At 40.2% G+C, this 72089-nt stretch overlaps 1 non-coding gene across 1 annotated transcript; it reads right to left on the reverse strand.

The window, feature by feature from the left end:
* Nucleotides 1-50158: 50158 nt before the first annotated feature.
* LOC118986824 (U6 spliceosomal RNA) lies at nucleotides 50159-50265 on the reverse strand. Its single transcript, XR_005066455.1, has one exon. It is a non-coding gene; the product is annotated as a U6 spliceosomal RNA (small nuclear RNA).
* Nucleotides 50266-72089: the final 21824 nt, after the last annotated feature.

The following is a 72089-nucleotide window of genomic DNA, read 5'->3' on the forward strand; positions in this document are numbered from 1 at the left end:
TGAGATCATTTTGTAAACTGTGAAAAGACACGATCCAAATTAAGTAGAGCCACATCTGAACCGAAGATCAAAACCAATGTAATCCATGGTGCATGTTACAGGGTGTAGGTCATGGTCAGACGTTTCAAATTCAAACATTATTTTTTTAAGAGCTAAAATTATCAAGGATCATTAGAATCAGAGATTACTTTATCTTAATGTCTGATTTAGCAGCAAATAGTAATGAGGTTTCCGCTAATTATGAATGGTTCCCAGCTAGAAATGATCACTAATTGCCAAATAAAACTTTCGTAAAAGTATTCTTTGAGCTACTGAAGCAGATGAACACAAGTAAAGAAAATACATCTTCATCTTCTGAAAGGTAATGGCTGGGACATGCCAGCTCTGTGACACAGCCCTGCCTGGCAAAGGCCGCCTCTCTCCTATGACCCTCGTTATGTGGGGGTTTCCCCATCCACCTGGTTTTAGGTGGTGGGAGCAGGCCTCACACTCCAAAACAATCCCTTTTATAATTTTCTTTCTTATCCTCCCGTGTAATGATGACTTTGGGGGCCTTTTTTCTTCTGATCCTGGCGTCACTGATTTTTACCTCTAAATCTGCTGTTCTCATGAACCTTTCCCCACCTCCGGTGTCTGCCAAATCGAGGGGCATTTCCTGAAATTTCTTATCTCACTGGCGAAGTGTGCGAAGGATGTTTCCTCCTTATTGTCTCCTCCTTTCCTTCTGAACTTCTAATGGCAACTTGGGACATTTTGCTTTTTTTGTAAACAAGGCGGTAGAGCAGCAGCAGCAGGTGGACTCTTGTTTAACACGTGGACGTATGGAAATAAGGTAGAGGAAAAGGAAAGCGTTATTCCCACCTTTAATGAATCCAGTGCCTGCTCGTGAGAGCATTTTGTGAATCACAGAGAGTACTTTTAGTTCCTTAGAGGAAAGACTTACCTCTGGAAGGAGTGTGGCACTGGGGCCCGCGACACCGTCCTGGACACCACTGGCACCTCCACTCTGGATGGCAGGTGTCCGTTGCCACCACTGAGGGCAACAGGGACGAGCTGAAAGCTGGGAAGCGATTCGAGCAGCACTAGCCATGCAAGTGTCTCCCGATTTCACTTGGCTTGTTGCCCTATGAAAGTTCTGAAGATTTTTAGGTTTTCTTATTCCTCAAAAACTCATTGTAGGCACATAATTTGTAACCTTTTGATTCAGGTTTCAGTCATGCAGCTTGTACAGAAAGGCCTTAGGCACCAACTCTGCTGGGTCTCAAACTAAGAAGGACCAAAGCTTTGGCATCCAGGTGGTAAATGGCCTGCTATATCTATATCTATATCTATATCTATATCTATATCTATATCTATATCTATATCTGTCTATCTATATCTATATCTATATTTGCTCAATAGCTATACATGTATTTAGCAACATTCCTCTGGGGGCCTCAGGATCTTCTAGAGGTTACTAAACACTTAGTCCGTTTTCTTACAATGTGGACAGATCTTTCCATTTTTTAGAAAATAAAACTTTCTAAGAACAGCAGCATTTGCTCCTTTTTGGTCATGGACCAGATTCTCAGCCAAAAATGGTAGCTTGGGAGTAGTCAGGGGGACTAGAGATTATGATGAATCTTGTATATCCACAGCATGGAAAAAGAAGCTGTGATTTTCCCATACTAGCTAGAGATTTCTCACACCTTCTGAATCAAACTGGCTAACAATTCAAATACCCTCATCAGAATGGAATGTGTTTTCCCATATTTACACTTTGCATTAATAACTAGGTAGGTCTGATTTCCATGACCATTTAAAAGTATTGCCTAGGAATGCCTTCATCATAGCTATTAATAGTATCAATGACCAAAGAGAAATTAATTTAAAGTCAGTTGGGTATGTATGCGTTTATGATCCAAATCCCACGAGGACTGGAAGTATGTGCTGCCCCAGGACAAAACAGCACCAACCAAAAGGAAACTGGTATTTCTGAAGAAAACAGGAAAGATGCCTAAAAATTGAATAATAATAATATGACCATTTTTGAACAAATAACTTCATAGTTTATGGTTCACGTTTTTCATTTCTAATCTTTGTAGCAACTCAGCAAGAGGTATTGTGCTCCCCTTTTTCGCAGGATGAAATGGAGACTCTGAAGGAGGGACCCATGTCACTTAGTCAGTAAATTCTCTCTGCCCTCAAACCCATGTCCTTTCCACCCTGGCAACTATATTGCTGGTCTCAAATATTTCCTTTTTGGTTTGCTTCCAAAATTATTCTGTTTGAGAATGAAAAGCCAATTTGCAGTGTAAAGTAATAGGGAGTAAAAGTTATCTGAAAGTGAAGAAAATAGTAAGTAAAATTGGAAAACATATATGAGACAGATGCAGGTTTTCTAGTGACTCGAAGTAAAAGACAAACAGCGTCCCATCACCTGGGGCTTTCTCTGGGTGGGTGGGGGCACATGCTAAGTGTCCACATTGGAACTGCCAACTCTTTTGATGACCCCACCCACTTCACTACCATTGGGCCACAACCCTTAATCAAAGTCACTTCAAAGACCCCAACCAGACTGATTCACATGCGAATGCTGCCCAAACCGTCTTCCAGAGGAGGAGGGATTGTAGCCTTACGTTCCTTTGTACCTACTGTTGCTCATTTACTCGTATTTGCTTTGCGTGGCCTATGGCTGAACCGTGGAAATTGGAAAACAAACTCCCATTCAGCCAGTCATGTCAAAGGTGACTGCAGAGCCAGAGAGTTGACTGTGGGACAGACATTCTTTCTGATCAGGAGGCCTCTTCTGCAGGGCTGCTGTCTCCACAGTTACGTACCTGTCCACGGCAGCCCTTCGTTTATCTCGTCCATGTGGGGAGTCCTAGACAATGCCGTCAGTCTGAGAGATGAGAGGGGTGCCCTTTGGACAGTCGAACAATGGTTGGAGAGGAGAAAGAGAGAGAGAGAGAGAAAAGAGAAGAAAATTAGCCAAATTCTGAACAAAGTTCTTTTGAATTATATGAGTATGGTCAAAGAGAAGATACAATAGCCACTCAGTTTAAAAACACACTTTGTGCTCTGTCAAGCACAAGGCTAAGCAAGCATTTTCACTTACGAAACGTAAAATGAGTACATCCAAGGGCTCTGGAAAGGGGGACAGGCCATAGCCAAATCCTGAGTGTTCCTGTGGGGAAAACTCGTGTTCCCACAGAACAACGCATCACAGCCTACGAGTCATTAATGAGGACCGTGTTTCCTGCAGGCTATTCTCACGGCAGACCCAGTAAAGGCGTGCAGAGTACGTCATATCTGAATAATTTGTGGGTTCTGTGGTCCCCAAGCCGGAGTTGCTGGTATCATTACTAGTCTAGAGTGTACATTGAAAAATGTTAAAATTGGATTCTTCCAAGATATATTTGAACACATTTTAAAGTTCTTTTGGTGTGAGAACTCCAAGAACTCACATTGAATTATATGTCTCTCTCTCTCTCTCTTTTCATCTGGAAAAAAAATTTCTTTGTATATACATTTCTCACTCTGTGGTGTTGTAAGAGTCACTTGTGAGAACGCACGTGAAAGTGCCTTGGAAAATATAAGACTTTCCACTCTCACGACTGCCATCAGCCTCACTAGTGCAATTTGTTGGAAGCCCAGCTGAGTGCCGTGTCTGTGGGGGAAGCCGGGTCCCCTTCGTGGCACTCGAATTGAAATAAAGACGTAGCTTTTCTTACAGGAAGGTCCTCGGTGAAGGGATTTGCTGTCACACTCACAGCCCTCCAGCCAGCTGACCTTTAGGGCAAGGCACAAAGTCCATCTGTTTACACAGACTTCTACTCCACGGGGGTTAATTTGAGAAGAAACTTCTCAGACAAAATATGGAAGAGATGTGAGTGTGAATGTTAATCTGTATTTGGTGCTGGGTTGGTTTTTGTCTAACATTATCCTTTATAAATTTTCTAAATGCCTCGGAAATTAAAACAAAACATTTAAAACATCACAGAATGTTATTTACAATTCTAAATGAATAATTATGTTAAATGAAAGGATAAACATTTAAAATACATATTGAATATAAAATTTCAAATACATTGTGAGGGAACAGAGAGCACTGTGGCTTATTTTTTTTTTTAAGATTTTATTTATTTATCTTCAGAGGGGAAGGGAAGGAGAGCAGAAGAGAAACATCAATGTATGGCTGCCTCCCATGCTTCCCCCACTGGGAACCTCAACCTGACCCTCAACCCAGGCATGTGCCCTGACCGGAACCAAACCACGGTTGTTTGGTTCGCAGGCCTGCACTCAGTCCACCGAGTCACACCAGCCAGGGCGAGAGCACTGTGTTTTTAAGCAATTGTGTTCATCATCATTCAGATCTCAGGAAAGCTGAAATAAAGGCAAGTGAAGAGATAAAAGCAGGAAGTAGCCACTAAGAGGTGCTAGGGGAGTCCGATGTCAATCGCAGTGGTCTCGAGCGTCTCCCCGCCCCCAGAGTAGTGTTTCAGCCGAAGTCTGCAAGGTTACCTCGGGCGCATGGCATCCTCTGACTTCCATTCTGCACTCCTAGTAAGACCACAAAATGCTTCACATCATGATCTCATTCATCTTGGTTTTGCACCCTGAGGGGATTTGTATTGCTCTGAGGGTGGGTAAGGGGTTAACTGTCCCATTCTCACTCATTGCCTCTTCTCCACACCTTCCCTTCCCCAAAGGATCTGTTTCCAAGAGTTTCCTCATTAGGTCATGAAGAAGTCACTAGATTCAAAAAATTTCCTTTTTATATCGTTAGCCTAAAACTTAAGTAAGCAGTAGTGACTCTACACATTTTCACAGAACTAATGGGAAAATCTAACCAAGAACATAACTTTCCTATCAGCCTAATTTTTAACTCACCAAATCACATCAGCACAGGAACATATCTATGTACATCTGTGTGAGGGAGACGGGGAGAGAGTGTGAATTATCTCAGTACATAGAACTGAGACAGATAGCATGGGTCCAAATAATATTATAGGTGTTATTAAAATATCTCTATTCAACTTCAGGCTTGGGTTTTAATTTACAGTTCTCTCCTCTGTACACAACATTGAGCACTCAACTCCGATTGATATCTACTAGAATTAGCTTGTTAGTAATAACTAATGAACACACAGGGTGGGGCAAAAGTAGGTTCCTATGGACAATAATACAATAATTAATCAATAATGATGCAAGAATAACTGTGTTTCACGGACTCACAACCTTAAACCTACTTTGCTCCACCCTCTATTTTATGTCGGTGGGCATTCCCACTGTGCCGGTGTAACTCCAAGCACTTGCCGTGCATTGTTTTATTTAGACCTCGCCAGGACCATACGGGATGGGTGCTGTTGTTATCTTCACCTTACAGATGAATAAACTTCGCTAAGGATGCGCAAAGAGCAGAAGTAACTTGTCTGGCGGTCATTTAGCCAGCAAGTGGGGACCTGGAACTCACTCCAGAGTCTGTCTTGTCAATCACCGTGCCCCAATGCTTTGTCAATTCAACACGTACCCACTGGCAACCCAGTGGCCTGGGTGGAGCCCAACACTCACGTCCTTGGGGAGATAATCTGTCTGAATTAGTGGAGTCCATTTATCAAAGGAACCACTTGGGATGTAGCTAGACACAAACTAATGCCCGACTAAATGTGGAATAACCAAGGAAACGTCTGCCCCAAACAAGCCTATTTGGATGTACAAAGATCATTTGTTATTTATGCAATAGTGATTTGTATACAAATGGAGTCTGATATAAACTTAAATATTTTGCCCTCCAGTGGAACAGGCCGAATGACCTCTGTGAAGTTAGGTTCACAGTATGAATTTGTCTTTCAAATCTATACCTCCCAGAGTTCTGCTCTCTAGGTCAGAAATGTGAGGAGCTCCAGATGGGTGGTTGTGACATACCTGCATTTTCAGTCTATACTTGCAGCCAGAACCTGATTATCTCCCACTGGTGAAGTGCTTGCCTCTAAGTGAATCAGACTGGAGCCTAGAATTTGTCTCCCTCAAACCCTTCCAACATTGCACGTAATTGAGTGCAAGTCTTCCCCAGCCAGCAACAGGTGCCGTGTGAGGAAAAAACACCATTCCACAAATAACTGGCATGCATATGTCTGATGGATTTAATTAAACATAGTGCCCATTAACAACTTCTGCAGATGTTCACATCAAATCAGCTGAGCTAATTTTCTCACACTTCTGTTTGGCCTATTTTTCCCTTTCCCAAGTGTATCTACTCTCACCTTAATCTTATGATGCCTTACATGCAAGCTGACCTCCTTCTGCTCCTAGAATCCAGACACGTGATTCACTGTGTGATATTGAAGAGATACACTTGCTAGCTGGTGTTCAGCTTTCACTCTGAAATGCACATTATTTGTGGTTAAGGGCTTTTTCTGAAGATTGAGGAAATAGTGACTGTGTCAGGCTGGGGGCCAAAGTCTGACACAGAGCACACACCCATGTGCCCACTGGTTTCTCTGAGACACACCGGCCCACTTATTCAAATAATTAAAAACAATGGCGGCTGCTTTTAACTGTCCTTCAGAAGCACTTTGTGAAATCAGGTACTCGTGGTCCCAGAAGCTAATGCTTTTTCTAAAAAGTTGTGGCTTGTTCCCCAGGGGTGACTTAGAGGCTGTCTACACTGCTGAGTGCACTAGATTAAAAACCGAGCACGTTGTAACATAGTGGGCAAACTTGAACCAGGACAGAGGAGGTTGGGTGCTGACCTCATTTTCGTCCCTAACTAGTAGGGTAACCTCAACAAGTCACTTGGCACCTCTTGGTTTTAGTTATTCATTTATAAAACAATAAAGTAGAAGCTTTTATCTTTAAGCCTTCTGTAGAATTTAAAAGTGCTGCATTTTTAAAAATAGCTAAACAGCATTGTTCTCTCTGCCCCACAGGTATGGCTCAGGACCACATAGTGACATTAGAATGACAGACTGGTGCCGAGTTTTACATGGATCCTTCCCTTGTAAGGCTCCCAACAGCACTGGCGGACACATAGACACATACAGATATTCTTCTAATTTTACAAAAATCACCCCCAAAGCAGATTTTAAAATGCCTCTAATATAATATAGAGATCGATAACAGATCAGTGTTGATACAAGCTGGGAGAGAAAGTGTAAAATACATGTGCCCCTTTGTTTCCTTTTCGTTCTGCCGCCCTAAGCCTCTACTACCTCTGTGAAATGGGTCTATCTTACCTCTCCAAAGCAGAGACCCAGAGCAGAGGAGCTTCCGAGCATTTTCAGATCTGAAATGCGTGCCCATGTCCACCCAGTTTCCTCCAGTTGGAGGTTGATTCCTAGAAAATTAAGAAAGCGTCTGTTAAGAAGGAACGTTCATTGATCATCTGGAAATAAGACTACAGATACATAAAATATATCTGACACAGGCATTTTGGGAAATTTTAGACTTTCTATAAGACTAGGAAGAAAGAGGGAATATCCAGTAAAGATGAAAACCAATGGGATAACTTCTGTGGATGTGAAGCGAACCTAAGAATTTGCTATGAATAGCCTCCGTGTTAAATAGCATGTAGATATATCTTAGTTTATTCCTTCTTTTTGTCTGTTTGTTTATGTGGTAGCTTCTCCCTTTCATATTACTACTATTATCAAGATGATACATTTTCTAATTACTTTCAGAGTTGAGGGATCAGAATTTTTGATGACCCAAATAAAAGGTCACACCTAGAGATTTGTAATAAATTTCTTCTTTCTTTCATGCACATTAGCCATTGTTAATGGCCGGATGGGGTAATGAGGCTGATTTATATCAATGTGATTTTTCTAATCATTTGATTTTCTTTTGAGACTTTGCAGACTTTTTGTCTTATTTTAACGGAGATAAAATTGATGTGCAACATTAGTTTTAGGTACACAATATAATGATTCTATATACATATTTATCATAAAATGATTACCAGGGTAAGTTAGTTAACATGGACTACCTTACATAGTTGCAATTTATTTTCTTGTGATGAGACCTCTTATGATTCACACTCGTGGCAACTTTCAAATACATGACACAGTGCTGTTGACTGTGGCCACCATGCTGTACGTGTGACGTCCCCAGGACTGACTCATCTTATCACTGGAAGCTTGTCCCCTTCGACCTCCTTCACTTACATTGCCCACCCACCCCCATCTCAGGCAGCCACCGATCAATTCTCTGTATCTATGAGTTTAGTTTCATTCTGTTTTAGATTCTACGTAAAAGCAAGACCATACAGTATTTGTGTTTCTCTGTATGACTTATTTTACTTAGCATAATGCCTGCACGACTCATCTGTCACGTCACAATGGCAAGGTTTCCTTCTTCATGGATGATAGGACTCCTTGCGTGTATATCTCTATTTCTACATAGTGCCCACAGCTTCTTTAGCCATTAATCCATCGGCGAGCACTTAGGTTGTTTCCATGTCTTGGCTGTTGTAAACAGTGCTGCAGTGAACATGGGGGTGTAGATATCTTTTTGGAAATGGGGATTTTGTTTCCATTTGATTTTTAAAAGAGTGTACTCTGAATCATCTTTCCTAAGTTTTCAGAACTAGACATTGAAATTAGCTTTGGTGAGGTAGAGTTGGTACACAGATTGTCACAGGCCTTCCAATGAGTAAGAAAGCAAAGCCCTCTGCCACCCTCAGTAGTAAAGCATGTACTTGTAGCAAAAGGCACACTCCATTTTCCACCTCAGATGAACGAGCCTCTGTATATCTGTTATCTGTAACCACTTATAGTGGGCAGAGTTATCTGTGTATCACTTATTAGGCTGATTATTATCATTTTTAGTAACTACATATTGATTTATTCTGAAAAGAATATTTTAAGCATAATAAGGTATTAAACATTTCCATTTATTGTACCAAAGTGCAGTGTTTTGTTATCCAATTTTTAAAGATGAGTATGTTCTGTATAAGCAAATTACACAATAACATAAACTTTACCTCTTGCAGAAAAAGCTGCTCTCTCCCGTATTTCTTCATGGAAATTTGCTTTGAATATACCTTTTGTGTGTTTGCCTTATAAAATAGAGGGTGTTGGACAAAGTGACATCATGTACAGCTGTCTTGATGACTTGCAGTTTTCTGTAGAAATAGGTGTATTTTTTAAAAGCAGAATTATATTTCTACCCTGAACTTCCCTTTCTTCTGAGCAGAATGTCAGTTTTCCCATCACCTGCCCCTTCTCGGTTCTCACCCTTCAGTTTCCCTTCTGCTGTGTTACTTGTGACCAGGACACTGCACCCAGACTAAGAGACAGTAAGGCTTGGAGTGAGTTCCTAATGAACCCAAATATGTAGCTCTAGGGTGAAGGATTTGTGGCAGAGACTTTGGGGACAGTAGCATCTTCTGCTGCCTTTGGCACTGTCCCGAAGCGCAGGGTTTCCGCAAATCCAACCCTGGAGGGGTGGAATGTTAATGTAACAGTTTGCATGCTCCTTAGAGATGATAATCCGGGGTTTGCCAAATGGTTGAAAAATAAAAGCCCACAATAGGAATGTGCACTGTGTGTGGCTCACACATTTTATGGACTGCATAAAGAAGACATCCTTTCTTGATCTCAAACTCCTCCAGTATGAAGCCGTAATTCCCATCAAAGCCATACCAGAGAGGAGGCTGTCTTTTCCAGGCTTCTCGATGATCTGACAACCCCTGCCCCAACCTCCACTCCCCAGGCATTTTTGTCTTCATGCTCCACAGTATCGCTCTACAAAGCAAGCCACAAAATGGGGCTGGCTGGGAATGCTTTTGGCAAAGAATGCCCCTGTTCTGTGGGATACCCCCAGAGGTGTCCCCGAATGAGGCCACAGGCATCCTTAGGATGCTGACCCGACCCTGGGAACGCTGGAGGTTGACACAGGGGTCGAGAACCGATGTCCCTTGGATGCCTGCAGTGCTGTTGTATGACCCCACCCCACTGGGCGGCTGTCAGCATCACAGCGGACATTCGTTTTGACTAGAAACCCTGCCTTATTGTGAGAGGTTGCACCGCTATGAAAGAAACATTTTCATAAAAAGAATCCATTGGAAATCTGCTTGGGAAACTATGGACCTGCTGAATGTGTATGCTCCAGGTTATTCTTCCTCAAATTTATTTTCTCACCTTTCTTTAGGTTTAAGCAAAAGATAATAAATTACCTTCCCTATCTGTCACAGACAAGGGACACCACAGAGGATTATTTTTCCACTCCTCCTCCCTCCATATAACATACAGAAGGTACTGTCAAGGTCATTTAAGCAAAGTTAGCATTATCTCCACTCTACAAACGAAGAATTGCTTCCTCTTTTGATGTGTGCCAGGCACTAGGCCTTCCTTAAGCCTTATGTCCACCAAAGAGTGACATACCTTAGCCGGGAAGAAACTGACCCCTTGGAAGTTCTTTTGGTGGTTTTCTTTTCTCTCCTACCAGGCTTCTCTATCTATTTCCTTTTAACTTTTGGCTTATGAAGGGTTATATGTGTAGGTACTGCAAAGGTACGTATTTCCACCCTCCCCTGGCAATTCAAGAGAAAAGGTGTGTGCCCAAGAGCATGGAGAAGAGTCTCTTTCCACCTGCTCAGTTCCTTGGTGTGTGCAGTCCTTCCCCACATGGCAATTTAGTGGGATCTCCTCCTCTATTTAAAGCACAACAGAGGTCTTAGGAAAGTAGGGTCCCCTTGTGTAAGTTGCGGGGAGACCCAACCTGCTATCTGGAGCATTGGCAGGAGGTGAGATGCTCAGAAAAGACTAATTATGGGAAGCAAAGGCTCTCACCCTATACCCTGAGCTGCCTTCACTTGATCTTGGGCCATCGACCCCAGGTATCTGTGGGAATAAGAATGTCCAGCCTCTTAGGTCCTGAGGACTCCATGCAAATGAGCCGGGTACTGCATATAAGGTATCCCCCCCACGCGGAACCCTGCTACCCAAATCTTGATTCACTCACTCAGCTAAACCCAACCATGGTTTTGGTGTCTATTTGGTGCTTAGCTTGTTCAAAGGAAAGAAATTTCTTTTCTTGCTCTAAATGATTGGGCTTTGCCACAGGTTTGAGAAATCTCTAAAAATCTGGAGAATTCAACTCAGAGTCAAAATAAACAGCAAAGGCAATAAAATAAGAATCTGATCCCCTTTATTAAGATTAAATAAATATGTAATCAAATAAGCATCTTACTGGTAATAAGGAAGGAATAAAAAATTTATCTAAACACATTTAGGCTTCCCTTTCACGATTCTTATAGCTTTGCATTTAACCTTTTAATTTTTCTCAATTCGTTCCATCACACATTTTTTACACAAATTATTACCAGAGTAGACATACCAAAAAGTATAAAACATTTTGGTATTGTTTTGGCAAGTTAATAATATTTGGGGTCATATTGTATTAATTTACATAGAGATGTTTCAAAAATGCCTAATGTATCCACTACTGCACATCACTATATATATTCTTATAGCTTAGTCTTTACCAATGAAATGGTAGGCATGGATGAATTTCATAATCACCTCAATTTCACAAAATTAATGGCTGATTTAAACTATCTCTTAAAATAGCCTTAAATAGAACCATTGCCAGGTACTTAATTTTTAACCTTCACACATTTGTGTTCTCAGTGATTGAGTTTCTCAGTCATTTCACACTATGTCAAGTCACTGCTCAGACTTCTGTAGTGCGGAATGTCAATTATATCTCAATAAAACTGGAGGAGGGGGGCAGAATTTTCTAAGTTTCTTTTAAAGCAGGCAGCCTAAGATCAGAAATAACCGTCTGCATACAAAGTCATATTAGTGAAATCTTAGTAAAAATAACACCTAAATAACACCAATAAAAATTTTGTGCATATTTCCCCCCTTTCTGTCACCACAATATTCTTAATAGTTTCTTTAATTTCCCCCTGTAATTATCTTTAAAATACTCAGGTAAAGGTGATAAAGAGAGGACCTGTTCTCAATGAAGACATAGAAATTATAACTTACTAAAGTAAAGATTTAAAGATCATTTTTTGAACATGTTATAACACCCTCAGAGATCAGGGTATATGCATCTTTGACAAAAACAATGACATCAATTTTAGAGATGTTTAACTTTGGGATCTGAAAAAAGTAGTCTACCAGAAAGGAGCAGGGGCAACATTTTATTGGTATATGAAAGGCTCCAAGACAGCATGTATTATTGCGTAAGTATACTTTTTAGTCACCACAGGTGCCTTAGTCATATTCTTGACTCTAAGAGATACTAAAATATATGGACACTATAAGCATGTTGCTGCATTGTCTTCTCAAACTCTTTTTGTTTGGGGGGGAGGTGATGAAAATAAGAGTAGGTGGGAGAGGAGTTCAATAAAATAGTAAAATATGAGGGAGCTTTCAGAATAGTAGATCTTTTTTATTGTCTTTCTTTTTTCCCTTTCTTGAATGGCGTCAAGGGACAAAGGCTCCGCGGGCTTCACTCAGTGGATGCCCAGCCAGGGATCACCCCTGCTCTGGGGCCTGTTGCTGCTGGGAGGGCTCCAGACTCACCCCCCCACCCCCACCCCCCAGCATCCTTCCCCATTCCCAAATGCAGTGTGCGATCAAGTGTGACCCCTGCCTGCTCCACCTTCAGAGCTGGGCCAGTGTGTTTTGTGACCAGCTTTAGTTAAAAGTCAGCAGCCCTGTAAAATAGACACATACATGTTTAAATGCAGGATGGCATAAAATGCATAATTACTAGTTATCAAAATTAAAATAGCATGGAGCAAAGGGCTTTGTTAATTTTAGGGGACTTTATAATTGTTTACTAAATGAATATACATACATTCTGTATCTATATAACTCAAGGTTGCTGGTCTCATCTAATCAGAAGAAAGTTTCACAGATAAGGTGAAACTCACTTTAATGAAAAGGGAACTTACCAGAATACGAAAAGCAAGACACCTGGCATGAATGTGGAGGATAATATTGCACTTGAATGACAGTCTGCCTTTCACCTCTGCATTGATGCAAAAAAAGCTCAAGTGCCTTATTCCCCTGGGTCACTATAGGTACGGACAAGATTTTGCAGCTTTTTCAAGAAAAGGAATTTTATTATTCCATTCCCAGTTAAGAATTTGCAGGTGCACAATCTAAGCTCAGCACAGGGCCTAGGACTTATATCACATCATTAGCCACTGAGAAAGCCAGTAGTTTACAATCGCAGTCATTTAAATGAAACTGCATTGAACTGCAGTGTGCCTATCATCAAATTCATGGCTAGTGTTGTCTAAGCCACTTGGCCTTTGGCCTCTAGCCTCACAGCACAATAGCCAGTGAGTTAAAGCAACGCCATTTGCCCCTTCTCCTCACTGTTGTTTACCCACGTTACAAGAAACAACTTCATTAAGGTTTGACCTATCTTGCGATCATCGCCCTTCTGTCTTTGCACCGCTCTACCCGCAGAAGACCTCAACTCCAAAGATTAGCTAAGGGCCAGCTTCTGAAGTTGGTGCCAATGATGCCACCTTGTGGGAACTAACCCTTTTCTGAAAATACCAGCTCATTAACGGAGAGCTGCCTGCCAGCCTTCATGGGCCTGGGAGACGCTCTCCTTCGAGCCTCGCTGTTACTCCTACTGCCCAGCCTGAGCCACATCTGTTGGCCTCTCGAGGGTGGCGCGCTGGGTCTGCGTCGTTACTTGGAGCTGAGCTATGCGGAGTGGTTCCTGGTTCCCGGCCCTGTCCGCTTCAGCCCAAGAGGCACAAAACGCTTTCAGGAGGCTTCGCGTATAATTAGCGTGAGCCAATGAGAAGGTTCGGAAGAGGCAGTGGTTGCCAAAAGAGCAGATGTGTCTGAAGTCTGCGTCAGTTTATCTGGTGACCTCCTGAAATTGGTGGAAGATTTATATTGCTAATTATAGACTTTTTTCTAATTTAGTCATTCTTCTCTTCATTAGAAAAAAGTGGAAATAATGTTCCAGATGAAAATCCAATGTTACTTTAGGAAGGGAGGCATCATCTTTAGGGGTTTTGCAAACCACAATTTTGACTTTCTTGAGTTAGATGGGCAAAATACACAACATACCACACACACGCAGAGCTGTTTGCAGTTACACCATATTCTGCAGCTCAGCACAATAAAGAAACTGAGTGTGCTGTGGTTGCAATTGGGGCTGTTCATGGCAACTTAGAAGTTGTGAAAATAGACTGAAGTTGTCTGGGAATATATGTGTTCACCAGATAATTACTGCTGACACGAGAGACTGTGGAAGATACTGGGTGAGTAGCCAGGCCACGCCACTGTGGTTCATTGTTTAAGGATTTGATTTTTACAGTTGGATAGTGTTTGAGCCACGGGGATTTTCTTCTGTGACACTGAGGGGGAAAAAGGAACAAACCCACAAAGCTTTCTGGAGTGGGGTGGTGAAGGAGCAGGTGGTCCTTCCTTTTCTCTAATGATTCCCTGGCTTGCCTATGGGACTGCGTTACACAAATTCAAGTTTTCTGTAGCTGTTTCCACCCACCCCATCAAAATGAGAACAGTTCCCTGTCAGTTTGCCTTGAAAAATGGAAACATGGATTTTCTACGTCTCCCAGATGGGTTTAGCCACAGAAATGCATGCCAAAAAAAAGACAACAAGTGTAATTTATTCTTAGCCATTAAATTTCCTCTTGCATTAAGGAATTTAAAACAGGCCCTAAATGTACCTTCCCAAGTTCACCGCAGGGCTCCAAGCCCTGAGACGGCAGATGGTATGCATGCATTCGCAGGAGGTCCACATTGAACCAGGAATTTTTTCAAGTATTATCACAAAGTTTCTCTTGCCATATCCTCCCAGGAGTGAAATTTGAGTTGTTTTCATGAATGATTTTTTAAACATTTTAGCTAGAAACAAATGAATCAAGTAGTCTGAATGGTTTTCAATGTGAGCACGGGCGTTATTTTGACCCGTCATTACAGTGGAGCTCAGTAGATTCTGACCAGAGCCTGCACAATCTTTGCACATTAGTGTTTTAGATCTTGCCGTGTAAATGGAATAAACACATGCTGTCGGCAAGGATCCCTCTAGCAATGCCGTAGGCGACTGTGTCTGGGTACTGCACAGACCCAGATATGTAGAACCTGAATGCAGCGGACCGCATGGAAATGCGTCCAGACCACTTATTTCCCAATCCAGGAAAATTTGTTGTCAGGGACTGGATGGCGAATGAAAGGAATGTTGTTTTGTTACAGAACCAAAGATTTCCGACAAGATAGAGCATGAGCTTTCTGAAAGGAGAAACCTTTTTGTTGTTTTTTTTTTCCTCACAAACATGCTCAGACACAGCTTTCCTTTCAGCTAATTAAGCTGTTTTAAAGCAAACTGGTCAAACAGTGACATCTTAGTGGGGAGCCTTGGAGTCAATCGTGTGACATAGAAGGCAGGACACTTAAAGGGTGACTTCTGCTATTGTTTTCTCTGGCTGAATATTTTCTACTTGGTCAATGCTGCCAGAGTGACCCCACACAATTGGGAGAATGCAAAGCCACTGGCCTCCAGGGATGCCATTAAGAAGGCAACCACAGAATAAGATTTCATGGTCAGAAGCTCAACTTACTCTCTCCTACCAAGTCCTGATGCTCACAATATTTTATATGTATGTTTTCTTCCTGTCATTAGCATATCGTTAAAACAGCTAAAGGAGATGAGAACACAGTCATTGGGAATTGCTCTAAATAATTATTCTTATGTTAATGTAAAGCTCCTAGGCTTTTTTTCATACAGGAAGCAGCTTAGAAAAAAGTCAGTCTCTAGAATAATGATGATCCCTTTAAGAGAATGTGTGGAATACTCAGAACAAAATTTATCTTAGCTAAATACTCAGTAAGGATGAGAGACTATGTCCTCTGTCAAATATTTTTTAAATAATGTATGGCACCCATTGTCGAAATAGATGGACATAAATTTGGTGTTTTGACATCTGTCAAGGTGGCACTCACTTTTACATGCTGAACAAAAAAAGAAAATAAATAAATTTTCTATAAATAATCGCGAAATGGTTGCAAATGCATGTCATTTGTATTTCTCGTATTAAATCCCAGCACATCAAATCCACCAGTAGGCTGAAAATGTGTCCTTTAAAACTCTGACAGTGTTAAAGGAGGGTTGTGGGTTTTGTTTTTTTTTATTAATAGCAAGTGATTCCTTTTTTCTTGGCAAGTATCATGATGTTTTTACTATTTACTATTTACTAAACAAGATTCTGGGCCTCATTACAGTGAAAATTGTGATAAGGTGTGTCGTCTTCCTATAGAAGCCAGATGCCACCTGTTTAAATAGGAGATCTTTCTGCAGCAAAAGGAGTTGGAGAAAATAATTAAAAACAGGAGGAGAAATGATGGCGTAGCAACTTTTCAACTCTTCATGTGAGATGTCACACTTAAGTCCACATTTATTGAAAGGAGACCCTGTGTTTTCCTTTGATTTTTTAAATACCAACCGTACTAAAAATAGGTGACCCATGAAAACAGAACATCTTGATGGTAAGAGGAGGGGCAACAACCCCCAGCACCTACTAGTTGTCTACGGTGTAGGGGAGCGCTACTGAGAGCACGGTTGCTTCATGATTAAGAGAGGAGCTTCAGGAACCAGACTGCCTGGGTTCCTGTCCCAGTTCCACTGCCTCTTGCTCTGCAGGCTGAGCCTGGGGGTGTAATCTCTCTCAATTTTCAAACCTGAGAAAGAAGGTGGATAATATACCTGCAACCACAGGGACCCTGGTGAGCACTAAATGACTTCAGAGCCCACATTACGCTAAGTGCTTCACGTGTGTTATGACTCACAATTTTCACAGAAATCCTATAAGAACTAAGTAATTCTCTACTTTGTAAAACTGAGAAAGCTAAAGTTCATACAAACCACTGAATTAGTCTACGGTCACAGAGCACAGATTTTAACCCAATGTGCCTGACTCCGAAGTCTATTTTATTCCATGCCTTACTGCTTCTTAAATACATGCTTTTGTCTGTTTGATGGTGGAAATATACAAAAATGGCCAACAAACACTGTCTTCACTGAGCAGTGCTCCTGACAAGTAGATAGAGTCGGCTGTATTTATACAGTCATGCTATGGAAAGGCATAATCCAGCCAGGCTGCTATGGAACAATCCTGAAGTACAAGAAAATGAAGATTCTGAGAGGTTTTTATCTAACTACTGGCACTTCCCAGCAGAGTGAAATAAAATCTGGCCCTGGAAGGAGGTGGGTCCACGTGGTGCACTGGTGCCAACTTTCTGTCCTCAGCCCTAGGCTCATACTGTAGAAGAGTGGAATGTGATGATACACTGTAGATGATACACGACGGAGGAACCAGCCAGGCGCCCGCCCTACCTAGATGCAGTGTTCATGCTTCATTCGGGTGGGAGGGCTGCGCGGAGGAGTGAGATGGAGGAAAGAAGACAGTGGTTAAAACCAGGGAGACCTGGGACAGACTCTAGCCGGCTCTGTCATTATCTAGCTAGCTGTCATGTGGCTTTCTTGTCTGAGTCAGTTTTCTTCTCAGAAATTTGGAATAACTTCTATCATTCAGGGTGGTTGTGAGGACCAGAAAAAACATGCGTGAACCTTGGCTGGTGTGGCTCAGTGGATTGAGCACTGGACTGAGAACCAAAGGGTCACCAGTTCAATTCCCAGTCAGGGCACATGCCTGGGTTGAAAGCCTCAGTAGGGGGCATGTGAGAGGCAACAACACATTAATGTTTCTCTCCCTCTCTTTCTCCCTTCCTTACCCTCTCTCTAAAAATAAATAAAAAAATATTTTTTAAAAAAGTGTATGAGATGCCTCAGACAGAGTTGGTGACAGAGAAAATGCTCCATACATAGCAATCAATAATACTGTGCAATAACCATTTAAAACATGCTTCAAGTGTGTACTCCACTAATTTCAAGTGCTGCACATGTGAGGTTTCTGCTCCCTCCCATTGGTCAGGTGACCACGGGGATCTATTTGTTTCTGGAGAACAATGCCATCTCCAAGTTTAGGGACAAAGTATCTTAATTCTGCTATAGATGCCTCAAATTGGCAAGTAATTCAAATCCGTAGAGATGGTCAAAATGATAAATGACTTATAAAATATATATTTTAAAGGTTTTATCTATCTATCTATTTATTTATTTAGAGAGAAGGGAAGGCAGGGAGAAAGAGAGGGAGAGAAACATCACTGTGTAGTTGCCCCTCACGTGGCCCCCACTGGAAGCCTGGCCCACAACTCATGCATGTGACCTGACTGGGAATCAAACTGGTGACACTTTGGTTTACAACCCACACTCAATCCACTGAGCTACACCAGCCAGGGCTAAAAGTATTATTTTAAGTAGCTGCTAAGATAACAGTGTCTGTCCCAAGAAGTGGAACAAAGCCAGTTTTGACTGCAGAAAAATGAACACAGTAGGCCTTGCACACATAGACACTATCGAACCACTGAAGGGTTCCAGGATTATAACTCTGTCTTCATATGATTGAGTCAGGGAAGATAGAAGGTAAGAAGAATCCTTCTATTGAGTGATGGGAAGGTTGCTAATGTTCTTAAGTAGAGTCAATGTAATATTTTGGGTCTAAGAAACGCTTACCTGTAGAAAGATAGGAAGGATGTTGTAGGAATGAAGGTTTGAAAGCAATTATGAACATGCACACGCCATGTTGGACAGGAGCACTAGGAGGGTCTGAATGTTGACTATTTGCCTCAAGAGACTAATTCACTGACAGGAAGTCTTTAAATTAATGAAACAGACTGAGTCTGCTAAAATACAGTTAATTCTTTCTCTACCCATTAAGTCATTGTAATGAATTAGATAAATTATTTTTTAATAAAAAGCCACATTTTCATGGCACAATATTCTGAAGTGTGAAGGTATTGTGTGTATCTTCTCCACTTTGTACCCTCTCTATTTCCAAAAGTAACTGAGGGGCTTCAAGAGAAAGCATGGCAGAAACTTCCTGATAGAGACAGAAGGAAGGAAATATTTCAGATTATTCCTCTGTGAATGAGTGAACCTTAATAATTGAGTGCTAAATTATCTGACATCTAAAATGGCAAGAGTGCTTGTGTTACATCCCTGATTGTTTGAAATAAAAGTACAAATTTATTTAAAGAAATGAAATATTTTCTGAAACATAATATAAATGATAATTTATCACAAGGGATTTTCTCTAAGGTACATTGAGTGTTATGCCAAATAAATTTTCCATTGTATTTTCTGAGATAATAAAATGATGTTCAAGCATGATACAAATTCCAGATGACTTCATATTTCCTAGCCCCCTTGCTTCTGTCTCCTCCAAAATTTTTCACAATTTGTCCTTGCCTCATGCCACACACCAGTTTCCCAATTTCTTCTGGACAAAATGATTATTTTTAGCAATGACCTTCAAACTTCCCAGAGCACTCAGGTCAGCTTGGCAGAATGCACAGACTCAGCACCTGTTCTCACTGGGCTTCTCCTTGGATATCCCAACCATCAAACATAATTTCATATTTCTTTGTCCAACTCTTCCTTTCCAAAATTCCATTATCCCAGTACAAAATTCTTTTACCAATGTCAAAACATTTTGCAACCTTCCATCATAATCTCTAACCAAACTCTTTCATCATAACTATTTTACATCTGTATTATTTATATATAGCAAAAGTTAGACATTCAGGAGATGGCCAAAACCTTTATTAAAATGGAAAAGAATACAATACTAACAAATCTTTTTGGAGAAAAATGTGTTCTGTCTTGTTAAACAGTATTTTTAAAATTCAGGGGAAAGATATCCTATATTTCGGCAAGCAGTTTGCTTAGAGCATAATCTTCCTCGTGTGTCTTTCTCTTTCTTTTAAAATGTCCTTTCCTGAGTCTCAGTAAAATATTAAATATTGTGACAGCAACACGATCCTCTCTCCCCAATACACACACAAACACACAGATACACAAACATACACTCAAACCAATAGCTTCCTGGAAAAGTCATCCTAAACCAGTAGGATTAGGAACCTGATTTAAGTGAGCCTGTAGTGACAAGTGTCCTTATTTGGAGACTTCATGCTTACTCGTTTTGGGGTTTGTGGCAAGAACTTTGAAGGGTGCCTCCCTGTCCCATTTCCTGGCCACTTGCTACTTTTCCTGTGTAGTTGCATGTTAGACATGATGACCTGCTGTATAGAAGCCATGTGTTGTCATAATGTAACATCATTAAACAAAGTGTTTAGAGCAGTTTTAGCTGAGCCAGAACATGAACAACAAAACCCGCCAATTACAGTGTCATTTTGTGTAGTTGTTAAGGTTTCAAATGTCTCCAACTTTTTCTGGTAGGCCATATTGAGCATGTCACAGTGAACATCTGAGATAACGATTTGCTAGGCAATGTGCAATTCTCGCTCCTTTTTTTTAATATCAGAGAAGAAAGAGTTCTTTATAATAATTTGGCTCAAATGTCTACACACATTGCTCCAGCGTCTGTAGCAGCATGTGTTTCTAGGATTGTTCTGGAAGAGAAAATGCAGAAACAGCAGGGAGCAGAAGATAAACAGGCAATTCGTGACTCATTAAAACAAGCATTGGTAGCCAACATTGTGGAGTGTGTGAAGACCCCAGATCCAACTGGCCTATAAACTTTTTTTACCAGCTGGACTTAGCATCTGTCAGAGTTTGGAAGGAGAGATAATCTGGTACAAATGATTTCAGCGTGTCGCATTTATTAACCTGCCACCTTACATAACTCTGCTGATTGGGAACTCAGGGAAATGTTTGAGCAACGCCACAGCTTATTGTTGCAATGTTACAGCTTGGGTAATAAAGATGCAAGTTGCTATATCTTGCATCTTTATTATCTTTATCTTGCAAGTTGCTATATCTCTTTTTTAAAAATGCAAAGACCTCAGAGCAACTGGAAAGTGACGATGAAGCCAAGTTAAAAGGCATCACAGTCTTGACAAATGTACGTGCCAGGAGAATAATTGAAATTCAGTTTGGATTTTGATCGTGTTCAATTCTTACATCAATTAGGCAGGGAAAGCATTTTATTTTTTAATAGTCGTCACTTTGGCTTTGTTAAACAGCTCTGATGTAAACAAATGCCAAACTGGGAGCATTACTGTGTCCTTTCCCAACTACTTACTGTCCTAAATGAATGACACGCTTCTGTTGTTACAACCCTGACACTTGCTAGAAGGACACTTCCCGTTTCTTTAGCATTTTCACAGTAGAACTGACATAGAGGGGCCTTTATACAAAAGCCACGCTTATTTTAGTCTTAAACAGCTTTGCCTTGGCTCACAGTTCACTAGGACAAAAAAATATTAACCCAGAAGTCAAACCATGCAAAGTAACACGCACCCTTTTTTATTTCTGTGCTTTCATTTACTTCCCCTTTGCCTCAAAGTTTGCTTGGGATTATTTGGTCAAGGGGAGAAAACACCACAGAGCAATTTTCTATGTTTCATCCAGCTCACATACCAATGATTTCAAATTAATGGGGATGTTTCCTAGCTGGTCCAAAATTCACACATATTAGCTTATAAAATATGGATAAGCTGGTTTTCTATAACAAAATATAGCCCTGCCATTTCAAAAATGAAAATTGCAGAGACTTTGGAAAAAATCAGCTGAAGGAATGCTTCACGTTTTGCAATGGTTAGCCTATTATTTGTAGTTTTGAAACTTTATTGGTCCCCAAACTAATCTTTTCTGAGTATAAAAACATTAACATATGGTTTAACACAGCACAGGGCTGGAAAGTCCATATCCCAAATGCACATTGTATGCAGGGTGACATTCACACTAAATATCATCCCTCAGGGTCTGTACTCCATTTTACCTGGGATTGGAGAGCCATGAAATCCCTGGAAAAGTTGTTCATGAGTCTGAACCAAATGGTGCACAGTGTACTGAGATACTAACAGTGTGTGCTTCTGCCAAAGGTTGTGGCTCAAATGTCTCTCTAAGTAACATTAAAAATCTGCTGCTTCATGCCTATGAATTTCAATATTTATAGCATTCAATAAAACGGTCCACTGTCAGAGAGAGATGTGCCACTGTGCACTCTCTGAGCAGATGGGCAGCAATATGGCACATTTACAGGGACCAGCTGTGGAGCGCAGAAATGGATGCTGGTCAGAGGCAGGGTACAGGCCCCACATCTGGAATTCTAACCGACTGGCCTCAGTACCCACTGTAAAGTTTCCTTCTGCAGGATGAGCTCTGATTTAGAGCTGCTCACTAGTGTGCCTTAAACTGCATCAAGAGTCCTCATTAACACAAGAGACTAGAGGGTGGTTAGGGCCTGGAACCCCTCTGTTGGGCATCTGTTAGAGTCTGTGGATGATACTCTGTAGTCGGTTATAGACGCACCCAGGGGAAGGTTCTCTCATGCGTGATGCAATGTTCTCTACTTAGCTGGTTTTATACAAAAAAGGAGGTTTTATTATAAACAGAGCTATTTTCAGCATACCCCCCTGCTCTAAACAGGTCAGAAAAGACCCCAAAAGGACAATCCCTAGTATGTTTAAACATTTGGTGGAAATATCCAATTTTTTGAAGTCTAAAATGAAACATCATCTTTTTTTCGGTAGAATTGGCTGAGTTCCAGTGCATGGTTAGAAATTTCTAAAATAGATCAAGCTCTCATTCAATCTCTTTGTTGTTGTGTCACTATTCAAGTCATCATAACAGTATAATTTTGCAGAGTTTAAATCATTCAACTGACAATACAAAAGTAAAGTGCTTCACATATTTCAAATATGAATAAGAAATGGTTTGTTGCCTTAAAATACTCTTTTTTTAATTCTCAAATAAAATTTGTATTGTATTTTTCCATTACCATTTAGTCCCCTTGAACCCCACTCCCTCCTGCAATCACCACACTGCTGTCCATGTCTGTGAGTCCTTATTTCCTTTTCGCTCCCCCCTCCACCCCTTACACTCCCACATCCTTAGCTGTCGTCCTGCTCTCCATCTATGAGTCTGTGTCTGTTTTGCTCGTTAGCTCAGTTTGTTCATTAGATTCCACACATGAGTGAAACATACGGTATTTGTCTTTCTCTGAGACTTATTTCACTCAGTATAATGTTCTTCAGGTCCATCCATGCTGTTGTGAAGAGTAAGACTTTCTTCTTTTTTATGGTTGAGTAGTATTCCATTGTATAAAATGTTTCATAGTTATTTGATCCACTCATCTACTGATAGACACCTGGGCTGCTTCCATATCTTGGTGATTATAAGTAATGCTGCAATGAACATAGAGGTGCTTATGTTCTTTTGAATTAGTGTTTTGAGTTCCTTCGGATATATTCCCAGAAGTGAGATCAGTGGGTCAAAAGGCAGATCCACTTGTAATTTTTTTGAGGCATCTCCACACTGCTTTCCACAGTGGCTGCACCAGCCTGCATTCCCACCAACAGTGCAGGAGGGTTCCCCTTTCTCCATGTCCTCATCGGCACTTGAGTAACATTCTAGTTTCATTCTTAGTAAATATTTTTCTACAGAGAAAATTCTACTCTCATTTTTTCATTTTGTTAAATACTTTCCTGTATTTTCCAATTATTCACTTAAAATTTATTTGGTCTTCTATGACCCTCATTTCTTGAAAATTCATTTTTTAAAAAGATTTTATTTATTTATCTTGAGAGGGGAAGGGAAGGAGGGAAGGAGAGAGGGAGAGAAATATCAATGTATGGTTGCCTCTCATGCGTCCGCTGCCAGGAACCAGGAACCGGGAACTGGCCTGCAACCCAGGCATGTGCCCTGACTGGGAATCGAACCGCGATCGTGTGGTTCGCAGGCCTGAGCTCAATCCACTGAGCTACACCAGCCAGGGCGAAAATTCATTTTTTATAGCCTCATACTCCTCATGACTTGTTTTCTATAGCAATTTCTCAATATCTATTTTTACCTTCTTCCACCTCCAAGGGAAACATATTTTAAGCAAGTGAGCCAATGCAATTAGTTACCAACTAGGTCATGCTAACTTAGTTGTGCAACTTACAGATATTTTAGAGCCTTGTCATTGAATAATCATCTATTTGAAAATCCAAAAATAAAATTGTATTTAGGCTATTTGGTCTCAATCTTTAAAAAGAAAAATTCAGTTATAATTGTTAAAAAAATTCTGAGGAATGGCTGATTTCCACTTAATGACAAGCCAACTGATTAGAATTGCTCTGATTGATTGATTAATTATTTGATGGATATAGATTGAATGGTATTGAGGGAGTTAGTAATTAATGTATGACTGAATGCTCAGTCAAAACATATCAGCTAACGGGATGATAGTTACTTAAGATAATAGTCACAATGAATACACCCTTGCAGCATGCACCCTAGAGACTCGGCCGTCTACAAAGAGGGTGAAGTAGTGAGAGGGAAGAAACCACACTGAACACTTAGAATTGTAGTGATAGGAGGTGTAAAATTATTTAAAGATAAAGAGTGTTTAGGGAACAGAATGAACCCACGTTGGCAATCCAATAAAATACGTATAATCATGGCAGTTTCAAAGAAGTCAATGAGGGTGAATTTTTTTCTTTTGTTTTTCAACCATGATTAAAATTTTCATTGGCAATTCAACATCCCAAAGTTATCATGTACTTACTTCCACAGAAAATGTTAATATTTACATGGTCCCAGATCCTCATTGTAACTACCTGTATGGATGGTGCATATCTTGTGAACAGAACATGTGATACCTGTGAATAGAAACATGGTCTTCTGACCAGGGAAACATTGAGAACAAAGTGCATGGAAGCAAAGTGCAATTAACATGATACGAGCTTCCCCAAAGGGCCATCGCCTTCCACAGCGACCGCCTCCTTTGCATTGTGGCTGATGCAAGCTTTCCCAACACAAGAGACCCCACCTCTGGGTGTCTGTCAGGCAGGCAGAGTTCCAGCGTGATGTTGTCTGGCTCAATGTGTACTCGTCATGGATTGCTTCCTGCGCAGCTTTTCCCATCTTGTAGAAGGGCTTCCACTCTGCTGCTCCTGACAAGAGACAAATCTATTTATGCATCTTGCTCTGGTTTTGAAATGCCAGAAAGGCTACTTTCCTGTAGTATTTTTAAAAAAATGACTCTATGAAGGCACACTTTAATTATAATTAAATAGGTGTAAAGGATGGCATAGATCCATAAACCTGTATAGCAATATTTAAATGTCTGGTAGAATGCTCTTTTCTCAGCCTGAAAAAAATATATGGATATGATGGTGGGTGTGTGTGTGTGTGTGTGTGTGAAGAAACAATCTAATAGGGCTACACAAAAGAGGTGTATCTTGTTTAATAATTTTGTGATATTTTTTTTAAGTCTGGCTGGCAATGAAAGTGCAGAAAAATCTCAAGAGGATGTTTTTTGTTGGTGTTTGTTTCAAATTCCTAAACTCCTGAAGATGAGACATTACAAATATTGAAAGCTACAAAATATTGGAAATAGTAAAAAAACTCATAGTTTTAAAATATATTCATAGACATAGAGATAAATATGCATATGAAAGTGTGTGTATGCACATATCTGTACAGTCCCACATCCCCTAACGTTACCCACCCAGAGCCTAGGAGCCGCTTGACAGCTCAAGAGCAATGTGCTTATGTAATGCCCTGAGTTTATCTGTAATTCCATTCTCCACTAAAAAAACTGACTCCAGCCCTGGCTGGTGTAGCTCAGTGGATTGAGCATGGCTGCCAACCAAAGGGTTGCTGGTTCAATTCTCAGTCAGGGCCACGTGCCTGGGTTGCGGGCCAGGTCCCCAGTGAGGGCCATGTGGGAGGCAACCCTACATTGGTGTTTCTCTCCCTCTCCTTCTCCCTCCCTTCCTCTCTCTCTAAAAACAAATAAAATCTTTAAAAAAATAAAAATAAAATAAAAATAAATAAATGGACTCCAGGGCTGAGAGAAGGAAAGTATCAGGTGAGCCTAGAACATCTTATTGTGCCAAAAAGCAGGAAGCACTGGCAGAATGACAGGGACATGTGAAAGGGCACAAGAGCCAACTGGATGGAACGCCCACTGGCCAGACGGGGGCGCAATTTGGGCATCAAAGTTAATAGCAATGGTAATGTATTAAAGCTTCTTGAATAAAATAAAAAACTGTGAAGACATAGAGACATAAGTAAATGAATATATTTGAAGTTTGATGAGGTGTAAGATAGTTACATTGTCTCTAAGTATCATCCCGCCAAATATTTATTCACAACAAAGGAAAAAGATTAACGTTGTATTTAGAGGACTGGTCAACACCACCCTGGTCAAGCCATCGCGAATCATCAGTGACGGAACAAATTGAAATTATAAACTTCAACAGGAAGAACTGGCATCGATGCTGTGGTATTCTCCTCAAACACGTAAACCTAAATCTAATCACAGGGGAGCATCAGGACAAACCCAAACTGAAGAACTTTCTACAGAATAAATGGCCTGTAATCTTTCAAAGTATCAGGGTCATGAACGTGGAGGAAATACCGAGCAAGTGTTCTGGTCTAAAGGAGATTAGAGAGAGGTGATAACCCCATGCAAGATGCGACACTAATCGGGTACAGTCTAAAGGAGACATTTTTGAGGCGATGGGTGAAACCTGAAGGGGAACTTGAATGTACCCATATTAACCATCTGATTTTTGTGGTTACGTTGTATTTGTGATGGGGAAAGTCATCATCTGTAGGAAATTCACATTGAAGCATTCAGAAGTGGTGGATCATTATGTGTGCCATTTACTCTAAATATGTCAGGGTTAAAAAGTTCTTTATTCTGTATTTCCAACTTTCCTATAAGTTGGTAATTCTTCAAACTAAAAACAAAAGGTTTTAATACCTACTCATGAGACTCACCTCCAGAGAATCTGTATTGATTTGAGGAGAGACCCAGGCATCTGCATTTTTTAAAAGCTCCCCAGGTGTTTCTGACATATAACCAGGGGTGAGTCCGATTGGTCTAGACTCTAGACAAACCATCTTATTTTACAAAAAAGTGAATAGAATCAGATGCCAAACTAAAGGCCATGCAGGCGGCAGGACAGGCTCCAGCAATCAGTTCTTCAGATTCCTACTTGGTTCACTCATTCATTTTGTTGATATTGTTGTCAGGGCACTGTGCTGATCATTTTGGGGAAAAAACAGAAAAACATATGTGCTTGTAATAATAATAAGCCTTCTCTTGTATAATGTTTTATTGCTTATAAAATGTTTTAACATTTCTCTTGGTTGTCAAAGCAATTCACTTGAGTATTATTACCTCACTTTTACAGACAAGGAAACCAAGGTTACAATGAGCAAGTGATATCCTGTGTCAGGTCCAGGACCCAGGTCTGCTGACACCTAGGCCAGGACTTTTCTGTCAGGCTTTACTACTTTAACAGAAGACACCAAATGTTAAATGTCAAATGAATAATAAAGAGCCATAAGCATTCTGGGAACATGTGAGAATTTGAGGTCACTCCAGGTGCAGTGCTAGGGAGAACCTCATAAAGGAAGCAAGATGTGACCTGCAAATGGAGAGCTAGTTCAGTAAGATTCTTCAAGCAAAGAGAAAAGGAAAGTCATTCTAGACAACCTGGTATATGAACACAGCACAAAAAGAAAATGCAGGTTATTGTCTTGTAGAGATCATGACTAAAGCAGTTTGGGTAGAGAAAAGGCTCACATCAGTGAAAGATTTCTGTCTGAAAGATTATATGAGGATAGACTGCAAGTATTTTTTGCATAAACTGTAACCTCCAAAGGGTAACAAGCTGGCTGCATAGCACAGGTTAAAAGTTCCCATTAAAGTTAAAAGAAATAGATGTTTTCTCGACTTAAAGTGAAATAAGTCTACTCAGAACAATAATTATATGAGGTCTGTCTAGAAAAACTCCAACCATTGTTAATATAACAAGAATGGTTTGCACAACATTGATGCAACCTGGCAGCCAAGTTACTGGAATGCGCATGCGGGAACAATGACAACTTCACTGTACTAGTCGGTAAAGGCAGTAGACACTCCTGAATGAGCACGTGTACTGTGTGGCCATCGCACTCAAAACGACTGAGCGGGTAAAGCAACAAATCTGCATCAAATTTTGTGTTAAGCTTAAGCATTCCTCTGCAGAAACTATTCGGATGATTCAGAAGGCTTTCAGATATGATGTACTGAGTGCAGCATAAATAAAAGTGTGGCACAAATGCTTAAAAGATGGTTGAGAACGTATTGAAAGTGAGCCACATTTTGGAAGGCCTGTAACAAGTGGAGCACCTTAAGGATATTGAACGTGCCTGGGCTACCATCAACAAAGATCAGCGTCTGACAATGGGAAAACTGGAAACTGATCTGGGGATTCCAAACACTACTGTGTCTGGGATCTTGGTGCAGGGAAGAGATTTCAGACCATCAGTGAGTTGTGAGAAAATACAATAAGGCAGCTGATGGCAATTCCAACAGAGGTTTGCAGTGTTTTGAACAGCAGAAGAGACACTGGGAGAACTGTGTGAGGTCCCAAGGGGCCACTTTGAGGTGTCACTGTTCTACGTAAAATGTTTCTTGTATCTTGTGTCTTCTTCAATAAATGTCTATTTTTCACAGTGTGTGGCTGAATACTTTCGGGACAGGCCTCACTATCAATTAAGCATTCTATCAACTTTGGGAGTTAATGTTGTGACACAATATGGCTTTCAGGCTCAAAATGGCCTGATTCCAGTTAACCTGACCATAACTTTGCACACGGTAGCCTTGCTTAGCCCTGTGCAGGAACATGGAGGAGAAACATTGGGCTTTAAGAGATGAGCAGCTCTACATCCAAGCTTCTGTTGTGCAGTCTACAAGGTGGGTGATCTTGAGGGTTTCAATGAACCCCTTCTACTTACACCTTCCTTATCTGTGAAAGAGCAACAGTAATTCCCACCTCATGAAGTAGTCATAAGGCATGAGAGCAAGATCCTTTAGGTCTGATGCCCTGAGTAGGGACAGGCAATTAATATGAGAGCATTTCCCCCCGCCTTGCAGACTAAGTAATAATTTTTGCTCAGTAGAATCTGGTTGAGAATGGTTAACTTTGGTCTTCTCATTTAATTGTTTGAGCACTGAGTACGAGATGTTTCTGTATCTTCTGCATTATACAATAGAGAATAATGAAAAGCCAAGGCTCAAGTTCAGAGCCCAGCTTTCTCTGCTAGTAGTTCACAGTACTGTTCACAGTTTTAGGTGCAGAACTGGAATGTATAAGTGAAAAGGATTGAGGATACAGCAAAGGATCTAGCTCTTACAGGACTAGGAGGATTGCAGAGATGAAGAATGGACTTGAAGGCAGCAGTTGGAAAGGGAATTTTAAGACACTCTAGAAGGAATGAGTTTCCTCACCTCCTGGGTCTAAAACGGAAAACAAAACAAGCAGCACATCCTCTCCTAGGGTCATCACACCATTCTGACCCGGGAAACGCTGCCCTGATGGATGCCTTTGCTGAAGGTCAGTGGAAATAAGCCATCTGCTCACTCTATTAATGAGGAGCATGGGCGTGAAAATGTTTACCACGGGAAACAGATTTGAAGGCGGGGATTAGAAGACAGGGAGCATCCTATGCCAGGCCACCAGGTCCTGTGGCACAGAATCTGGGCAGTGCTTTCCCTGCCCAGACTGACACAAGTACCTATGCACATACTGTCAACTGCTACCATGGCAACATGCTGCCAGTGCTTGCCCACATCCACTACCTCCCCACATCATTTGTTGAGACTCTTCCATAGAACAGACCCACTCACTGCTTATACACAGGGTGTGGTGTGGGCAGAGGGTCTGCGGGGAGGTGGTAGATGAGCTACCACCTTTAAGGTCTTCACTCTGGGGAGATGGTTGGTCATGATTTTAACCATAGGTCTTTCTTTGTTTTCATGTGAATTACCTGTCATTGTAGTTCATGGATACCCACCCTGACTCCTCCGTATGTGCCTTTTGCCACCTGAAATCAATCTTAGAAAAGGTATTGAATTGGTGGGGACCAAAAGTAGAAGAAGAGTGAGAAGAAGTAAAATTGTCTTTAAAATGAAGAAATAAAATTGGGTTTAAAATGACAGGTTCCACTCCTCATGATTCCTGCGCTACTCGATGGCAAACAATAGCAGTCTCTGTGTTGGCCAGAAACACGTCACTGAGCATCCTTTCAACTTTCTCCTAGGGGAAAAAAACAGCCACTGAAAACAACTTGGCAAATGTATGCCAAGTTTCTATTCAACAGATCTTATGGAGAAATATTTTAAGTAAATTGCTCATTTTTCTTAGAAATAAAAAGACAGATAAGTATTACTGCATTATAAAAATTACAAGAAAATAATTCTGAGTCATATTTGGCAAATATTAGTTTAGACATGTTGCATTTTGCAACAGAGAGTGGCCCACAGGCAGGAATTTCTTCTCCCCAGGGGACTGCAATCAGCTTTTAATTTTATATGAGGATAGAGAACAGAAATGTATATTAGCCAGATTATTTCTATTTTGTCTTTCAATTATATTTTTGTAACGTTCTGTAAATGGGATGCACTTGAATGTGTATTTTGTAATAACGCTGTGGTATAGTATCAAAGTGATTCCAAAACACAATGACTGTAAAAAGGTAGAAGCTTATTTCTCTCTCTTAACACTTCTGTAGCAAGTCATCAAAGGTGCGTTGGACAGTCCTGCTCCAAACAGGTGTCAGAGTCTCAGGACCTTCCATGTTGCTTTTGCACCCTTAGTACATGGTTGTTATCATGCTTGAAGCTAGGTCGCCACCGTGTTTAGTTTCAGCCAGTAGGAAAGGGAAGGGATGTAGGAAAGGGATGTAGGCAGGACAGCCCAACATCTAGAGCTCCAGGCCCAGAGATGGCACACATCACATCCTGTCACATTCTATCAGGAAGGACGCGGTCACATCTAACTGCAAGGGAGACTGGGGAATGCACAGCTACACAGTTGTGCCCCCAGGGAAAAAGGAGCAGGGAGTTGAGGAGATAACCAGCCGTCTGCACCATGCTGATATTACAGGAAATCACCAGTCAATGTGCATTCAGACAACTTAAGAAGCTGCGTGGTAAAGGCCTGGAAGAAGCTATTGAACAGCTCAGTTTCCTTACAGCCTCCTAGAGTAGAGGTTAAATTCCTTTAAACTTAGAAGCGATCAGTGCTGTGTTCAAATACTTAATTCATCATTTTGCCATACAAATTGTCCTAATAACACAAAACTTAATAACATCAATATACAGAGTATGGCAAAAGTAGGATTACAGTGAGAGTATGGGGAGCACAGCATTTTTTCTTTCTTTACTGATTATTGTATTATCTTTCACATGAACAACTGCAAACCTACTTCTGTCCCACCCTGTACAATATCATAAGAACTAAGGAGAGTCCTATTTGTCTGACGAACTCCAGACCCCACACTGGCATTTCTCGAGGTTGAAAGAGGCACCCAGGCACAGTTAGTTAGTAGGGCACAGCATACAACTTCTATTGGGGAAAAAACGGGAATTCTGATAAAAATGTAAGACTGCCTCTTCCACCTAGCAATGGGCTGGCACTCAGCAGGGGCGGGGGGCTAGGCACACCGTCTCCAGCACAACCTCCTTTCCTGCATCCGTGCTGCTCCGGCATGGCCCTTGAACACGTTTGAGCTCTTAAGCCTCAGGGTACACGCAGTATAATCAATCCGCTCAGACCTACTGCTCACCCTCGATTGTGATGGCAAGAGACACTGTCGTAGGGGAGTGGGGTGATGCTCTCCACAGGTCTCACCTTTTCACGGGATTACCGCCTCTGGACAGGTAACTGTGGATTTCTCCTTCATCGAATTTTTCTAACTGAAATTGACTTTGCTTTTTAAATGCTCTTTACTATAATCTTCACTAAGAATTGTGTTGTCAATTTATAAAAACCTAGATGTTTTGAGACTGATACTGTCCATCAATGTTAAAGGCAACAGCTGTTTCCATTGTACAGTAACATGAAGTAACACTTCAGAACAAGAGACGAAGTAGACGTGTTGGACAGTCGTCCAGCTTTTCTTAAGTCCACATTTAATATTTCAGTTTCACTGATCCATCAAAGGTAAAATTTGCACAATAGATTCCCGTAACATCTGACGACAGAACACTATGTGAGCAAACAAAAATGCACTCTCCGGCCAAAGATAAGTTGTTTGTGGTTTTAAAGTTTGACTGGCCCTTATTATCACAGATTGCCACCACCCACGAGGAAAAATCACATAATCATTAGGTTCTCATACAATTAGATGTATATATACATAGACCATCACCACATGTGTTATTAACGTAGAAGGAGAATTAAGGTTTCCAAGCACAGTTCAAACTTAGCACGATTAGAAGAATCATTAACTAATGAACAACGCCTCTGGTGAAGAGAGCGTTACCAACTGGAAGACGTCCTCGGAGGCACAGGTGAAATGTTGAGAAGGATGGAGAGGGATCATATGTCATTAGGAAATACATTTTAAAAGTTTCTGCTATTAGAAAAATTCAGGGGAATTTTTAAAATTGTAAAAAAAATAAAATAAATTCATTAAAAAAATGAATCCAGGATGAAACTTGAATGGAAAGAACAGAAATTGAAAATGCAACCAAAAGAATAAAAGTCAGAAGAATGAGATGGGAGGGAAACAGACTGCTCTGTTTGCCTAAAAAGATAAGCCTTTTCTTCTCTTTATGTCTCTTTTCTCTGCTGTTCTTTTATGTAAATAATTTCTTTATTCAGGTTTTCTCTGCGTAAAGTGACAGACTGGAATGGAACTTACACCAATTGGCTGGTCAAAAAAGTCATATCCGGGCCAAATCCTTTAAAATGCACCACATGCATTAATTCTCTGGAGCTCGGTCCAGATCCCCCTGGTTGAGAATTGTTCAGTAGCATGTTGGCTGTCTGCCCTCCCTGGGCTGCCAGAACTCATCCTTTGTCCCTGGACATTTGAGCTGGTGTCTGGTTCGGTTTGGGAAGAGCAATAACTAACATAGCAAACACCCACGGGAGAAATCCAACAAGGCCATCATTAATGCGCTAAAGTATTTCCACTCTCTATCACCCTCCTACCTCCATGACTGCAAACGTTCTGCAGAGCCGTGACACTGTCTTTATCTACTGAGACGGAGCAGAAGGGCAGGCATTTGCATCTGACTTCTGCTAGTAAAAATCAAACACTAAAACGCTGCTTGGCAAGTGTGCACAAGCCCAGAAGAGCAAAGTCTTATTCTTTCTTAGATGTAGTTCTTTACGGAATCTCCTTAGGAGTGCTCAGTAGGGTGTGACCATATTGCTCCCCGTGGCCATCATATGGTTTGCCCACGCAGACGCCGAATTGTTTTGCGGATGTGAAATATTGTATGTTACCCCGAGAGCAGTGGAGCCAGTGGAGCCAGGAACTGTTGTTGAGACTGACAGTTACATTGTGTTCCTGAATAGTGAAACGGCAGAATCAAAAACACAAACGGACCCAGACAGAATGTCCTGACCTTTAAGAAAAAGCCTGATTTGATATGGTGTAAGCTCGCCTTCATCTCCCTCCGTAATCCATTACACCTTTCTCAGCCCACTTTCTCAGGGTAGGCGACCCATAGATGAGCTTCTCTAAGGTTCTTTATGTGAAATTATTTATGGGGGGGAAACACCCCAGGAACACTGCCTTAAGTCGCCCCCTTCCCCCACATAACTTATTTTGGATGGTCATTTTAGACTCACAAAATTCAAAGCCAGCATTAATGACAAATAGTGGCATTTCATGAATCTAATCATATTGGTATTTGTAACTGTACTTAAAATTTTTTAAATATGAAGACAGATGCCCAGTTGAGGGAATGGATGTGTAATCAATGCTACCAAACAAATGTCACTGAAATGTCTTCAAATTCATAAATTACTGTTTGCAATCGCTACTCACCATACTGCCCACTCCTCCAAGCAGTCCCAATATAAAACAGGAAGTACACAGGAGAAGAGAAGCAGTTAATGTCTCGTTTCTCTCTGGAGATTCTTCTACTGACTAAGATGGTCAAATAATGCTTTTCTTTATGAAAAAACTCGATGCTTGACACGTTTATGATATAATTATGTAAATAAAATATTTCATACATTTTGAGCTTATATTTCAAACTGAATTGTTTTCACTTTGTCAATGAGACTATTAATGGTTGCCCTTTAGAAAGACCATGCTGTTCAAGTGTGAAGACACATACGCCATGGTATGAAATCGAGTGTCGCACACTGTCTGATACAAGCTCTGCATGCTAAGTTGGGCCTAGAGGGTTAGAGAACAACTGAGACAATTAACATAGCAAAGTGATAGTTTAAACTACATGTTTATTTCTGCAACACTAGAGCGGATGAGGAAGTAAAATTTTGCCTGCTAGGAAAGTTAAATTCCAACACCCAAATAAAATAGTCTAGATTCATGCTTGTAGTAAATATTTATATTTATATTTATATTTATATTTATATTTATATTTATATTTATATACAAGCAGCCTTAATATTATTACATATAATAATAAGCAGCCTTATTAAGGGTTATCTCTGTCTTTCTCTTCTTCTCTTATTCTTTTCCTGACCTGTAGGCTGCCCTTCTGTTCACAAAATCTCCTCTGTACATTAATTTATTTCATTTCAGAGGTTTCTTACACATACACATATACCACCAAATTTGTAACCCAAGATTTAAAATATGTATAAGATTCTGTTACATTAACTAACGTTAATCCACCTCAACAGACACAAGTTCTTAACGTCTCATCACGTTTGTAACTGTGAACTTTGGTTCTGAAAGTCTGATGATTGCACTGGTATTTCTTGCATCTCTGTTATCTAAGAGGAAAGCATCTTCTAAGTCAATTAGCATGCTAAAGACTGGGTTCGGTTTTGTGCTCCATTAAAGTCAACTAAATGGATGCGCTGCATGTCTTTATCTCAAAAATAAAGCTGAACAATTAAATCCCGTGTCTCTTTGCTCAGCTTTTGATCCCAAACAAAGCTTTCCCACTTGCTGCCTTTGGATGTAATGTTAACAAAGTCAGTTAACATCAAGCACTGCGGTAACAGGCATAGCAGAATTCCTTGTTTTTGCTCAATCAGTCTGTGTTCAAACTATCAGTTTGATTTATTTGTCCACATTGACCCGTATTCACCACTTAATTATCCTCATATAATGTTTCAAGAGGCTCCTGACACAAGGAGAAAGACAATTGCCGACGTTCTGTGAAACAACTGTTGGCCTGATGGGCCCAAATGAAGGCCGTGAGTCGAAGGTTGTTTGCTTTTAGAAGAACCCACTTCTCATGCCCGAGCACTGTGGCCAGCGCCACTCACTGTGGGTGCCAAAGGCCGTCCAGCCCAGCTGTTGATCGGGTTCTCAGGCTGTTCACCGACCACCAGCACAGGGCATTCATGGAGTTTTGCTCTGTCAGTCCGTCCAATTTAACTCTACGAACTCCATCATTTGGGGAAAGACTGGAGATAATATTAGAGTTAAGGAAACAACAGCACACACACACACACACAAACACAGGCTGCACTTCACTGTCAGCAACGTCCCTTAGGTGTATGCTCACCATTGCCATGGGAAACATTCCCTCTTCCTGAGTGAGCAGAAGGGTTTCAGAACCACAGGTACGAAATGAGAAACTGTCTTATAAACATCGAACTGCTTCCTCCTGTGGCTGGTCTCCAAGCTCCTGCTAACGAATCAGATGGATCACTCTTCTGTTGGAAAACACACCAATGTTTGTCTTTTACTTCTCGCCAGAAACCCCATATATGCTGTATAGTCACTTGAAATTAAGAAAATTTATTCAGAACTTTTGAAATCTGACAACCATTCCACATTCACTAAAATGTAAATATAAATAAGATATAATAGTGAAAGACACAGGAAAAAAACACTAACATTTTTAGGAAAAAAAACGGCACATAAATATAAATATAAATTTATAGTTTTTTAAATATAAAACTGTGATTTTATTTTTATGAAGCGGTTTTCTATAAACCTGAAATTCTTTTCTCACAAGTTGAGCCTGTATTGCGTTTGGCTGCCTCGGCATAGACGTGATAAATGCCCCTTATGATTCTCTGCGGCCTGAGTGTGTCACTTCAGCTTGGCACCCATTTTCCCTTCTTGTTCAGTTATACTCCATCTTACTAAATTTTTCATAAATGAAAAGTGTTCATAATGCTGCTTGAACCTGATACTAGAAAATCACAGGGATTCATGATCTGGCACACCCTCCATTTGTTGGCAATTTTTATACCTTCATGTTTTGGCCTTCATCTCTCTGTAATGGGAATATGATAACAAATGCCACCACACAGAAACTATATCATAGTAATTGGATAAATTATAGGCAGCGTTTTGAAAAGGAAGAACACCAAATACTTCTACAAGCTACTTGGTGAGATGTGCTATGACTTCAAGCAGATCTCTGGGAAGTATTTTTAGAGGCCCCTTCAGTCAGTAAGAAAACCACCAGAACATAGCCTTGCACACCCGACCCTTCCCTCCCTTACCTGGGAGGTCCAAAATCCCGGCACAGGTGGTGTGGTAGCCGGTGACCTCCTACCCGATTCTGTGCAGAGAGGGTGTGTGTCAGAAGACCAGCCTGGCCCTGTGCATCTACTCGGATTTGCCTGCTCATCAGCGAGGGCTCTCTCCTGCCTGTGGTTTGGGCGCAGGGGCCCCAGGAGCCCCTGCAGCATTCGAGAAGAACACATCAGAGTGGATGTACATTGGCAAAGACACATCAGCAACCGGTAGCCCTGCACACCCACCCAGCTTTGACCACGTGGATCCACTTTTTTTCAGTTCTTTTCCACATAAGATTTTGCTCCAGGACAAAGGATTCCCTGAACTCTAAAGAGCTTTTTTTTTTAATCTCTGGATGTGCCAGCTGATGCCTTCTAGCTCTGGGATGACATAAGTCTGAGAATGAAATTACCATTCTTAAAGCTGCAAGACTGCGAAGAGACAAAGTGAAATGGGCAGGAAGGAAACCTCAGGTGGAAAAGGTGGCCTGCACCTTGTCCTTGGGACCATTTCAACATCCTTCCCTGGGATCCGTCATTTGCTGCCCAAGAAACCATTCCACCTCTTTCCCCACCACAGACACAGGGGCTGAGAACCGCCCCCCCCCCCCCCCCCCCCCCCCCCCNCGAAACCCCCCCCCCCCCCCCCCCCGAGGGCTCCTGCCCAGAAAGAATGTCAGTGGGAAGCAGAGTACCTGCACAGCAGGGCATGGTTCCAGCATGGGATCCTGCCCCACAGAAGGCCACAGCTTTCTCTCTGTTCTGGTCCTCGCCTTCGATACCAGGAGATGTTCATACCATGTTCCACTAGAAATGGTCAAAATAAAAATCTCCCTAAGAAGAAGGCAGCCGTCTTAACATTTTGTCTTGTTTTAGCTCACTCTTCTACTCAAATAACCTTTTGAAGTGAAAATACTTCTTTTAGTTTGAAAAAACAATTTGCTTTCAATTCGTATAGCTACCTGTACCTGTTTCCTTCAAAACAGACGTGTGACGAGTCCACCTAACAGCCGAAGGACTCTCGCAGATCTCCTTTGGCATTTGTCCGCTGCCAGTGACTGAAGGCAGAACACAAATATAAAAGTAACCAGCGGGAGAAGGCGGAGCCAGGAGCCACGGGCACCTGTGCTTCCAAAACTGCTTAACTAATGCCCATCAGCATAAATCTCCCAAGTAATGGAATTAAGGTAAATGTGAACCTCAGCAAGAAGATTTGAAGAAATGGAACTCTGATGATAATTCTAAATTTACCAGCACATTTTGGGTTATTATAAACAGGGTCAATACTTCATTACATTTGTCTTCTGGTGGATGAAAACTTCAATACACCATGCATGGGCCCTCCACAAGACAGTGGATAAATAACGTTTGTTTAAATATATGTGATGTCTCTAACACCGAATGAAGACAACCCAGAAATAATCGGTGCTCCAATTATTTATGAGCTTTAAATGGCAAAAGATTCTATAAAATCCTAAATGTTGGGTTAAAATAAAGCAGGAAAATTTTTTCATGTTGTTTTTCTTTGTGTTAGAGTTTGAGCTCCTTGCATTAAATTATTTGGATTCTGGGAATTTATAATAGACCCAGCATCCAAAAGAGACCATGTATCACAGAAAATTATGCAGGAAAAATAAAGACATAAGTTTAAATCATTCTAAACCTCTATGTTGCTTAAAGCTTCTATATTTTGTTCACATTTGTTCCCTGTAAAACAAAGATATTGAATCTAAGATTACACAAGTAACATTCTACAAAGAACAAATAATAGGTTTAGTGTATGGTTTAAAGGAGTATCAAATAACCACCTGAGGACTGGAAGTATTAATACATTTGTTAATGAACTTCACAATACAAACACATTAGCTCACTCATTGAAAATCAACTACTTGTGGAGGAAAAGTATAAAAACCCTTCATTTTCTCATTCTACATGAGTCTAATACAGAAAAGCATGGAGACTGAGTGTTCAGAGGAGTCTATCATGTTGACCCCGAAGTTCAAGACGGCATTGTTGTGTCTGATTCTCTGTGCACTGGCAGAGGGGCTCCTGTCTCCCAGGAGTTCGTAAGAAAAATCAAGTCGTGTTTTCCATGTGGAGCCACTTCTGTAAGCAAAAATTTAAATACACTTTTAATAAAACATATAAGCATGTAACACTTTCTGATTGGTGTGAATGGATAAAAAACATTTTTTTAATTTGGAAAATTTATGACCACAACATCAGTACATATCAAAGAGTCTGGCCAACGCACACAAGAATGAAGCATTCACCTACTGGGTTATGTTAGAACAGGGCAAGATAAAAGTAAAGTTAGTTCATTCCTTCCCATCACAACAAAAAGGGTGATAAAGAACATACTTGATATCAAACAGAGCTTCCTGCTGGCTTCAGTTACCTGGGAGTTCGGAGCCTGCGGTTTGAATAATGCTTCCCCTACAATGGGAGCGACAGCAGAAGTGTGGAGAGACCGATGGGGCTTCCTGCAGGCTCAGCCTTGAGAGTTCAAACTCATTCTTCATTCTCACGTAGAGGCTGTAACAAATGTGTAAATAAATAGCCTCCGATCTTCTGATGTTTCTTTTTTTGGTGCTGGGAATTACATAACAGTTCACCCAGCAGAGGTGAGCTGACTGCCTCGGATTACCTTCCAGAATTAGGGGAGTTTTCCAAAGAATTAGCAAAGAATAGGTTATCATAATGTCACTTCAAAATAAATATCTATGTGAGATTCCTGAAGGAATAAGGTTTAGGTAGTTGGGGCGTTGACTAAAGATGATTTGATGATGAAAATCTTAGAATCTATATTAATGGACTTCATACACATACATGCATTCTCATTTTAATGACTACAGTTTTTGTTTCCACAATTCTGGAAAATATAATAAATTTTAATATAAGAATTTAAATTTTAATATGAAATGTGGTATATTACCTAAGCTAGCATTCATAATTTTTTCCTAAAAGGAATGTCTAAATCAATAACAAAAAATACCCATTTGATTTTCAGATACATGGATATTATTTGTCAAATTTTCAAATATATCAACAAAAAGCCTTTGACAACACATTTTGTAATTGTGTATATTATTTTCTAATAGCTTCTCACCATTAAAATAAAAGTATAATATTTGGTTGTCATTTCAATTTTTGAAATATACATATTTTTCTGTGACTTAGCAGCTGCTTTTCAAGCAATGCCCAAAGGGAAATACTTTCACTCATGATAAATTAATGTTTAAGTTACCGGGAGATGGAAACAAAGAAAACACTGGCCTGAGTCAGTGACTGAACTATACAGCAGTTCCGAGCGACCACCAGAGGGCAGCATCCTCAAATGATTGACGGTGGGGAGGGGAAAGAGGAGACTAGGATGGGTCTCTTTAGAGAACTTTATAGTCTCAAACTGTTTTTTAATTTTCCCAACTATAACCCAAAACTGTGAGAGCAAGGATTTTGTTCTCCAACTAAAAAATGTAGAATTCCGGGGCAGAAATAATAACAATTTATAGCACACCTTTTTGAGTGCTTTACATCTATTAACCCGATTGATCCTCATAGCCGGTCTGTGATGTGCACCCTGTCATTACCCGCAATTGGACAGGCAAGGAAACTGAGGCACAGAGAGCTGCAGGCACTTGCTCAAGGCAAGTAGGGGAGCTGAGAGTCAGACCAAAGCTGCTGGTTCCAGGGTCCGGGAATAAGACATCTTGGCTAGAGCTGAGGCTTCTCTATTCACTCTTCCACTGAATCAGCAGGCCTGATTCTCAACCCACTCTTCCACTGAATCAGCAGACCAGCCTGATGAACTGCAAGTCAAATAGTGATTCCTTTCTCGCCCCGTCTTCTTGAATGACACAATTTTACTTTCTTCTTATTTTCCACAATAAGAACCCATTCATATTTCTTTAAATGCATTAAATCCTGGAAATTCACTCTGTCACAGACCTATCATATTAAGACTTGTCAGAGAAAACAAAGTTCATTTTAAGTTTTAAATTTTCAGAAGGCAGAAACCTAAATGTGGACAAGAATAAATAAAGACTAGAGCCTCAGCCAGCACTGGGCTTATAAATTGGTAAAATCAGCAGCTTACATATAGGGGAAGATGAAGAATATCTGCAAAGGAATCTATTCTTGAATGTTCATCATAATATTGAGAAAAATGACTAAGGAATTACTGGTATCAAGAACAACCCTTATAGAAAAGAGAAGTTGGAAATTCATGTGAGATAAATCTGGACTCTCAAGTGAACCATCCATTCATTTGTTTACCTGACAGTTAAGGAGAGGCAGAGGCAGAATTCAATGACCTCTTCACAGAGTGGAGAATGGAAATGAGGAGGCTTTCCCTCAAAGAGACAGGGAGGAGGCGCTTCCTAGCAAAGAGGCCAACAAAAACCAAGTGGGGTGGTGGGGGAGAGCAGGAGGAGTCTGGAGACTCCTCAACGGGCTGAGGCTTGTGGTCTGTGGAAGGAGATGGAGGCAGAAGAACTGCAAGCTTACGGGGCTGAGGGTGTAAAGAGCCTGGAATGAGAATCTTAGCAATGGACTCATCCTTTACTTTGTAAGAAATGGAGAAAGTGTGGGTTAAGTTCCAAAGCTGGATAAAGGTGTGTACCTAGTTGTACAAGTTAAAAGTCAGCCTCCGACATGGTATTAAGCACCCCTGTGAAAGACTGAATGCTGAGCTCCTTTAGGGTCACAGATGCTGCCAGGTTGGGAGGCAGGCTAACAGTGTATATGCCTTGGTAACTGAAGAGTCAGTGTTTAAAAAGAACTAAGAAAAGACAAAGGAGGAAGGGAGAGAAGGAAGGATACTGCAAGAAGAGCTAACAGACATGGCGTCTCAGACCAAGCATGCCCTGGGATGTACGTAATGACAATCTGGTTTTCAGTTACTGCCCATCCAGCCAGCAGAGTGATCAAGAGGACCCAGGCACCCACATCAGACTTTTCTGAACACAGAAATGTGCCCCTCAAGCATTTTGAGTGCTTACTGTGTTCACAGCACTGTGCTGGGTGCTGGGAAATCGAAGATGGAAGACAGATGATTCCTGCCATCTAGAAGTTCCCGGTTGTACAGGGACAATAGAGACGACAATACAACAAATCGTTGCACAAATGAGATGATCTAGTGAAAAGCTGTCTGCATAGTTCTGTGATTTAGAGAAACAGGAACTTATTCATTCAGAAGGGTGGCCTCATTATCGTTCTCTGGAACTCTCAGTCGGTGATGTTCTTTCCTCTCCTCTTCTAGAAAAATCTATCTCTCAAGAGTCATTTCTCTGAAGAGGTCCCTAATTCTTTCCTCATCCCAGTTCTTTATAATCCTACAGCTACTGAGTATTGTCCGATCTCATTTGTGGGGACAATAGTGTGGGTGATGAACTGAGGAGAAACATAACTGCAGGCATGTTACGGGCTGTTCATAATTATTTGCCCCTCTCTACCCTCACCACACTTACCTGTGGGCATATTATACTTCCCTACTTCAGCCACGTTGAACTTGGCCAAGAGACTCATTTTGGCCAATGGAATCTTGAAGGACATGACATATGCCACCTCCAAGCAGAGGTTTCTCGTGGGCGTGATATGGCTCTAGGCCCCTTGAGTTGTGCCGTTGGTCATGGGACTAATGAACCACAGAGAGGGACTGCTCCTTCTTGTGGGTCCCAGAAAGGGAAGATGCATGGAGCACAGTTATGCTTAGCCAAGCCCAGCCAAAGCTCAAGGTCAGCTTGTAGTACTCATGTAACGAGAGCAACTAAAGTATGGGGATTGCTGTTGTCACAATAATTGTTGAGTAACGGATCAGGTAAAATGTTGTGATAACTCAGAGGAGGAATGAAAGTGGCATAAATTACAGTGGTAACATTGGGGTTGGGAAAGTCAAGGGCTATTTATTTAGGGAGTAAAACGAAAACCACCTTGGTAAGTAAAGGGAGTGAGGGTAAAAAACAAGTAGAGGAGTGGATCATGGTACCCAGATTTCTGGCCTAGGAATTGGGGACGGGAAACAAAGGCTTATGTTTAAAAATCAAAGGTGTTGGATTCTTTAATGTGTGCAAAGAAAATAATGGACAATAAGTTAACAAAAATATTTTCATACATGTGTGTGATTATAATTATTGAAGTGCCTATCATCCATCTCTATTAGGCATCTAACAAGTGGAAATAAGCTTAATTTGCATGAAAAGAGGTTATTACACTCAAGAATGACACTTCTGACTAGAAAGGTTGTTAGATATTAGAATACATTATCCATGGTATTCAAGAAATTTTCTTTTACAGAATATATTTAGTTCCAGATTAGACATGGGACTTTCAAATTAATTACAAAAGAAGATTTTTTCTAGGAGTATAATTTTACACTATTCTTTCCTGTTCTTCAGTCACTTTGACTGGACTAATTTTATCTCTCTGGGCCCTCCCTTCACCACCTATAAAACAAGGAAATAGAACTAGATGATTTCCAAACCACCTCGGAGCTTCGAAATAATAAAACAAGCACCACCAGTCCCACCAGACACAAGAGGAGCAGTCCGCAGCCTGGATGACAGAAGGTGCTGTGGGGAAGAAGAGGCTTGTACGTCATACTCTTTTGTACTTTGACAATGACATTGTTATACAGTGAATATACTCCACTCGTTTTCTTATTTAAAAAAAACTACTTAAAATTAGTTTTGATATAATTAAGGTGTGCAAAAACTGGCTGAGAAATGTAATTTCCTGTGACCTTTCTTCTACCAATATAACTTCCAAGTATCAAATGCCTCAATCCTGGCTCCGTGTGCCAACCAAGGTAAACTTCACAGTTTGGCCTAGGTTGCTGCCCTTTGCCTTGGAGGAAATATTAGGGTGAGCAACATCTGCGTAGGACTCTAGACCTAACCCAGGAGAGCACATAATTTGTGATACTCATAATTCTTGGGTTTGACAATTGAGTTGCTTTTATAGTTATTTGACTCCTAATAACTGGGTGTTTTACTACATTTTAACTTTGTTCAATGAGACATCGCTTACAAAATGTTTGACATATAGATATATATATAAGTATATATATTTTAAAAGCCATTAGCATTTTCATGTCAGCTGTGTTGTGAAGGCACTACCTAGGTAGTTTTAAGTTTGATCTGAAATAACTGATATAATAGATCACCAATCGCTTAACATTTATCGGAGAGTCCAGCAAAGTCACACACTGTGTAATGCAAAAGGGGAGGAAATGGGTGTTAGAAAACAGACTATGCCACACCAGACCCGAGGAGGAAGTTAGGTTGCAAAAATGAAAAAAAAAATCCATCTTAAAAAAAGATTTCTGATCACAAAGTTCCTCAAATTCTAAAAATAAATAAGAACATGCTGACTCCTAATCTACCAGCTTAAGAAAAAATGGTAGGTAGTCTTGTAATACAAGGGGAGCCAGATAGAAAAAAAACAAACAAGCCTGTAGTCATGAATCCTGCAGTAATTACTGGCACCATCAAGCCAACGTTTTTACACCCTCATGACCAATGAAAAGTTTTACAGAAGATTTCTCCTGGGCTCAGAGTTAGTAGGGAACAATCTTTGGTTAAAATAGGAGATCTGTTTTTAATAGATCTTCAGCTCATGCTTAAGTCATTCTATCTTTTCATCTTACCTGAAAAACAAAATGGCAAATGTATGTACATCTTATTGGTCACCTTATATGTTTATCTGACCATCTAAACTTTGAAGGGAAGTAGAAGAAAAATTGAGTCCAAAAGGAATATGAACTTAGAATGTAATTACATCTTTTATGTCCCTATGTTTTTCAACTTTTATATACTTCAAATAACATTATAGGCTCCCTATGCAATCATTTCCATGGACAATGATTCCTGAGTGATTTGAGAGAAACCTGTCAGGTGTTTTTTTTAATCAATATCTAACAGGTAGTGGGGAAATCATTAATTCCATTCTCCTGGGACAATGGCTAACTCTAGGTGTGTTTTTCACAGGCCCACTTATGTTGACTCTGCTGCGGGCTGAGGTTCGGCCCCAGCATCCTGCCTGTTGGGAACTCAGAGAGTCTGGGATTTCTGCCCTTCATGCAGACTAACAACTTGGCTGGCCCCGGTTTTGTGGGTGATGGCAAAAGACATAAGACTCTAGGTTAGAGACAAAGGACTCTGTCACTCCCAGTACAATAGGCAGAGTGAATTTTTTGTATTCACATCAACCCCTTTATTCCTCTAAATCTTACTATGGTGATGAGGGTGGGCCTGGTTCATGCTGTGTATGGAGTGGGTTGGCATCACAGCTTAAGAATTCAAAGCTTAACTGAATGGATAAGAAAGCATGACCCACACATATGCTGCCTACAAGAGACCCACCTCAGGTCAAAAGACCACCACAGACTAAAAGTGAAAGGATGGAAACAAATTTTCCAAGAAAATGGGCAAGAAAAAAAAAGCCAGGGTAGCAATTCTCATATCAGACAAAATAGACTTCCAAAAAAGGGCCATAAAGAGAGACCCAGAAGGTCACTTCATAATACTCAAGGGAAGAATCCACCAAGAGGAAATTAACATCGTAAATATATATGCACCCAACACAGGAGCACCCAAATGTACAAAGAAAATCCTAGAGGACCTCAAGAAAGATATTGACAGCAACACAATTATAGTAGGGGATTTTAACACCCCACTGTCTAAAATGGACAAATCTTCCAACCAAAATATCAACAAAGATATTGTAGCATTAAATGACACCCTAGATGAAATGGACCTGATTGATATATATACAGCCATCCATCCCAAAGAAGCTAAATACACATTCTTTTCAAATGCACATGGAACATTTTCAAAGATAGATCACATGATAGGACACAAAATGAGTCTCAATAAATTCAGGAAAATAGAAATCATACCAAGCATTTTTCTCTGATCACAAGGGACTGAAATTGGAAACCAACCCCAAAGGAAAAAAACCAAAACACCCAAAAGCATGAAGACTGAATGGTGTGCTATTAAACAACAAATAAGTCAAGATTGAAATTAGGTAAGAAATCAGAAAGCTTCTGGAAACAAATGAAAATGAACTTACAACAACCCAGAACCTATGGGACACAATGAAGGCAGTCCTGAGAGGGAAGTTCATAGCAATACAGGCTTACCTAAAGAAGATAGAAACATTTCAAACAAACAACCTAACCCGACACCTTCAAGAACTCAAGAAACAACAACAAAGACAGCCCAGAGCAAGTAGAAGGAAGGAAATAACCAATATCAAAGCAGAATTAAATGACATAGAGACTAAAAGCACAATTCTAAGGATCAATGAATCCAGGAGTTGGTTTTTTGGAAAGATAAACAAAATAGACAAACCTTTAAGTAGGCTCATCAAGAAAAGAAGAGAGAGGACCCAAATAAACACAATCAGAAATGAAAGAGGAGAGATTACAACTGATACCACAGAAATAGAAAGGATTGTAAGAAATTACTATGCAAAACTCTATGCCAAGAAATTTGAAAACATAGGTGAAATGGACAAATTTCTAGAAAAATATAATCTTCCAAAACTCAATGAAAATGAAGCAGAAAACCTGAACAGGCCAATAACAGCAAATGAAATTGAAGAAGTAATAAAAAAATTCCCATCACACAGAAGCCCTGGACCAGATGGTTTCACAGGAGAATTCTACAAAGCTTTTAAGGAAGAGCTAACCCCTATTCTTCACAGACTATTCCAAAAAATCCAAAAGGAGGGAAAACTCCCCAACTCTTTTTATGAAGCCAGCATCACCCTAATTCCAAAGCCAGATAGAGACACAACAAAGAAAGAAAACTTCAGGCCAATATCGCTGATGAACATAGATGCTAAAATCCTCAATAAAATATTAGCAAATCGCATCCAACAATACATCAAAAAGATTATACACCACGACCAAGTGGGATTCATCCCAGGGATGCAAGGATGGTTCAATATACGCAAATCAGTAAATGTAATACACCACATAAACAAAAGCAAAGACAAAAACCACATGATCATATCAATAGATGAGGAAAAAGCTTTTGATAAGGTTCAACACCCATTTATGATAAAGGTACTCAGAAAAATGGGAATAGAGGGAGCATTCCTCAACATAATAAAGGCCATATACGAANAGAAAGGAAGAAGGAACTACTACCCTTTGCAACATCATGGATGGAACTGGAAAGCATTATGCTGAGTGAAATAAGCCAGGTGGTGAAAGACAAATACCATATGATATCACTGTTAACAGGAACCTAAACAAAACAAACAAGCAAGCAAAATATGACCAATGACACTCAAATACGGAACAGGCTGACAGGGTCCAGAGAGGAGAGGGGAGAGAATCATAGGGGAAAGGGGAGGGACTCACATGAACAAGTATAAAGGACACATGGACAATAACTAAGGGTAGGGGGCGGGAGTGGGAGGGAGGTAGGGAGCACGGGGCGGGGGGCAGGCAGGGTTGGGAATATAAGACAGAAAACTGTACTTGAACAAGAATTAACTAAAAAAAATTATTTAAAAAAAAGAATTCAAAGCTTAAGAAACCCAACTTTTTAAACAGGCTAGAAGCAAACTTTCCTAACCTTTGCCTCAGAGAGGGTTGGAGAACACTGTTATATTGGAGAGCACACAGGTATGCCCTCTGTTCCATAAACAGACACTATTATCTTCTTCCAAGACTGCTAGTGATACAAATATTCTTGAAAAGATAGTCCAGACCAACAACAAGGGCTGTTGGTGCCTACTCACAAGTCACAAGAACATCAGAGAGCCACAGAGAACTACCCACAGGAACTGTCTTCCAACATGACTTACTGCCATGTGACTACAGCTATTTGTCTGCAACACACTGGTCCAGCCAGGTGGCTCAGCTGAGTCAAGGGTTAGGACCAGTTTGCAGAAATGCTGAGTCCCACCCAACAACTAAGCTCTGACTGTGATCCCCAAACCACAGAAGCCTGGGCAGGCTACCAATGCTATTCACCCCAGAGACCAACCAGCCCCCCACAATGAAAGGAATAACTCAATGAGTCTCTCAAATGACTTTTAGGGATGATCTATGTTGCAAAAGATGGTATCCTATATCATGAAACTGAATGCACTGATGGGAGATAGATTTTTCTCTTCTTCCATGGGTATACTTCCTAAGCTCTTAGGCAGAGGAAAACACACATATGAAACAATTTGGAAGAAAAAGTCTATCATTTCGAGTCATTTAAAGTAAGAGTGAAAATAATAGGTTGATTTGATCACTTCCACAGGGTTTGTAGAAAGTCAGTAAAGAGGAATGAAACATGGATGGCAGAGTAGGAGGGTGGAGGTTGAAGTAAAAGAGGACCAAAAATTCTCATTCGGACCCTGTAGAAACCCAGGCTTCGACCAGCGGCAAACCTCTGGGTTCCCACTGAATTTCTCAAATGCTGGGTTTGTAGGAAAGCATTGTAGTTTATTTGTATCTCGAAGAATAAGTTAAATTCTGAAAATTTGGGGTGCATATCATCTGAAAAATTACCCATCACTTTCCTGCTTGGAAACTAGAATAGTAAAAGATGACACACTCCAACTTCCCTATCAGGCCTCCTGAGGCTCGGGGACAAAAGAAACCACAGGCTTCCTCCAAGCACAGACATTTCCAAACTGCAGCGAGAAAGTTCCCAAGGCCTGGGGCTGTTTATTGACAAAGGAGACTGAGCTACAGACCTATTCTACTCTCCTTTGGGGGCAGGCCCTGCATCTCAGGAAAAGCTACAGGATTCCTTCCTTCAACAACCTCAGAGCCCATAGTCGGTGGGACTGAGAGGAATAACTCAATATGTCCTTTTCATCATACACAAAATATTGATACCTTTATCAGAGCTTCTCATGTCTCTCAGAAACCGAGGAAAAGAGCGATCTTTCACAAATTGGACCTTAAAACTTCTTTGTGTGGTTTTTTTCCCCAATTTTTTTATTTAATTATTTTTCAAGTACAGTTTTCTGTCTATTACTCCCATCCCATCCCACCTCCGTGCTCCCCCCTCCCTCCCATTTCCACCCTTCTCAGTTGTTGTCCATGTATCCTTTATATATGTCCTTCTAAATCCTTCCCCTATTTCCCCTGAAATTCCCTCCCCTCTCCCCTCTGGTCCCTGTCAGCCTGTTCTCTATTTCAGTGTCTTTGGCTATATTTTGCTTGCTTGTTTGTTTTGTTGTTTAGCTTCCTGTTAAAGGTGAGATCATATTGTATTTGTCCTTCAACACCTGGCTTATTTCACTCAGCATAATGCTTTCCAGTTCCATCCATGATGTTGCAAAACGTAGGAGCTCCTTCTTTCTTTCTGCAGCATAAAATTCCATTGTGTGCCCTGGCTGGTGTAGCTCAGTGGATTGAGCGCGAGCCTGTGAAACAGACGATCGAGGTTCGATTCCCAGTCAGGGCACATGCCTGGGTTGCAGGCCAGTTCCCACCAGGGGACATATGAGAAGCAACCATACATTAATATCTCTCTCCCTCTCTCCTTCCCTTCCCCTCTAAGGATAAATAAATAAAAATCTAAAAAAAAAATTCCATTGTGTATATGTACCATAGTTTTTTGATCCATTCATTTACTGATGGGCACCTAGGTTGCTTCCAACTCTTGGCTATTGTAAATTGTGCTGCTATGAACATTGGGGTGCATATGTTCTTTGGGATTGGTGTTTTAGGGTTCTTAGGATACAATCCTAGCAGTGGAATTGCTGGGTTTGTTTTGTGTTGAGTTTGGTTAGTTACTTAGGAATTAGAAGCTTATGGGTAGGATTTTGAATAAATTCACCTCTTAAATCTATTCAAAATAAGGTGTAACTTAATGGGTAATCAGTCCCATAGCATCTTCCCTTCAGTAGCTGGATCCATTAAAGTCTGCCTGAATAAATGAACTTATCTCCATGAGATAGAGTAAGAGATATACCCTGAACACATCTTATAAAACTAAACTTCTCTTGATACTAGATTTATTGGGGTGATCACTTTGCAATGTATATAAATGTGTAATCACTATGTCATACACCTGAAACTAATATAATATTGTATATCAACTATACTTGAAAAATAAATTTAAAATAAAACTAAACTTCTCTTCACAAGTGGGCTTTGTGTTAGATAAAGTCAGAAGTTAGTTGTTTATCCCCTCCTCCAAAATCCTTAGTGCAACTAACAAGACTTACTATGTATCAAATACTTTCTGTGTCAAAGATCCTATACTAAACGCTGTTAAAAAGGAGACAACAGGCCCAAAGTGGAGTAACACTCCACTTCATAACACTTAGCTTATGCTAAGGCCCATGCCACCAAACTAAGACTTCATTACAGTTTTGGCTGTCCCCAAAATGGACTTTAACCAGCCAATCAGAAATCACTTGAACACTAATTAGGTCGTCTGCCTGATAGATTTCCTCCATGCTCTCAGGAAAGTAAATCTGAAATAAGCAACTTGCTTTTTGCCCAATGTTTCTTTTTCCTGTTCTGTTCTGCCTATAAAATTCTCGCATTTTGTACAGTTTTCCAGAGCACCTTTCTATTCACTAGAATGGACACAGCCTCATTCATGAATTATTGAAGAAAGCCATTAAGATTTTTTCGATTTACTTAGTTGAGTTTGGCTTTTCAACAACACATAACAAGGTTGAATTCATTTAATCCTCACCACACACCCCTATAAATAAACACCATTCTTAAATTTATTTTTCATGTCATCCATGCACAGGGGCCATGCTAATCTTCTCTATAATGTTCCAATTTTAGTATATGTGCTGCTGAAACAAGCACTTAAATTTATTTTTTAAATGACAGTGCTCAAGGTCACAACCTGGAATTTGGCAGAGAGAATTCAATCCAAGAAGCTGACTTCAGAGACCATTTTCTTTTTTTAAAGTGTTTACATTTAACCTTTATTGTATTCCTTCCCATTGCCATTTAGTCCCCTTCTACCCCTTTGCCCAGCCGTCACCACACTGCTGTCCATGTCCATGAGGCCCATTTCCCTTTTGTTCAGTCCCTCTACCTCCTAGCCTCCACCCCCACCTGTCATCTGCCCTTCGTCCATGAGTCTGAGCCCATATTCTTAATCAGTATATTCTATATTCATCTCTAAAGCAAGATCTTATTTTCCATCGGATTTACCATTGCACACTCTTGGAATATTAGAGATTGTGGCTCATTAGTTATTTATCCAGTTTCAATGACTTTGAGAAACTGGGTATTTGGGAATAAAGGTGAACTTAAAGGAAAGTTAAATTTTAGAAAAGTATAACTTTAAAAATGCTAAGCTTGTCCAATAAGCATGTTCTTCCTAGATAAACTACATACATGAGCACCTTTAGCTACATTATGGACAGAAGGAGCAAGGGAAGACTAACACTTGAGTATTTGTGTATCATGCTTTATGTGTTACCTGAAAAATCTTCATAACACTTTGAGATATTTTTAATTATCTCTTCTTATCATATGTGGAAACTGGTGTACAGAGGCATTTAGTTACCCTTCAAACCATTGTTAAGTGGTATGACTAAGATCTAAGCCCAAGTTTGTAGGGGACCGTTCCCCGTGGCATGGGGAAGGCAGCCCAGACCCTGATTTGGAAAACCTACGGGGAGCGAGGTCAGTACACAGGACCTTTGCCCACAGATACATTCTTCCTTGGGGAATCAGGCCTGCATTGTAACTAGGCTGCTTTGAGGCTTGCTTCTGTTAAAGCTCCCTCATCCTGAATTGAAGCAGAAAATGTTTACTGCATATATCTAAAGTAACTTCCTAAAATCTGTGCTAAACCTCCCAAGTGTGGAGTGTAACCAGTTCAACCACTTTTCCCCTGGATCTGCAATATCCTTTTCTTTGAAGTAATTAGCAACATTCTTTCCTTTGTTATCTGTAAAAGCAAATCACCTGCAGTGAACCTGTCCATAGTAAATGACAACCATCCTTGATGTAACGCACTCAGAAAAACAATAAAAACCTGTCCAGGCAGGGGCCTGAGCCCTCTCTCTCACTCAGAGAGCAGCCATGCCGTCCCTTTTTCTCCATAGGACTTCCGTAGTCTACATGAAGTTGTTCGTCACAGCTGCAACACACGGACCCTGAGGGCCAGAGTTTGCATCACAAGGTGTGCCTGATGCCAGACCTGTGATCCGGAAACCCTCCCGTCCCCTGTCTCCTGACTGCACAGATGTGTGAGGCTTGGCTACCACCAACCAAAGTGAGGTGAGCCTCACCCAAACACAGCATCCCAGATCTTTTAATACTCCTCACAATTATAGATTATAATGTGGAACAGAAAAAGATGTTCTCTGTGGCAGTTGGCGTGGGCTGAGCTCTAGCAGGTAGAGAGGAAAGAGAAGTGACAAGAGATATGTATGTTGTTGGACAGTCCATACGTGTCACACTCATGTGGAAGAAAGAGCATAGTTTGAGGAATCATTGCCACATCACGCAGCTGAGAATCACCATTGTCCTAGCCCGGCCTCTCTGTGCTTCTGAGCACTAGTTACCTTATGTCTCTGAGCCACACTAAAGTGGTTATAAAGTGGGGATGTCACTAACTCCTCCCACATTGCAGAATATATTGCTTCTCTGTTGCAGTTGGAGGGTAACAGAACCTGCTACCCCAAGTATTTCACTTGAGCATAAGGATTACTTTGAGTTGAAGGCAATAAAAAGAAGAGGATACAATGAAAGCTCTCCATCATCCTGCTACTTGCCTAAAAGCAGCACATAAATTTATAAAGGTGTCCTGTCTCCCCTCTCTACCAAGAAGGACAAAAGTTAATTACTGGAGACAACTAGGTTTCTATCATACACCAGAGGAATCTATGTAAAACACCTAACTAACCCTTATTTACCAGTATTTGCCTGCCCACAATTTTCACCAGTAACAGAGGACAAAATAATTTTCCTAAGTTATTTTGGTTAACCTAATAATCAAATTGACATTAGATAGATTAACAGGAGAAACTAACCAAATTTATTATGTATGTACACATGGGGATTCCCTAAGAATATGGGACCCAAGGACGTGTTGGTCAGTTAAGGATTATATTCCATTCTGGACTCAGCAGAGGCAGGGATCTGGGACTTCAAAGGGAATGTAGGCAGTACATAGATAGATGAGAAGGAGTGAACATTTGATAGACAAATTCTTGCTGGGCCACCCAGAAACAACGGGGCCCAAGGGGAGTCTAACAAACCCAAATTACTCAATTGTCCCAATGCCACACTTAGCTCATATTATGTTGAGATGATAGCTCCCTTCTTTTAAGCTATCGGGGTGTTTTTTCCATTCTAAATTTATTTAGGCAGGTAAGAAGGAGCGTCAGAAGTTATTTCTGAATCTTTTGATTCTTAAAATAACCAGCTTAATGTCAATATCCCAAAGGCATATCTGAAGGTGGCAAAACTTTGCTCTCCCTCAGTGACATCCCATGACTTCTGCCATATTTTATCGGTTAGAGGGGTGTCTATAGATCCAGGCCACAATCAAGGGGGGGATTACATAAAGTGTGAACACCAGAGGGCAGGTATCACTGTGGGGTCATCTTGGAAGTCTGCCTGCCACCTGCAGGCATCTGAGTGGGCATCCAACCAGGTGATATGTTCGAAAGCACTTGGGAGTCTGCTAAGGTTAAGATTGCCTTTCAAACACGGCATTTCCCCTACGGCTTAAGTTTTCACAATGAGAACTCGATATCATTTCATTAATTAATCGCATTAATTTTATTCCATGCCTGTTGGTTGGAATGTGAGTTGGGGCAGGTGATTGGCCTGGTGTCCCTGAGAAAAACAGCTGTCCAGGGACCCACTGCCTGCATGTCAGAGTGGCTAGAAGCCGGTTGAGGCATGGGGGCTCTGCTCCAGGTTGCTGTCATCTCGAGTTGTCCCTGTGTGTGTTCTTTAAATAGGTTACATCAGTTTGGAATTTTGCCCCCCCAAAATGAGTATAAATAACAATGATCTTCCAATTCACTGATTTTGTTCTGTTCTTAATGTGCTATTCCTCTCATTGTCTGTAGCACTAGATTATTTTAGTTTGTTATTAAACTCTTAAAATTGAATTTCCTGCAAGAAAAATAAATGGGTTTCTGAAACTCTCCAGTTCCTAACTCCCTTCTGCCCAACCACCCAATTGAAATTGATATTTTATCAAACATTTGTGAATACACAAGGCTTCTTAAGAACCAATGGTTGCACAGCTGCAGAAAAGACTTTACACAATACGACTATGATGCTGATGGGTTGGCTGACTTTTGGGATCCTCGCTATAAGCCCTCGCTTTCTTCAAGGTCCTCCTCGTGCCCTCTCTTCTCCATGACATCTTCCATTACTCAAGCCAACACCAAGTTTTTCTTTAGAGTAAAATTCCATAGTTACACGTAGTGTTTCCATCTTATAACATGGCATTTAAGACTGTTTTATATGATTTTGTTTCACAGTCATTTTTTTCTCCAAAAGATTATTATACACTCATTAAAAGCCGAAACTTTGTCATTTGTATGCTTGTTACACCTGCTCCTGGGGGCCCCTTATTGACAGAGGAGCAAATAACTGAAGAGAAAAGAGCTTAGGACTAAATGTAGAAGTTAGACATTGCCTAAACTCGACATTCAGCCCACACAAACCACTTCCCTTTTCTAGTGCGGACATGTCGATCTTTCCCTGGATTATATCCAACTTTAGCGATAAGAATGGTCTCTTACTCATCTTAGTCTTGGCTCCTCTTCACCTTGCACCAGTCAGCCTCTCCCCACCATATCATCAACCCGAGTTGGTCCAGAGTTTGTACATAGGAGATGTTTACTAAGAAGTGTTATAATGGTAAGTGGTGGATTTAACACCAAGAGCCCGTTCTGGCTTGGCGGTCCGGAGCCTCTGCTTGAGGGCTTCCTCTCTTTCCCAAAAGAAGAAGAGCATCCATGATGGCCCGTGATAACATCCACTTCCTATCATAGCCTCTGCCTTCCCTTTCTCTCAAGATGGGGAAACTGGAACTCTCCCAAATGGGACGCATCTTGTCTGCTCTATAAGCTGGGTAGCTTTGGACTGTATGAAATACCTCCACAAAAGCCCTGTCTGGGGCTCTCTGGTCAAGTGGTTCTGTCCTACAACCTGAGGAGCCTGCAGCTTCCAGCCCCTGCCTGGGCCAGGACTGACGGGCCTATGACTAACTGGGAGGGTGAAGTAACTTTGTTTATTTACTAGGCAGACTTCATCCATTCTAACACATTTTTATGTTATTTGGTGTTTCACCAATATCAAATCCATCTGTAATATGTCCTTTCCAAGATTCAAACAATCTGTGTGTTTGGTCTTATCTTTTTCTACAATCTGTGGGTTTTCATGTCTATTAGCTGAGTTGCCCAAAATCGGAGGAAACTGAGAAGCTCCCTGAGCCGGAATAGTCAGTGTAATGGGTCAGAGGACAGAGAATGCAATCTGACAGACATGAATCAGCCATTTACTTTAGGCAAGGTACTGTGTTAATTGTTTAGACAGGAAGATGAGTAAGATACAAGCCCTACCCTCAAAGAATTCACAGTCTGTGGGAATTACATGCATGCGCACCCACACGTAGACACATCCCTAAAACCAATCGGAATACGCCCAGTGGTTTAACGGAGGAATAAAGTAACTGCTGAGAGGGGAGAAAAGAAAAAATCCATTGTCACTGAGAATACTAGAAACTTCATGGGTAAATTAATATTTCAGCTACAATCTAAGGCAGAGTTTCTGTAGTCAAGAAAATGTGCTCTTTCCGTGGAAGCAAAGATGGCTACCCGTAGATTGCTTTTAGGTGAAAAAATTATCTTGACTTTTCATACCATGGAGTTTCAGTATTAATAATAAAAATATTACTGGAGTATTTCAACATATTCTTATATATAAGAATATCATGTATTCTGTTATATATAGGCATGCCCTTGCCTTTTCTGTGTATTCTAATAATAACCATTATGTAAAGACTTGAGTTCGAATCAAGGAATAGGTGTTCACAAACCAAGGATCCACTTTATTCCTGTGTCTAGTGAATTACACAGCCGTAGATAGTTTTGACTGAGGGAGACTTCAGTGATTGATTATGTAAGCTAAATTCATTTGACACACCAGTAAATGGTTAGTTAGCAATAGAATTCACACTGAAACCCAAGCCTTCCGATGAGTCCTCTCGGGTAACTTCCACTACCACTGCCCCCAACTCAGTGCCTGTGCAGGCCCCTGGGAGAGAGGGACCACTCACTCCTCTCTTATTTTTGTTTTACGCTTCCTTGGGAAGGAGAGGGGAGAGGCAATGGCAGGAAATTGATTTTAACTCCGGCCCCACCGAGGGGTTCTTTCACTTAGTGAGGAAGATCACTCTTCCCAGGTAGCCAGCCAACTTAAGATCACCTGGCACATTCTCCTAGGCCACTGCACTTCCTTCCCCCTTCTCATTCCTACACCCCACCCCCCAACCCCTACAGTCCTCCTTCCAGTGGTCCGCAGTGCTGGCTCAGTTCAGCTGGATTTTCCCCACTTTCTCCCATTCCTCCCCCACAGTTCTGGTAATAATGGGGCAGTGGAAGGGAGCCCACCAGCATGGAAACCCCAAGAAGGCAGGGTTTTGTCCAATTAGTTCATTTCTGAGCAACGTTAGCACACAGTAGACCCTTAGTATTTTTTTAATAAATAGTAATCTTTTTTCTTTCCACCACTCAATTAGACATTTTCATTGTCTACAGCTGCACACTTTCTCTCTTTTTGGTCACTTCATTTTGCCCCTGGGCATATGAGAGCCAACCAGATTGGCCTTAACACATTCTTCTTGGAGAAGATAGATGTAACACAGGTTCTTTTATTTCCTTCTTCAGAACTCCATTTGGACATGTAGCATTTTTCTCTAATTATTCTGATAAAATTAATTTTTAAAACTTCTCCAGAGAAAGAATAACTTCTGTAATCTCTTGCCTCCCTCAGGGTCATATTACAAAAATGGACCGTAGATAGCCAAACACAGTTGGCAACATCCAAAGCTCATGAAAGGTAAGTTCCTGGGGCGCCAATAAACTAGTACCACATATAATTTCTGACTGTTTAGAAAATATATGAATATATATACTTCTACATTGTTAATATGGTAAATTATAGGGTACACCTTGATATCAATTGAATTTTATTTTTAAATCATGATTTAAATCATGATTTTAAATCATGATTTTATGGGCATGTAAGATGCTGCTAGTTGACACCAGCAGCATCTGTAGGACCCATTGTACTGAATTCACATGTATTGTCCAAATTCAGTTTTATAACAGCCAAAGGAATAGGCAAAACCAGTATTATTATTTCCATTTTCTAGACAGAAGAATTACTAATTGGTCATTTTTATTATTTTTTTAACATATTAAAATGTCTTGAGATAATGAAAATGTAAACATACTAGCTAGCTTTCTCATCTCACCATTTTATCCTATTTGCTTGAGACTTGCAATAAATACAGTATTATAGACACTGTTGGAATCTTGTTATTTCTCTCCTTCCCAGTTCCATTCCTTTTTCTCCCTTCCCACAGCATTTAGTGTTTTGTTATAGTGCAGGATATTCTCACTACACACACATATATTCTTAAGCAATATAGTATTGTCTTATATGTTTTTAACTTATATGACCTCATACTTTGTGTTGTTGGATAGCTTTTTGGGTTTTGGTGGGTTTGGCTGTTTTTTCGTGTTTTTTTTTTGTCTCAGCACCATGTTTTGGAGAGCCATCCATGTTCATACGTGTCTCTCTAACTGCTCTATGTTCTGGTGCATGGCTAGACTGCAGCACCACAGGTCAGCACTACCAGGGCTCTTCAAATTCAGCACATACAAATGGATGCGTTGTCTCCTGTGTGTATCTGCTCTGCCTCTGGTACCTTTACCAGGTGGTGCGGGCCTCCACTGTTTTCCCAGAAGCAGAAGCTGTCTGAGCTGCCTCACGGCCCAGTACTTACTCACGGGAGAGTTCGGGCAGCAGCACCTCTGGGAATCTCGCTGGCCGCTGCCTTCTTTCCAGTACGTCTGGTTGCTCTATTCCATGATCTCCAGTTACTTTGTTTCTTCCCATTTCTGATGAACTCTGCTTGGTTCTCATCCCTGTTTAACACAAGTTCAAGTGTTGGAGAGGTACAGTTTTCCTTGTCTTCTATAAACTGAATTTTAATCAGTGTCAATTCCAGGGAGCCTGTTATTTCAGCATACTTATCCCTACTATCCCCCCCCCCAACACACACACAACTGTCTTTGGGAGAAGAAAGGTGTGCAGAAGAGGGTGACCACGACAGAGCATTGGGAACACGAGGTCTTTCCCGATAGCAGGCAGGGTGTGGAGAATCTCTTGCTACTTATCCTACCAATCTGCTCATGCAGCCATCCCTAGTCTCTTTACCGAAAGGGGGCTAAATTGAGGCAAATCCCCACGGATTAGCCCGTCTCTTGTTTCTACTCTGATGGAAAACCTCCAGTGCTCTGTGCTCTTGAGTTGCCACTGTTTCCCCAGGGCTCCAGTCATGTGTCCACGCCACCTCGGGACTCATCTTGGGGGCAGGCAGGAGGGTGGTATCTGAGAAGTCAGGGGCACAGCTCCTTCTGCCCACACTGGCATCCCGAGCCCCTTCCCAGCTCTCTCCCGCAGCCCCAGTACTCTTCCCCGTACCCGTGCCAGAAGACTGCGTCTATCGTCAAACACTGGTCTAAATCTAATGTTGGTGAGTTAACTCAATGTCCTGGGACATTCTAAGCTTAAACTTTTGAAAGTCAAGAAGAGCTCTCAGAGTTCCAAAACTTTATTCCAGCTGTATCAGTCTTCTGCTGAGACGACAGACACCACTAACCATGGAGGAAAAGCGACGTGCACAGGAAAGGAAAAATGCACGGAATAAAATCTGTGTCCTCTGTATCTTTCACATTCCATTCCTTCTTCTTGGAAAGTGCCTTCCCCTCCCCACTGCCTACCGTACCCCCTTCACTCCTAAACTCAGTGGGAAAAGGCACTAAGAGGAATCAAATGATGACTTTTTGGAAAGCAGCCTTGGAGAGAACAGTGAAGAAAAATTGTTTCCCTGAACATCGTTGTGTTTGTAGCTCTTCATTTACTTAACCTAAGGGTGCCTGCCTGCCTTACTGCTTCCTGAGGGGAACAATAGAGCAGACGTTTGGCTTTTGAGTCTCAAGCACTCAGATTCCGAAGAGGCCCTAGGAAGCTGTCTGAGCTGAAGAAAGGGGAGGGGCTCCGGGAAACATGGATGATCTTCCGCGGCAGTGGGCCCTGAGAGCTTTACCCCTGGGCAGGTGTGGAAATTGCAAGATCAGAAGGACCTGTGCTTTCCCTCCGTGAATCCCTGAAGCGCCAGGGTGGAGCATCAGGCCCTTGGGGTCCTGTGATGGGAAGGGTGCAGGAGCAGAGGGAAGGTCTGTGTGGTGAGCCTGCAGAGCGGACCTGAAACTGCCCCCGTGTACCCCCAGGCCCAGCGCAGTAGGAAGCAGGGGCGCACGCAAAAAGGGAAGAAAGGATTTCCTGTTCCCAGGGTGCTAAAGAAAGGCAAAATGTGGCCAAAGGAACTTGGGGACACCTTAAACTGACTGAATGTTATTTTCTACCACCCAGAGGAATGGGGTATTTCCAACGACATCTGTTTCAGTGACAGATAAGCTTCCTACATGCCTTTTGTAGACTGAGAGTCACACATCCCCCTCGCCCTCCTCCAAATGGAAACTGAGGAGCACTGGATTGCCAACCTTTGGGTTTAATCTAAACCCAAATGAGTAATCTTAAATTTGTTATTGATTTTCACTTGGGACTAGGTGAGAAAAAAATGGACTTAAAGTGAGAAAGGAGGATTTCAGTTGTACTTGAGGGAGATTTTTTTGCAATATGAAGACAACACCAGAAAAAAGATATGATTACGTTAGTTCTAAAAGAGAAGATTGGCCTACAGTCTTCCTAAAGTTGGAGTTCATATTTTGGTTCATGATGACTTAGAATTAATAAATCAAGGCAGTACACAACGTGTATTTCACCCAAGAAGAACAAAGTTTGTGCCAACCTCACCTTGGATCATCCCCTCCCTGCTGCCTCCACCCCCAGCCCTGTCACTCAGGCTGCTGCCAGGACACAATAGCCTAAGAATCCAGGTCGGACTCCTGCACACATCAGCACCTCCAAGTGCCCAGACCACCTCCAAGTGCCTGGACCACTGGACACAGAGGACACAAGGATTCTTTGCCAATTCAAGTGCATGTGCACACCAGAGTGACAGACTTGGTGAACAGGATTTTCTTTTTTACAGTGAGAGACATGCAGTTATGACTTTCTTATACTTAACCTGAGAAGAGTTTAGCCTTTTCTCAAATGAGCAACTCTTTCATTCCTGAAAACATTTGACCAGTCATAATTACTGTATTGATGATTTAAAGTTTTGCCTGAGTATTAAGCACCTGACAAATATTCCAGGATGTCAAAGCTGGAGAAAATTTGTCAGGTCAGTTACCTAGGCCTCTGTTGGACAGAGAGTACAGAACAAAAATGGTCTGGTTATTAGCTTTCCAGATACATTATATTGCAACAATACTTTTATTGCAGAACGATGACAATCTGCAATTTGAGCGAGTCAGGTGCCGTGTTTCACTCGGCTTGTTTAAAACAAGTCCGGAGTCTTTCGCTTCCATTTAGACAAAGCAAACCAAAATTTAACTGCTGTGTTTAAAGATGTTGAAGACTGAATAGAGCTGTAATGTGGGTGGGAAAAAAATCCAAAGGCCATACTTGCTTGTGAGCATGTGCAAACACAAGGGTTTTAGCTGAGGTGGAGTTTGGTGGAGGATGGGGGCAGTAGTTACAGCTCTGCGTTATTTATAACTTTTAAATCTAATGTTATCATGCAAATAATGTTTTTTCTTCTCCAGCGATTAGCTCATGAATAAACTGAAAAGGAGGCTAGGCTGGAGACAGAGATGGGAAGAGGAGGCTGGGAATGAATCAGCATTCGCCAGATTTCTCCAGCAACCATCCCTGCGACCATGGGATCAGTTCACAGCTCAGCGTGAGGACTCCGGGCAGGGCTACGGGGGACATGGCGCCGAACAATTCCCTTCCGAGGCAACAGACCAGGAATGCTGCTGAGCCCACCGTGCGACAGAAATGTATGAAATCGCATTAGCAGAAAAACAAGACTTCCGGGTCTTATCACAGAAAGGTTTCCCTCCCGCCCCAGATAAATGGTCGCCTCTAATTGAACAACTGTTACCCTCTTTATTTCTACCTGAAAGTGGCTTTTACAAGGGCAGGGTCTTTTATAATCCCATCACAATGGAATACTTTTCTTAGAGCCTGCGAATACAGTTCATTAACAGGACATTTAGGGCTTTTTTTTTTTTTCCAGGAGTTAATTAGACCACAGTTCATTTGCATGTCCTGAACTTGCTTGCATTTTTAAATCTGTAGGAGAACTACGTTTGGTGATTTGTCTAAAACACGTTCTGGAAGGCTGAAAGCCTCGTGAAACAAATAGTACCTGAGACACGATTTGAACTTGAAAGGCACATCACAGCAGGGCTAAAACCCAATCAGACATTCTCCAAATTAACGTAAAATACTGTTTTTGGTGAAGAAACTATACAGTATAATAAATCCCAGGAGTTGATGCCTCTTAATTAAAACTAAAATGCTCTAAAAGTTCTTCAGGAGTTCAAACTTAAGTTTCCCCCAAGGAACTGCATGTTTCATAGAAGATGTGGTGGACAATGCTCTTTAGTTGTCCCTGTGGACTTCTGGGGGTGTGAGGAGGCTGAAGGTTAATTTGTTTAAGACTCATGACTCATTTTATGGGAAGATAATATCTGTTTTACTCACAGGTTGTACGATTTTGAAGACTGTAGATAGAAAAATTAATTTAGTGCTTCCAAACCATAGCTCCTCAGCTACTAAAAGAAGCTAAACCGGAAAGTAATCAAATGATAACAGAGTTGCAATATAAAAACACATCTATCAGTCTAAACAGGTATTTGAGTTTTGTAGACCCTGGTTTTATAGGTTGCTACCCACTTCAAGCAAAAGGCTGAGACCAGATGGGCCTTCCAGAGGGAACTGGCCTTCTTTTTCCCACAGAGATTCTATGAGTTTTCACCTGACCCTTGTTCAGATGCACACAACCAGGAAGTAAGGCTACCCAGCACCACCAGCCCTCCCCTCCCTATCTTTCCTTCCCAGTAACTCTCTGAAAAACTATCCAATGCACGAATCATTCCAGGGCTCCACAGTCCTTTAGAAAAATTGGGCTTGTAGAAAGCCTTCAAACTATGAAATTCTTCAAATTTCTTCTAAGAATAAATACAGACTCTCAGCTAAAAGCAAAATCCTGAATTGGAAATTCATTTGTTATAACATTCTCAATGAAAGAAGAAATGATATTAGTTTAATGCTGTGATTTTTTTCAAGAACAAAAGGTCAAAAATCTAAAATTTGCAGAAGATAGTTGTCATCTTAATAATGATCTACCATCATATATATATACACATATGTGTATATGTGTGTTCTATCATGTGTTGTTATAAATGTATTAGTAAGTAGAGTTCATTAAATTTCTAATGCCCCTTGAATAAATACCACTTACAAACAGGTGAACAAAAAACACAAACACAAGCAAACAAAAAAACTTTGTAAGAAGCATTTAAATGGAAGAAACAAAAAGAAAATTTGAAAAAATAATTTTAAAATTCTTAAGCCATAGATTAGATTAAGAACATGTTGGTTTAAAAATAATTTAATTGTATTCTTATTTTATTTGCAACTATTATGAATATAATTAATTATAAAAGCTTTTCATAGTAATTTAAACCTCTTGAAAATAAATCTTAAGTCTAGTGGAATGCATTTAAGTCTATGATATAAATTTAAAATCCATGGTAAGAATTTAAATTTAATGGAAGGAATTTTATTTTTGGTTTTACCCATTGAATGAATTTTAATTAAAATAAAGATTATATTTGTCTACATATTATAATTGGAGTATTTGTATGCTCTAATTATTTATAGTTTTAAAATAAATAACTAGATAAATTTTATCTCACTATATCTCAATATGCTAGTATAGTTGTATGTAACGTGTTGTGTATAAACCATATGTTAACATATAAAAACTATCCAGTAGGAAAAGCACATAAAATTACCTATTATATCTAACAATAATTGCTAAAACTCTTTAGTATGAAATGTAGCACCATTACGGTTTTGTCTATGAGATTAACAGTTTTGTGAAGTATCTTCAATCTGAACTTGAATTAATTGGCTCTGTGTCTTTGTGCAAATAAGCACATAGCTTGGTTTTATTGAGAGGACAACAAATGAAGTTTTGTTTCTTGTGTTTTATATTTAGAAGATTAATAATGATGTCAGTGTCCAAACCCCAGTAAGCAAAAGACCAGAAAGCTCCTCAGACGCTTCATCAGAAAAATCAAAAATTCATTTTACACCAGGAAAAATGCAGATATAGAATGCTTCCATATTTCATTTTAAGTAAACAACAACCAATTTTACTGACACCGTTTAAGACGTAAAATAAGATGACACTGTGCATGAAAACATTTTTCCTACAAAAAGTTTAAACATTAAGCAATCAGAAGGATAAGAATCAAGCTCTGTCATTTTTACATTGTTGAAACATGCAGAAATCTTAAATCTGAAATTACATTCATAATCATTCATATTTATTCTCATGTAAATGTGTCTAAAATTATTTTTATTTGCCATTTTATTAGAAATCTTTATCTTGCATAGTTCATCAAGAAATTACTAATACATGCCCTTTTGTGCCAATTTATTTAATAATCTTTCTAAATATTGTTCATTTGGCTTTCCTTAAGTGCTCGGCAAATTTATTCTCCTTTAATTCCAATAATTTGCCCTTAGGATGATATTAGTTAAGATAAATATTTAACTTATACCACACTAATGGATTTATTAAAGATTTTAGTGTAAATAAGGATACTCTAAAATATTAGATGAAAAGAGATGTGTCCATTTAAAAGATGCAAATAATTTTTAAGATAAAGGCAATAAAAAGATTGCTAATAAAAATGATAAAATAAAGTTAGAACTATGCATTAAAAAGCAAATGCAAAACAATAAACAACATAAAAGTAAATATTTTAATTGGGTAGAAATAATTTTGACAAGAGGTGGACACCTATAATAAATAATAAAAGGCTCTAAAAATCACTAATTCTCTAATAACAAACATAGACAATCTCTGACTGGAAAAATATTAATTTTAGTGAGTATTTTCAAAATTACCAAACTCAATGGAGGGTTAGCAACAGGGGAGTGGGAGGAGAAGAAAGCGGAGGAAAGGTACAGAGAATAGGTAGCATAGATTGTAGGTAGAAAATAGGGGGGAGGGCAAGAATAGTATGGGAAATGTAGAAGCTAAAGAACTTACAACACATGAACATGATCTAAAAGGGGGGAATGTGGTTGGGAGTGGGTTTGCAAGGTGGAGGGGAATGAAGGGGGGAAATGGGACAACTGTAATAGCATAATCAATAAAATATATATTTAAAAAATCACCAAACTCATTACTGTAGCAACATACAATAAAACCACATTAAGATCCTATTTAGAATCTGTAAAATTCAAAATATATACTTTATTTTTTATTTTTAAATTATATTGTATTGTTTATGCTATTACAGTTGTCCCAATTTTCCCCCCTTTGCTCCCTTCCCCCTCTCCCAGTTCCTCAGGCAATCCCCACACCATTGTCCATGCCCATGGGTTCTGCATACACATTCTTTGGCTACTCTATTCCCTACTTTACATCCCACAACTATCCTGCAACCAGCAATTTGTACTTTTTAATCCCCATCTTTTTCTCCCATCCCCCCAATCCTCCTCCTATCTGGCAATCATCAAAACATTCTTTGTATCTATGATTCTGTTTCTGTTCTGCTTGTTTGTTTATTCTGTTTTTTAGATTCAATTGTTGACAGATATGTATTTATTGCCATTTTGTTCATATCTTTTATCTTCTTCTCAAAGAAGACCCTTGAACACTTTATATAATATTGGTTTGGTGATGATGAACTCCTTTAGCTTTTTCTTGTCTGGGAAGCTCTTTATCTGTCCTTTGATTCTAAATGATAGCTTGGCTGGGTAGAGCAATCTTGGCTATAGGTCTTTGCTTTTCATCAATTTGAATATTTCTTGTCTATCCCTTCTAGCCTGCAGTTTCTTTTGGGAAATCAGCTGAAAGTCTTATGGGTGCTCCCTTGTAGGTAACTAATTTTCTCTTGCTGCTTTTAAGATTCTCTCTTTGTGTTTAAACACTGGCATTTTAATTATGGTGTGTCTCAGAGTGGGCCTCTTTGGGTCCATCTTGTTTGGGTCTCTCTGTGCTTCCTGGACTCATATATTTATTTCCTTCAGCAAGTTAGGGAAGTTTTCTTTTACTCTTTTTTCAAATAGGTTTCCAATTTCATACTCTTTCTCTTCTCCTTCTAGATCCCCTATGATGTGAATGTTGGTACACTTGAAGTTGTTCCAGAGGCTCCTTACACTATCCTCATTTTTTGGATTCTTTTTTCTTCATGTTGTACTGATTGGTTGTTTTTTGTTTCTTTATGTTCTAAATAACTGACTTGGTTCTTGGAGCCATCCACTTTACTATTGTTTCCCTATAAAATGCTCTTTATTTTAATTCATGTATCCTTTGTTACTAACTGGATCTTTTTTATACTATTGAGGTCCTTACTAATACTTATAACATACTTAAGGTCCTTAAGCATACTTATAACCAGTGTTTTGAACTCTGCCTCTGATAGATTGCTTTCCTCCATTTTGTTTAATTCTCTTTCTGGAGTTTTGTTTTGTTTTTTTCATTTGGGCCATCTTTCTTTGTCCGCATATTTTGGCAGCCTCCTTCTACATATTAGGTAGAGCTACTATGTCTCCAAGGCTTGATAGAGTGGCCTAATGTAGTAGGTGCCCTGAAGGATCCAGTGGCACAGCCTCCTCTATCACCCAAGCTGGGTACTCAAGGTGAGTCCACTGTGTGGGCTGTGTACACACTCCTCTTGTAGTTGAGTCTTGATAGCTGTTGGCACATATAAGGTCAGCTACCCAGGTGCTGGAGCTCAGAGGGAGTGAGTCTGAGTAAGTCTGTGTGCCGGCCCTTTAAGAGGAACAGTCTGGGATTCCAGTAGTTTGTCCTCTGCAGTCTCAATCCCCATTGGTTTTCACAGCCAGAACTTACGGAGACTTATCCTCTTGATATTGGATCCCTGAGCTGGGGTGCTGATATGGGGCTGGGACCCCTTGCTCCTGAGATATCCCTCTTGATTTTTTCTGCCACACGTGGGTGTGGACCACCTCATTCCACATCTCTACCCCTCTTACCAGTCTCGATGTTGCTTCTTCTCCAATTTCATAGTTGTAGGACTTCCATTCAGTGGTTCTGAGTGATGGTTGTTCTGTAAGTTAGATGTGATTTTGATGAGGGGAGCCATGTTTACCAATGCCACCATCTTGACTGAAGTCCGACAAAATGGGTGTCCAAACTTTTGGTGTCTCTGGGCCACACTGGAAGAAGGAGAGTTGTCTTGGGCTGCACAGTAAACACACAAACACTAACAAAAACTGATGAGCAAAAACAAGGTTTTAAGTCAATTTGTGATTTTGTGTTGGGCCACATTCATAGCCATCCAGGACCGTGTGCAGCCTGCAGGCTGTAAGTTGGACACCCCTGATTGATGTTAATTCTCAATGTTCATTTTAACAGGTATATATTCATTATTCATAAAAATGTAGGTTGATATTAATTTTAGGAAAGAAAAATGACAGTTATCTCAAAAATATCTGTAGTTCTTAAGTCAGTAATTCTACTTCTAAAGAAATAATCATAGTTTCACGTATGTATATGTCAAGATGTTCATTGTAGTGCTATTTACAATAGCGAAACATTAACAAATGTAATTATTTTAACAATAATTAAGATGTCCAACAGTAAATAAATAGTAAAATAAATGTTATTTCTAAGTAATGAATCTAGCAAAATATTATGCAGTTATTATAATGATGGTTTCAAAACACATTAAAAAACTTGGAAATTTTTCATGATAAAATGTTGAATTAAAATTCAATATAAAACTGCCCTGGATGGTGTAGCTCAGTGGGAGTGCTGGCCTTTGAAACCAAAGAGTGAGAAGTTCAATTCCCAGACAGGGCACAGGCATGGGTTGTAGACCAGGTCCGCAGTTGGGGGGATGAGAAAGGTAACCACACGTTGATGTTTTTCTTCCTTTCTTTTTCCCTCTTTTCCCCTCTCTAAAAGTAAATAAATAAAAATTTTAAAATTCAATAAAAAACTTACATTTGTATAATTATTAAAATAAATAAATATTTAAAAATGGAAGTAAACCAAGATACTGGTAGGCTTATATAAACTTTTTATTTTCTTTTTACATTTTTCAGGTGCCCTGCAATGAAATATATTCATTTTATAATTATTAAGTTCATTTAAATTTTTTTAAGGATATACAACTTAAACATTGAAATTATTGGGTAGTAAGCAATTAAGGTAATATATCTAGATAAATATAACAGATATACACATAGATATAAATATGCTGCTGTTATGTATACATGTATACATATACATACATCAGAATATCACTAATAAACAGCTACACTAAATCAGGTTTAAACAGCATTAATTCATGTGTTTAGAATAATTTTCTGTTTTAAGGTAATTTAGAGTTGATGACGGCCATTGCTTTAATTTAGAGCTGATGATGCCCCTTATAGTATTGTATTAACTAAGTTTTCATAACGCTTAATAGTAGTATAGTTCTCTACTGATTCTTCCCACTATTTTTTATTTTTCTTTTTTGTTACGTTGTTCAAATACCGTTGTCTCCATTTTCCCACCACCACTTTCCCACCCCACCCAGCCCACCTCCCACTCTCAACCCTTCCCCCCTTTGGCTTTATCCATGTATCTTTTATACATGTTCCTTCACAACCCTTCCCCCTTTCCCTCCGTCGTCACCCTCCCTTCTCCCCTCTGGTTACTGTCGGTTTGTTCTTTTTTTCAGTGTTTCTGGTTATGTTTTGCTTGCTTGTTGTTGGCTTTTAAAAACTGGGATGTAACTTCTGGTCAAGAAGGAGGCATAGGTAGACACACTGTGCCTCCTTTCATAACCAAAAGGAGAACAACAATGATTTTAAAAAACACACAAAACAGAACTGACAGAAAATCAAACTGTATGGAAGTCTGACAACCAAGGAGTTAAAAGACCTATTCATCCAAACTGGTAGGAGGGGCAGAGACAGGCAGCCGGATGAAGAGGACTCAAAGCAAGGCAAGGCAAGGCAGGTGTATCTGGCAAGGTGGTGAATTGTGGACTGGGCAGTCCCACATCCTTGCGCAGATAAACTGGGAGGAACAATTGGGGAATGACACAGATTGCACAACCTGAGACCCCAGCATGGGGAAACAAAGCCTCAAACCACTGATTGAAAACACCTGTGGGGGTTGAGGCAGCTGTAGAAACTCCCAGCCTCACAGGAGAGTTCGTTGGAGAGACGCAGAATCTACACAAGCCCACCCACCCAGGAACCATCCCCAGAAGGGACCAGTTTGCTGGTGGGAAGTTGGGGAAGTGACTAAAATCCCACAGAGAGTGGGGCAAGGGCCATTGTTTCCTCTTGGACCCCTGCTCCACAAACAGTGTCACAACCCAGGAAGTAGGACTGCCCCATCCAGGTGAACACCTAAACCTCCACCCCTCACATATAACAGGAGCACCAAGACAAAAAAAAAAAATGGCTCAAATGAAAGAACAGATCAAAGCTCCAGAAAAAATACAACTAAGTGACAAGGATATAACTGACCTATCAGATGCACAGTTCAAAATACTGGTGATCAGGATGCTCACAGAAGTAGTTGAATTTTGCCACAAATTAGATGAAAAAAAATGCAGGTTACACAAAGTGAAATAAAGGAAAATATACAAGGAACCAATAGTGATGGGAAGGAAACTGGGACTCAAATCAACAGTGTGGACCAGAAGGAAGAAAGAAACATCCAACCAGAAAAGAATGAAAAAACAAGAATTCAGAAAAAATGAGGAGAGGCTTAGGAACCTCCAGGACAATTTTAAACGTTCCAACATCCGAAATATAGGGGTACCAGAAAGGGAAAACAGCCACGAGTGGAAAACTTATTTGAACAAATAATAAAGGAGAACTTCCCCAATCTGGCAAAGGAAATAGACTTCCAGGAAGTCCAGGAAGCTCAGAGAGTCCCAAAAACATGGACCCAAGAAGGAACACACCAAGGCATATCATAATTACATTAGCCAAGATTAAAATGAAGGAGAGAATCCTAGAAGCAGCAAGAGATAAGGGGACAGTCACCTACAAAGGAGTCCTATCAGACTGTCAGCTGATTTTGCAAAAGAAACTTTGCAGGCAAGAGGCTGGAAAGAAGTGTTCCAAGTCATGAAATCCAAAGACCTACATCCAAGATTGCTCTGTGCAGCAAAGCTTTCATTTAGAATGGAAGGGCAGATAAAGTGCTTCTCAGATAAGGTCAAGTTCAAGGAGTTCATCATCACCAAGCCCTTATTATATGAAACGTTAAAGGGGCTTCTCTAAGAAAAAGAAGATAAAAATATGAACAGTGAAAGGACAGCAAAGTCACAGTTATTAGCAACCACACCTAAAACAAAAGCAAACTAAGTGGACAGCTAGATCAAGAGCGGAACCATAGAAATGGAGATCACAAGGGGGGTTAGCAACAGGGGAGTGGGAGGAGGAGAAGGCAGGGAGAAGGTACAGAGAATAAGTAGCATAGACGGTAGGTAGAAAATAGACAGAGGGGAGGGCAAGAGTAGTGTGGGAAATGTAGAAGCTAAAGAACTTGTGACACATGGCCATGAACTAAAGGGGGGGAATGGGGGGAGGGGTGTGCAGGGGGGAAGGGAACAAAGAGGGGGGAATGGGACAACTGTAACGGCATAATCAATAAAATATATTAAAAAATAATAATTTCCGGGAGGCGGGATTCCCTGTGGAAGGAAATCACTAAAACATACATGCCTTTCTGTCTTGTGTTGGGGCTGGAGACTGTCAATATCACACCACTAGCTTGTTCCAAGTATATTAAGATAAATATAAAATAAAACTATATAGAGATCACATGGTTTTAAGAAAAAGCTTAGATTTCTGAGTCTTCCAGTGACTTTCTGAAAATCCTATACAAGATAAGTCCAAGAAAATAATGGAATATTCCCAGGAGTGTTATATATTCTGTGCTTTGTTATAATGAAGTTATTAAAATCTATACATTAAAGTTCAAACAACAATTCTAATTCTACAGTAAAAATGTCATTTTATTAAGTTGGCGACTGTTTTAATGATGATTTCACAAAGAAAAGAATGTAAAATATAGATTTAGGTTTGTTGAAGAAGATAGAAAGTAGTCTCACTGAGTATAGCTTCCTATCTTGACTTTAATCAGAAATAAATATTTCTAAATTGAAGAGTTTATTATCAAAGCCCTGGCTGGCGTAGCTCAGTGGATTGAGCGCGGGCCTGCGAACCAGACGATCGCAGTTCGATTCCCAGTCAGGGCACATGTCTGGGTTGCAAACTGGTTCCTTGCAAGCTAACTACCAGCAGGGGATGCACAAAAGGCAACCATACATTGATGCTTCTCTCCCTCTCTCCTTCCCCTCTAAAAATAAATTAATTAATTAATTTTTTAAAAAAAGAGTTTATTATCAGCAGTTTACAGTTGAGATTGTTACATAAACGCAAATAATCGAGGTACTTAATGCAAAATGAGTCTTTTATTGAAATTATCTATTTATTTGACTCACCATCTATTACAACCCTGATTGTTGCTGGTTTAAGGAACTGAGGAATGACTAGTGTGCTGTTCCTAGTACCACAGTTCCCCAGGAGGAAAAGCTGTATGTCTGGAGCGTGTGTGTGTGTGTGTGTGTGTGTGTGTGTGTGTTTGAAATCCAAACATGTTGAACTTAATGTTTATTGTGCAAAGGCAAAGACAGAATTTTTAAAACTAAACAACTGCAATGCCAGCAGTTTTCCCACCTGCCACACTTGAAGTTTTAGGGAAAAATTAGCCAATCTTTCAAACATTCTGATTTAAACATGACATCAATCTGTATTTAAAATTATTTTTATTCTCATCCTTTATCTAAGGAGGAAAAATGTTTATTTTTAGTAACAGACTATTATCTATCACCAGGAATGTAAAACCTGTCATAAAAAGTATTAAATTAATAGTTTAATAAATCATTTCACATTTAATATATAATTTAAATATTAGACTATTTTGAAGAGACCATTCATTATTGCTGGTTATATTGAATATTCTCTCAACAGCTCAAATTAATAAGTGTTCTATAGTGACTGAGCAATTTAGTGACTTTCAAATTTTTATGCCAGCTACTTACCTGATAGGAAATAGTCTCCAAGTGTTGGTTTTTGAAGAAAAACTGAATTTTTAAACTTAAACAACGAGAATATGATACCTTTGCAAAATATTAACTCTCCTAGAGTTATGCTTACAGTCTTTCAAGTAGAACAGGCTTACCTATTGCCTTTTTTTAAACAAGAATATTTTGTTTATCTCTTAACAAAAATAAGTAACAGAAATAAAAATCACTATTATTCTCCTGATGTTAAGTCTAGGATCTAAGAAGCTTAAATGAGCAAAAGTAGGTCGCTATGTTGCATTGACATCTGGTGGATTAAAGCAGTTATTACAAGGTTGGAGGTAGCTCTCGATCTTTACCTAGAACAACATTAAAGTTGAAAGACAGTTTAAAGATCATTTCTGGTGTAATCCAGTAATGTTTCTGCTGTTAAAGTGGGGCAAAGAGAAAGTAAATTTGCCAAAAATTTTAAGAACTGTGAAAACACATGAAATAAATATAGCATTGGCCATAGTAAACAGAAATTCCATTTAAGGAGCAGAAAACCAATGCTAATACAGATTATATATAGTTATAAAGTATATAGTATTTCCCTTTTTGACAGGAATATAGGTGTTCATTACATTGTCCTATGTCTGTTTGAAATAAAAAAGTTTTTTAAAGGAGATGTAAAAAACTTGTGTTAAGTTTATATATATATATATATACATATATATGTATATATATATATATATATATATAGCTGCTCCTGTGATGAAGAACTGTGGTTTTTAATTTGCCTGAATGTGAAAAGAGATGACAAAGGAAGTGAGAATGAAGACTAACATGGCTCTCCCTCTGCTCTCTACTGTTAAGCAGTTCCCTGAGGTGACACTTTTAAGAAGGAAGTCACACTTGGTCAAAATCACTTCCTTCTCAAGCTCAGGTACTTTGTCTTTTAAAGTCATTCCTTCCTCAAAGAAACTTAAATACAGACTCCCGGAAGAGAACAATCTTTTGCAAGGTTTTTCAGACGCCGGCTCTCCCTGTGCACGGTGCGTTTCTTCTCCCCCTGGACTGTACATCCCAGATGCCTGCCCTTTGCAACCCCACTCTGGTCCCAACCCTCACTCATTTTTAGAAAACGCT

The sequence above is a fragment of the Sturnira hondurensis genome, unplaced genomic scaffold, assembly GCF_014824575.4.
Source record: "Sturnira hondurensis isolate 20B ecotype Veracruz unplaced genomic scaffold, ASM1482457v3 Scaffold0004474, whole genome shotgun sequence".
NCBI classification, from domain to species: Eukaryota; Metazoa; Chordata; class Mammalia; order Chiroptera; family Phyllostomidae; genus Sturnira; species Sturnira hondurensis.